The sequence below is a fragment of the Clytia hemisphaerica genome, unplaced genomic scaffold (genome assembly GCF_902728285.1).
Source record: "Clytia hemisphaerica strain Z4C2 unplaced genomic scaffold, Clytia hemisphaerica genome assembly, whole genome shotgun sequence".
Lineage (NCBI taxonomy): Eukaryota > Metazoa > Cnidaria > Hydrozoa > Leptothecata > Clytiidae > Clytia > Clytia hemisphaerica.
In genome coordinates this window covers 163528-232922 of record NW_027104291.1, presented here as the reverse complement: position 1 = coordinate 232922, position 69395 = coordinate 163528, and the positions used below count along the sequence as shown (strand labels likewise).

Below are 69395 nucleotides of genomic sequence, written 5' to 3'. Positions count from 1 at the left end.
TTACGTGATGGGGAGGAAGATGCTATGGTCGTTAGAGATGTCTTCTCAGATACAGTAGATTACAGATTCGGTTTCAAAGGACGAGCTAATGCTGAAGTATTGATCAACGGTGTGCTATCCCTTTTACAAAAACTCGAAAAACCTGGAGAGTTTGTTGACAAGGCAATGTTCGATGAAATCAAAGCACTAAAATTAGAACCGCTAGATGCTGAAAATTTTCAAATAATGCTCAGTGAGGATAGTGAAGCAGAAGTCGTTCAAATCAAACATTTTCTAGACGAAGAGAAGAAAAACGCAATCATCATGAGTCTTGTCAAGTTCGAAAAATCTACACCACAACTAAGATTAACAAACTATCATCTAGGAAATTTTAGAGGTAGTGTCTATATGTATGACTTAGAAGCTATAAATTTATTAAGATATATTGTTGAAAAATTTGATATTGAAAAATATCAAACCCTTTTTGTAAACGATGCAGACTTAGTAGGTGATAATTTTTTTTAATCATAATGATCGAAATATCTGTCATCACATACATAATTTATAAAAACTTTTCTTTAAAAAGTGAAAGAGATCAAGAAGCAGAACAACTAAATTTTTTATTTATTTTTTCTTTTCCTTAAACATGTTTTGTGTTGAAGAATTCATCTGATAGTCTGAAAATTATCAAGTCTAAGTATCAATTAACGAATTTAATGTCGAAAAGTATTAAACATTATTTTCAAATCCTGATGTAGATGTTTGAAATATCTTGTAAAATATTTACAGTAATTAAAAGGAAAGAAAGAAAAGGACAAAATCAAATCAATTTTATATATGTAAATTGTTTATTTTATTGATAAAACAATTTCTTAATGGATGTGAATGGGGTTCTACAAGTTGGGCACTTTTTGTCCAACATCAACAGCATACTTGCACATCCATGACAAATCCCCACACATCCACACCCACTCAGAACAGCGTTTCGTTCCTTCGTCGTGCATATCAAGCATTTTGTGGGATCCGTCAATCCATCCTCGTCTCTGAGCCTGGGAAATAAAAAAATAGTGAGAATGTTTTAAGTTAAATGCACTTCAAAGCTTGAATTCCTAAGAACAATTTAGAAGACACCGCTGATATCAAACATCATCTGAACTCCCAAATAAAGCAAATAAACAAAGTAGATTAAAGTCTTCAAATGTTAAAAGTAAAGAACAAGCCAGTCTGAGGTCTGTGAGGTAAATAAAATTATATAAAACTTAGCATGAAAAAGAAAAAAAAAAAAAGAAAATGAAGAAGAAAAAGGAAAAAGAAAAAAGAAAATAAACTTACCATCGACAGATCCCACACGTACACTTAAATTCCAGCAAAACTCTCTTCGCCCACCGACGCACACCACCTTCTTCACTTTCTCGCATCCTCAGCTCCAAAAACATCATCATCGTTTTTTGTTGAGTTTCCTCCCTTAACGCTGTACAATAAGAATTGACTTCCAAAAATTTTCTCAAATCACGATATTTATTATTTTTGAATGCCCACACCACTAAGTGGGGCAGTTGCTGTAGTTTGATAAAAGCGCAAATGGCAAAGACAATGTCTGCGAAATGAAAAACCATTGCGACTGTAGATCAGATCTGATGAAGTGGAAGTCAAATTTCATGGAAATTTATACACTTCGCAAGACAAAGAAAATCACCTTTTTGTTTTCAGAAGGGACAATCTTGAAAAAACCTCAATCTTAAGTCACCTGCTTGGATGAAAATGAATAGAAAACATAAATTTTTTGTCTCATCTATGGTCGGTTTTTCTTTTAAAAATTATTATCTAATTAAAGATACAACAATTAATTGGAATATACTAAATAAACATTAAATAATAATTAGTAGAAGTAAAAACTAAACACCTTCACCATGAAGCGTCTAATTAAAGTGTCATTATACGCGGTGTCAACTTTAGAAAAGAAACGTGAGATTGTTTTCAAGTTGTAATTACGTGACAAAAAGAAAGCAAAACAAATCACGAATCCACCACACATCACACTTTGATAACTCTGCAGCCGTTGTTTGGAAACTTCTAATGTCTTTTTCTTTCTTCTCGACAGTTTGTTTATCTTTGCCTTGAGTTTGAAATAGGCGGGCGGTCTACCAAAAGAATCAAAGAAAACAACTTTCTTTTCATCAAAATATATTAACACCCAATGCGTTCCAGCTGCCTCTGACGCTTGCTCATTTACGATGCAAACACCACGATTTTCCTTCTCAACTTCTGTATTCTCCACGAATTGATCGAGTGCAAAAACACCATGATAAAAATGTCTTTCAATTTTCTGGTCCAAACTCAAAAGTGCTTCTAGTTCTGTAGTGTTCATTGCATCAAAAATCCTTGAGAATGTTTCTTGCCTTGTTGATTGAAATACTATTATCGAATTCACTATATAAAATCACCGTCACAGATTTTTCAAGAGCTTTCGAGAACTCAAAAGAGATCCTCAAACTCCCAGTCTTTTGAACTTCTTGATGACTCCCGCACTGTGAAGGGGACAAATCGAAAGCGAAAAATGAATAGCCGTTTGGATAGTCACTTCTTTTAATAGCGCATCCTTCGTCACGGTATAACTTTCCAGTGATATCAAAAAGACTTCTGTATCCATCTAAAAAATCACTCTGGTCAAAGTTTAGTTTCATAGGATTTGCTGGGAGAGATTCACCGTTAACATAAACCCCAATGCTTGAAACGTTAAAGTGTTGAAAATTGTACGGGTTCTTCTTGTAGGAGCCGTTGAATGCGTTGTTCTCTACCATTCCAATGATAACTCTGTTGGGCATTTGTCCCATGATACAATTCTCCCAGTTCATACTTCCCAGTCCGATAGGAATAGAACGTGTCTTAATTGTAACCCGATTTATTGGGTATGCAATCGATTCTTTTTCAAGGGTTTGTTGTATCTCTCCAAATTTATGAGGTGTAAGCTCAATCTTTTTGATACGGAGAACTATATCGACAATTTTGAACTTATAAGTCGGTGTCTCATCATTTGTCAAAAGAGAAAATGCATCCTTCTGACGGTGAAGCGTAATTTTAATAGGTAAACCGTTGACAAGCAGTTTACCTTGATGAGCTATATCAATATGAGGGCGTCCACATATTGTAACAATTTTGCTGTTCTCTGTGTACGCGCTTCGCTCATCCAAACCTCTGTTCCCATTTGCTGTTTTTAACTCATCCAGCTTTTTTGCCTCATCCTTCGTGTATAACCCCATGCTAAGAGAAGTTTTTTTAGCCTCCTCTCCATAATTCAACAGAGTTTCCATGTAAGCACGATATGCGTATGTGTTCGTAGAGTCTGAAATGATTGAACCATTTAACATCACATCCAACTGTCGAAAAAGTGTACCAATAGTATAATTTACACTGGTAACATCATCGTCTACCCCTATGTTTGTACCATCTCCATTCAAGATTTGAACCTTAGCTCTCACGTAACTGTTCGAGAGATCCAAGAAATTCTTAGTGTTATTTTCAATGGTAAAATCGATGGGACCATTGTCTTCCAGTTTGGTGGTGGGATAAATTTCCTCAAAGGTGCTCTTTAGTATATCAGTCTGGACAACTGTTGGGCTGAACAAATCAACATCCGAGAGTCCACACTCTATGTGATGAGGATTTTCTTTATTCTTTGATTCCATCATTTCGTTTGTCTAGAATATACCGAATGAAGATTTTTTCTTTCCTTTTCCACGTCTTTGTGTTGTTGTCCTTCTTCCTTTGCTGTTCGATTGGCGAGTGACGCTTTTCCCCTTTGTGCTTGCATTTATACGTTTGGTTGGAGGTGGGGGCGCAATCAATTGTTTAAAGTTTTCGGTAGCTCTTCTCTTTACAGAACTCTTCAAACTCTCCCCACCAATAACATCACCAAACGTTTGTAGTCCTGCCTTCACTGCGGTTTTTCCAATTTGCTTTCCAACACTTTTGAGTTTAGGTGCAGCAGCTCGCAGGAGACTTTTAAAGAGCCCCCCGATACCATACCCTCTTTGCATGATACCTCCTCTAAATGCTGGAAGACCATTACCATGTTGAAGAATAGGACGCTTGGTCATTTTCCTTTTCCGTGATATAACTTTAATAGTAGAATTTAGCTTGCTTTCTTCTGAACAGTAGCGTCGTCACCACTTTCCCAGACTCGAATGAAACTAAATCTCCAGTGTCATCCCTTAAGTCTACTTCAATAGTTTGTATCTCTGACTGACTCAGAGGCATGTAGTGCGGACGATCATAGTTGACACAGCTTAGCTGACCATAATTTGCTTGGACAGGGACCACCCTGAGAAGTGGGACTTTGAAATTCCCAGTGTGCTGGTTCTCAATTATGTTTGTATACACATAAATCGAATGATACATGCTCGTGACGGATGCAATCGATTCTGAGATGAACGACTTCGATTCCTTTTCTGTCTTGTACTCCTGTCCATGAAACCCCAGACAAAGGGCAATGTCGGACGAAGACATTTTCAAAGTACAGTGCTTTTCCAAAGTCATCTTGATACGTCTCCCGATCGAATCATAATGAAATTTGATGGGTCTCAGTCTTTTCGACTCCTTTTCATTTAACAATGTGACAATCTCCTCTGGTTTTGAATAATGTCCCGGTGGAATCGTTACTTTGACAGTACCCGGTGTCGGTTTGAATTTGTGCTCCTTAGCCAGAGGAATCATATCGTTGCGTTCGTAGTAACTGTAAAACTCCTTATCCGTAACATTGTGAACTGTCTTGACAAAAAAGTTTTTCCCCTCTCGCATGTTATACCATGTGACTGGAAATTGTATTTCTGACAATGCCACTTCGTAACGTTCTCTGTCAACCTTCAACGTGTGGGGTAATACCACCTTGTAGCTTGAGGTCTTGTTGTCTGGAAACATTTCCATCGAACTGTTGCTAGGTAGTACGATTGAAAATTGAGATTGTTCCATTTCCTATCGACTTCCACTGATTAGATCGTCCTCTTCTATGTAACTGTTGAACGTATCAGGGTATCCACTCCACTTAACAAATAGCAACGTCTTCCCGCCTTTTTGTCGTTTTTTACGGATGATCCTTTCGATACGAAAGCTCGAAGGTAAAAGAACCTTTTGAAGTTCCTCTGTGTAGAAAGTACCTTTTAACTCCTCGTTATTTTGATCCATTAACTTGTAGACAACAACACTACCCCCTGTCACGGTTACCTTAACAACAAAAATCTCCTCGCTCCAACCTTCGAGATAGCCCTTTCTAAAGGGTCCACGCTCAACACTTATCCTCACCAAGTCCCCTATGTTGAATTTGGGTTTCTTAGGTTTTCTCTTTTCGGTTTTTGTTTCACCATAAAGATTGATCCATACTTGAGGTGAATTCCCCTCGGTAACGTCTGAAGGCTTCATTTTAATTGATCTGTGGACTGTATTGTTGTATTTCCTAACCAATTCTTGCAAGACGTCAACGTAACGACGAGTGTCCTGCTTTGTGAAATATCGAAACATATGATTCTTCAATGTGCGGTTGAATCTTTCCACAACAGATGCCTTTCGCTCACTGTACGTAGTGAAAAGTTTAATGTTTCGATTTTGTAAGAGTTGCTTCACGGATTTGTTTAAAAACTCGCTCCCCTTGTCTGTTTGTAAGGTTTTCGGTTGTCTTTTTGATGTCAGCAGTATACTTTTCAGTTCCCTCTCAATGCCACTCGCAGATTTGGTGGGTAAAGGTCTGACCCATGCAAATTTCGAAAAAAACATCAATCAAAACGAGCAGATGCTTGTGACCATCATTCTGCTTTGCGAGTTTAGACAAGTCGACGAGATCTGCTTGCCAGCTTTCATCCTTGGAATATACCATCACCCTACGAGTCTTGAATTTTCTTCGAACGGGACGGTGAAGCGTGTAGGCGAGTTCTTTGCTCAGCCATTTCTTGACATCTTTGAAACTGACGTCTTTGCTGTGTTTCTTAGCTTCTCGATAAAGCGAATAGGCACTTGAGTAGGCTGAGGGGTGATCAAAGGAATAGTACAATTTCTTCAACAGTTCTCTTTGTTCAGTCTTATCTTCCATGTCTCTCGATACAATAATTACAAATGAATATATGAAAATGGGTTGCAGCTATTTTATAGCTTTACAAAGTCTATGTAAAAATGGAAGCTCTTCATTGGTCGTGCTTTTCGTCTTCTTTTTTCTTCTGTCTCTTCTGACCTTGGTTTTCCATCAATTTGACTGTTCTCCACGATCAGTTTTGAGTTACAACAAACCACCATCAAACGAAATCTCCGTAACACATCACGAATACGTATTCTTAACGCTGTCATCACTCTCTGCAGGAAAAACGATGTTGATTGTATGACGCGTAGAGGGTGAATAAGTAGCTAGAGCAACGGATTTCACCTTTTAACACGTTGTGCACGAGTCGATGAAATCCAAGACTTCTTCACAGGGGGACTTTCCAGCGATGGTATCATCATATTTCGATTATTCGGTTTAAGCGGAGTTCCAGTGGTTTTCATCTTTTTCCTTGGGCTGGGGGTGACCTCATTCATAACGTTTGATTTGTTCTCCTCTTCACCTTTCTCAGCGTATGCTCTCATTAAGGAGAGACTCTTAGGGTTTTTAACCATCGAAAGAGGGGTCTCGATCTCAGAGAGAGCTTTCAGAAAAGTGGAAAGATGCTGTGGCTCTGAAGATTGCCTTTTCCCAGCTGATACAACATCTTTAAGCAACTTGCTAATATTAGAAGTCTGTAAGCGGATGTCATTGTACACAAGCTCTCCACTCTTTTTATCCCACCTAACACTATCGCCACCGTACTCTTCGATATGCTTCATCAACTTCTCAGCATTTCCCCTGTGGACTTTCCCCAAATCTTTCAGTATTTGATCACCTTGGTTGCTATCATTCTGTCTAACGGCTCCCATTGATGCTGATAATGATGACGATGGAACTGAGTTGCGAATCTCGACAATCTTTGGTTTGGAAAGTTGATCATAGTATGTTTTAAAACTTTTTGAATTCCTTCATGAATATCCGAACCTTTTCGTCTTCTCCGACATCCTGACGGTCCCACACACTTTGGATTTTTTCGTTGGACTGGTGTGTAAAGCTACTTTCTCTGGTGGTTCCAACAATTTACCATTGTTAAATGTTGACAGCGTTGAAGAAATTTCCCTTTTACTGTTTTTCACTAATAGTTCATACTCCTCCGGTGTGATGATGATGACAATGAACTTTTTCCCACCAACTTCGCTCATGGTGAGCGCGCAACGGTATCTATCTAAATTTCAGCAATGGCTTTGATAATCGGACCGAGAACCGAGAATAGAAGAAAAGATTCCGGCACCGTGTTGAATCAAAAGTTTCTTTTTACTGGCAGATTTCTTTTTAGAGTCGCAAAGGGACTTCAAGACGTTCACCTTCTTTTTGAGTTGACACTTTTGTTTGCTGTTGATGGGAATATTACCGTGAACAACGTTAGCTATGCAATCACAAATCGTGTTGACAGCTTCAGGTTTTGCCACCTTTAAGAGTTGTTTCCGTTCTGATGGTGAACACTGTTGTAAAAATTTGAGGTATGAGATATTCTTTTTCATTCGTTGAGTCATGACGATGTTAACTGCATCCTTTACGTGTGTGAAATGAAGAGTAGAGCATACCACAACATTCTTTTATAGCAATTCGTTGTTACTGTTCTTAGTACATTCAATAATCCACAGACAAGTATAGTTGATATGACGATGATTGTTAGGGGTGCTTAGGATGGAATGTAAACGTACTGTGGAGCTTCGTTGGGTAGGATGTTCGTTCTCACTCTATGTTTGTCGTTCGTTTGAGGTCGCGCATCCAGAAAGATATAGGAGAAAGGAAAGGCTTTTTGGTAGCATCTTTGAAAGCCCAAAGCAAAAATTTGGAATTTCCAGGAAGAAACTGTTTTGCCAGATGGTGAAATTGCGATTGATCACGGGGCGTCTTGAAAACAACAATGTAGTCAGAATTCAAACTGATGGTCCTTTGCTTGGAGTGAAAGAGATTTTGCGTCAGGTATATATATGATGGAAAGATTATCATGTCTTCCACGCGTGAAGAGCTGTTCGATACGTTGATCAGAGCTCGCCTGGTTCATCAAATCATCCAAAACCAACAGATTGTTTTTCGATTTGTCGAACATTTCATCAAGGTCAGCGGGTAATCCAAATACATATTCTACAGTTGGAAAGTAGGATTTCAATTCCTCCAAAAGATCTTCTTGATGCTTGGCGAACAACCATACTATTCTATCAAACTGTTTATCGAAAACATCATTTCTGTATTTGATAAGATTTCGGGCAAAAACAGATTTCCCTGCACCTCTTGAACCACTGACGAGTAGACTGAAAGGATGCTTCAACTCTACATCCATTGTTTCAATCATAGTTTAATTTCTTAGTGGCTGTTTACAACTTTTTACTGTGAACGTGTTAGCTTCAAAGGTATGTATCACAAAGTGATGACCTAAACGTCAAAGTTGACCTGATTTATAGCACCCTCAAAGATTACCTTCACTGCACTTCTGGCTGGCCCCGGGGCGTAAGCCCCGCCTAGGCGGGGCTTACGGGTGTAACTAACAAAATAAAAAAAAAAAAAACAAAAAAAAAACCCAAGCCAATTAAAAAAACGCACGCGCACACAAGTAAAAGTAAAAACAACAACAACAACATACCACAAGCATGACGAAGATGAGAAGAAGCACGAGATAAGTATTTCAGCTGCACTATTCATCACATTTGCATTTTTTCACACTTTATCATCATGTTTTGGTTTTCGAAAAAACCCCACTACAGAAGGTGAGTGACACTACAGAAGATGAGTGACAATACCGAAAAAAAAAACAAAACATTTTGCAACAAGAAGAGAAAAAAACAGGCTATAAAAGGCGAGGATATAGTGACATTTTCATTTCATCTTTGAAAAATGGGGAAGTCGAAAAAATACTTTTGTGAATTATGTTGCAGCTCTTTCAATCGAGAGTGGAGTTTAAGACGACACATAACGCGTTGTCAACTTCGTAATTCAGTTATTGGTGATGAACAGATTGAGCAAAATAATGAAAGCTCTAATGTGGATTTTGATTTTGATTTTTTATTTGATCAATCTTCGCCTCAAGTAGAAGAAGTTTACGTCACAGCAACAACAACAACAACATCAAGAGAATTCATCTTTGATAAATTCACAAGAACTTAACAATATACTCGAAACTGCTAGGGAAAGCGAGGCTGAATTTTCCAGAGACTTTTGTAAGATTCTTCTTTACTTACTTACTATTTTTTTTAACCCTACTCCCTTTGTTGTTATAATTTTTGCTTTTACATCTTTTTATTTTCTTCTCATTACTGAACAGTATCAAGATTCGAAGCCGCTCAAGAAAGAAATGATGATGACACGTTTTTCAGCAATATAATACCCAACACTGAGAGCATTGGATCAGATCATGATTTCAGTAACATTAATATTGAAGACTTATTCTTTCTGCAAAATGGTGAGTAAATATTTTGTTTTTGTTTTCATACCATATATCTCTTGAGTTATTCTTTAAGAAGAAGTTGAGACTTTATCTCTTTATCTTTCAGATTTAGACGATATCCAAACTGATGCTTTAACAGTGGATGGTCTTCCACCAACATCGACTGGTCTCCCAATGAACACTTCCGTGATCAATACTGAAGGTGAAGAGGAATTGATTTCCCCAGAAGGTAGGCAGGTATTCATATATTGCTTTCGAAAAGTGTTCTATATTTATAGTACTCTTAGCCTACTAAAGTCCATTCGCTTTTAAACTGCACTCTTTTTTATCATAATGTAGAAACCACTCACAAAGGAATCTAATTATGTTAGCATGGTTTCTACATAGTAACAAAAATGACCCTCCAAAAAAAAAAAAAAAAAAAAAAAAAACCTACCGAAATTATCTATTTCCTCCAACAACAGAATCGTCAACAACTGTAACCGATGATAGAATTACCGATCACATTACTAAAACAACAAAAGGTTTCTTTTGTCCTTACTGTAACAAGAAACTAAGCAGCAAAGCTAATCGCACATATCACATGCGGATATGCTCAAACAAAGATCAAACTGGTGCGGGTAATAGTAATATCAATGACGAGGACCAGACTGCAGCTATCAACGAAACTGTGTATGATGGTGATGAAGCCAACAACAACAACATCAGGTTGGTGCAGACATCCATAAACCGCATGGTAAAAATCTACCGAAGAAAGGTGCAAGCAAACAGAGGGAACATCATTCCAACAATTGCAGATCTTAGAGAATTCCTTGATGTTATTCGCTCTAATCATTCCATCAAATTCTATTTTTCCGTCAAACTGCTTTACCATCAGGCTAAGGATCCAAGCCATATCACCAACCCTCCTGTCATCCACACCTCAAATGTCTACACGTTTCTAGACGATGATACGATGATACCAGAACAAATAGAATCAGCACTAAAGAGAATAATAGACAAGATAGAAGCCTACGAGCGAAATGGTAGCGGATGGGTTGTTGATCAATTGCTCTCTATTGATTTAGGTAAACGTAAAGACTTTTTACATGCTCCCTATCTTACATTAACAAGTATTTCTACTTTTCAGTGTGTTGTAAAGTTAAAGTTAAGCTAACATAATTTCTTCTCTTTTTTCAGCTGCAGTTAAATATGATCCACTAAATGCATCATCATACATCCCCTTACCAAAATTCGTGTCATCGAAAAACGCATGTGTAAACGTTGACAACACAGATGAAAGATGTTTTATGTGGGCCATCCTAGCTGCTCTATACTCATGTGAGAGGAATAGTCAGAGGCATACCCATTATCGTAAGCATGTGAGTAAGTTGAACTTCAAGGGAATCCCCTTCCCTGTCTTGATCAAAGATGTACCCAAATTTGAAACCCAGAACAACATTTCGGTGAACGTGATTGGATATGAAGATGAGACCTTCTTCCCTCTGTTCGTGAGCAGTAACATCGAAGATGGAAAGAAACACGTCAACTTGCTGTACTTCTCCAACGGTGAAGGATCAACTCACTACGCATGGATTAAAGACTTATCTAAACTATTAACTAAGCAACTTTCAAACCACAATGGCCAAAAGTATATTTGCATGTATTGCTTGCATGGTTTTCATAAAAGCTCGGTTCAAATAGAACACACAAAGATTTGTAAACAACATGGCGTGCAGGCTGTGTCTTATCCAAAGAACAATGGTATTGACGATGTAATTTCATTCACTAAAATCGAGCATCAACTGAAACTACCTTTCACAATCTATGCTGACTTCGAATGCTTCCTTGAGAAGATGACAGGGGAAGATGATTTTAACAAGAAAACAAAGAAGAGCAACATCCACAAACCGAGCGGATTCGCTTTACACATTGTTAGCTCAGACCCGCGATTCTATAAAGAACCGTTTGTTTACTTCGGAGAAGACGCAGCGGAAAAGTTTTTGGATAAATTGATAGAGGAAGTGGCTAGTCTTAGAAAGATCTTAGCAAGAAAGATCCCAATGGAAGAGTTGAGCAGCAGTCAGAAGAAAAAACACAAAGAAAAGAAACCAAAAATTGTTACATTTGTGGTAAACCATTCCCAGAAGGATGGACCTTCGATCGAAATCAAATCAAAGTCCGCGACCATAACCATGTCACAGGTAGGACTTCTTTTTTTCCCCATGATTATTCTTCTTAGGCTGAGCTTGAAAGTAATCTTATAACCTTTGTTTTACCTTCAGGAAAATACAGGGGCCCGGCACATTCGATATGCAACCTACAGCTAAGAATAAATCCGAAAAAGATTAAAATTCCTGTCGTCTTTCATAATCTTAAAGGTTATGATAGTCACTTAATATTATCTGCAATAAAGCCAGAGCATGGAAAGACATTCTGTATCCCGCAATCAAGTGAGAAATACATTGGTAAGTTGTTTTATTTCCATTTTCTACCCCCCCCCCTCCACCACTCTTTTTCTTTTTATCTTTCTTTTGTATCCTTAAACAATACTGTACTCTTTTTACATTAGGCTTTTCAATCGGAGACATCACATTCATCGATTCGTTCCAATTCATGCCTTCGTCAATGGCTAAGCTCGCTTCGAATCTCGCAAAAGATCAGTTCCTTCAAGTCATTCGGTATCTGAAGTCAACAACCTCAAACAAGGACGATAACAGTATGAATGTGGATGGAAACGATATCAGCGGTGACTACAGAGACCATAGGTGTTATGAAGAACCTAACCTCTCCCCTCGACAAACGAATGAAGTTGAAGAGCGCTTCATCCTTTTGACTAGAAAAGGTATATATCCTTACGAATACTTCGATGACATCACGAGATTTGATGAAACTGAACTTCCACCAAGAGAATCCTTCTACAGCACACTTTCAGAAGAGAATGTGAGCGAAGAAGATTACAATCATGCGAAAAATGTATGGAACAAGTTCGAGGTAAAGGCTTTTGATTTGAAATTTTGATTTTATAAATGAAGTTTCCTGTTTGTTTATGCGTAACAAATGAGAAGGTGAGATGAGATTTCTTATGACGGTGATTATATTTATTGTTAACATTTATCTAGATGGAAAGCCTGAAAGACTATCATAACTTGTACGTGTTGACGGATGTGTTGATTATGGCTGATGTCTTCGAAGCCTTCCGTAAAAACTGTTTACAACATTACCAACTAGATCCAGCTCACTATTTCACAGCTCCAGGGATGTCATGGGAAGCAGCTTTGAAAAAGACAGGTATCAGTTTGCAACTACTTACCGACCCTGACCAATATCTTTTCGTGGAGAAAGGAATCAAAGGTGGCATATCGATGATAACACAACGTTATGCGAAAGCAAATCTTGAAGATCTTCCGAACTACGACCCGACAATAAAAGATACACATTTGGTTTATCTCGACGCCAACAACCTTTATGGTTGGGCAATGTCCCAATCATTACCCATAGGTAAAAATGTAGTTTCACTTTTCATGTGGTTTGTTTATTTCAATTCAACTTCATTTTTCTATCTATCTTTTTGTTTTTATATCTTAGGAAATTTTCAATGGTTACAGGATGACGAGATTGAACAATTCGATGTTAGCATAATTTCAGATGAGGCAGAAGATGGTTTCATCATCGAGTGTGATTTAGGTAAACGATGAATGATTTACTCATAGAATAATAGATGATGTTCTGAAAGATTGAAGTTACTAAACATAAACTATTGATGAATTTTTTTATTTTCATCGTATCATCATACTATTTCAGATTATCCTGCTATCTTACACGATGCACACTCTGAATATCCACTGGCGCCAGAACGAATGGAAGTTGCAGAAGACATGCTTTCACCTAAACAAAAAGAAATTCTAAGAAAAGAGAACACCGAATTCAAAAGTTATCCTAAACTCGTACCAAATCTTTTCGATAAAAGAAAGTATGTTCTCCACTACCGTAACCTCAAGTGCTATCTATCATTGGGTATGAAATTGAAATCGGTAAGAAATATTTTTAAAAAGCTATTTAGTATGAATGTATGCGTGTAGTTGTGGTATTGATGGTGATTGAATAGCGTATATAACCATATTATTATTATTATTATATATTTTTCAGATTTCCAGAATCCTCACATTCAAGCAATCCAAGTGGTTGAAGCCATACATCGAGTACAATACCATTCAAAGAAGTCGATCGACCAATGATTTTGAGAAAGACTTCTTTAAGTTAATGAATAACTCAATGTTTGGGAAGACCATGGAAAATATGAGAAAAAGACGGAAAGTCAATCTGGTTACAGGTACTTTTAATTTTCATGATTTCTGATTATTATTTATTCTTATTATTTTTACTTTAACAAGTACATCATTGTTTTACTCTCTCTTTCTCTCTTTCAGCACCGAACTCGTTGAGAAGATTTGTAGCTCAACCATCATTTAAAAAGCTGCACATTTTCCATGAAAACTTAGTGGGTGTGGAACGGATCCAGCAAAATATTGTATTGAACAAACCAATATACATTGGATTCACAGTGTTAGATCTAAGCAAGATCCTCATGTATGATTTTCATTATAAGTACATAAAGCAACGTTTTCCAGAAGAAAAATCTCGATTATTGTTCACTGATACGGATAGTTTGTGCTACGCGATCCGAGATCAAAATATGTACCAAGTGTTTTCTGACGATCGTGACCTCTTCGATTTCAGTAATTATCCTGACTCACATATGTGTTATGATCTTACGAACAAGAAGGTCATTGGCAAGTTTAAAGATGAGTTAGGAGGTGACAACTTGAGGGAGTTCATCGGTCTCAAGGCAAAAATGTACTCGATGTACTATCATACATATGACAAGAAGCAGAAAAAAGTCATCCCTATCGAATCAAAGAAGGCAAAAGGTGTTAAAAAAGATCACTTTGAAAAATAGAGTGACACACGATGATTACAAATCTACATTGATGGATATGTCAACCGTATCCACAACATTTAATTCGATCCGAAGTTTCAAGCACGTTCTCTATACCATCGAACAAAATAAAAAAAGTCTATCACCGTTCGATGACAAGCGCTACATTTTAGATGATGGTATTCATACTCTAGCCCATGGACACTACTCATTGAGGAATTAATCCGAACATATTTTTATTGATCTTTTGTACTTTTTATATTCATTTTATTCATCATTTTTAAATAGATGTAAATATAATTTAAGAATCTAAAAAGTTTACAATCCTACTCTTTAAACCTTTAACCCAATAATCATCTACTAAAAGTTCAGATTTACTAAATATGACTTCGCCATTCATGTTCATAGCTTTGTTACAATTTCTATTTGCTTCCTCTTCGTCTACATGTTTAAGGAGATTCGAGAATGCGTCTTCAACGAATCGTTCTGCTTCAGTTGTAAGACAGTAATGGTGAATTTGACTTGGATAACCTTCTAAACACCCTTCGCACATCTCCCTTCGCACGTTGAAAACTTTTTCACGAATTAATAGAAAATATACACTTTGCATTTCTTCTTTGTATCTCTTTCGATTGTATTCAGTCAAACGTTTCGAAACATTATCGATTAAAACTTCTGCTTTGCCAGGTGTTAGTATGATAAAGGAGTTTGATTGCTGTCCAATGAATTTTTGTTCGATTATGATGAACTCGTCTCCATCTTGATCGAAGTAGGTTTCAACACCGAAACTGAGACTACGATTATCCTTCCATTTTGAAATTCTAGTCTCAAAGCATTTCTTCTTTTTCGGAGCAGCTGGACAGCGGTTTAGCACTTCATTTCTTTTTTGAATCGGCGTTGATGCTTCCATTGCTTACTTGATTAATGTAATGAGAGTGCGAAGAAAATGAAACCCAAAGCGTAAAGAAAACCACGAGATGTGAACCAAGTATTCCAGAGCTTAGAACAAATTCGAATGAAGCTCATTCTCTCCTTACTCAAATAACAATAATAATAACATGTTAATATAAACATTGCTATATATATCAAACCTTTCACATGGTGTTATTGTAAAAATGTACTCACTTTCTGTAGTGTCACTCACTTTCTGTAGTGTCACTCACTTTCTGTAGTGTCACTCACTTTCTGTAGTGTCACTCACTTTCGGCATTGCTGGAGGTGTTAAAAATGTGCCAGCTGTGCCCTTATTTCCTTATCCCCTTAAATGCTCTTCTGTTTCCAAAGTACCCCTTAGATTTTTTGCTTTAGAGATTGGGATTCTGGAGCAGGGAATTTCTTAAAGACATGGCCCCTGGCGTGCGAATCAGATAGAGGGGGCTGTACTAACGCATTTTGAAATAATGCCACCCTTTGTATTTTTTACAACTTGACGCACTTTGTTATAACAATCAAGACCCTTTATAATATGAAAAGCTGACACACTTTGTAACAAAGGGAAATTTCCATTCAAAACAAAACTTAGAGATTTTCCCGAGATTTTTCTAAGATTTCAAAACTGTTTAAACAGAAGTTTAGTTAGAAAAGTTAGATGTTTAGTTAGAAAAATGTAGGCGAAGTTGTCTGACGTGCCTGGAAAATCAGTTAGGGAAGACGTTTAAATCTTTTTTTGGGGCAATGGGTTTTTAATTTTCCTTTTTATACAACCACACCTCACAAACCCGGCAGGATTTTTTCAGCCAGTGGGGGGGGTAAAAATAATGGATTGAAACTCGATGGGGATTGTTATCACCATATTTCTTATGGGTGGGTGAGTGTAGAACTACTAATGTAAAAACTTAAAGGTTTTAACGTATCATATTAGTTAATCTTTTAGTCCACTTTATGATCAGGTGGAGATGAATAAATCTTTGTCATTCCACCATTCCACCAACCCAAATTTGGAAAGTGGTATTTTGGGTACACGAACTAGGTTTTTTGGAACATTTTGACAATGAGACCACCCTAATAAAACACAATTTTTCCTTTTCAGCGCTATTCTCCTTAAAATGATTTGATTCCAAAATCTATTGTATTTAATTTCTTTTAAAAATTGATGAAATTTACTACTAAGTTGATCAAATATTTCCGTGAATTTGGCGAATGTCTATTTTCACAAAGGTAAGTGCTTTGTGTTTCGAACCTTTATTAAAGATATAAAATATAAATAATAAAATCACAGTTCATTATGGCAAACTTCGTATCGTCGTCCTTCCCAAAAGAAATGTACATTGATAGCAGCACTCCTGAGGGACAAGGAATGTTCCACCGTGTGCTACTCAATGAAGTTTCTAACGAAGAATTGGAGTTATTTTATCAAGATCAAAATAGGTAAGGTCTTCACTGAATTAAACTTTTCGAATCAATTGCGGGTTTTTCCGGTGTTTCTAGGGAACATACTTCCACCAAGAATTTCAAACTAAAAATTCAATTTCACTAGACTAAATGTGCGAGAAATTAAGCTCGAAGTGTGAAGGGCATTGACCCCTGAGGTGGTCGATCGATGTAGACAAAAAAAATAAACAGAAAGGAATCCCTATATCAACGCCGTATTTACCTAACAGTTCAAAAGCCCCTAACAGTTCAAATTCCTAAAAATTTGAAAGCTGCTGCGGTAAAAAGTCACAAATGTTATTTTTCCCTTTTTTCTGGCTCCTTTGTTTGATTTGAAATGACTGACAATGGGGACTCCCTCTCTCAAATTGACATTTCAAGTACCAATATCCTAGCGTGATTAGGCATTTGGCAAATCCCGGGAAACCGAACAATAGAACAGAAGAATTGAACTCTAAGGAATACTGCAATCAAGCGCCCCTGTTGTTCACCCTCCTTCCATCATTGAACCCTACAGAAAGTTTATTGAAAATCAATTATGACTTACAAAGGAATCGTGATGGAATTAAAAGAAATCGTGCTAATGTCATTGTATTCCTTCATCGATTCTCCCCTAGAAAAATATCAAAGTACTGTGCGAGTCGCATCATATTCTGTAGGTGATAAACCTTAATTTCAGGAAAAGAAACGAAGTACAGAACAGCGAACAATATTGTGAAACGATTGATACTACACCACTAGGGTATGTCATCTTCTTTACCGATCTGCTTCGATTCAAGAAAGTTGGAAAAAAGAAGATACCTATATACTATATATGAATGTCGTCAATATGATTTTAAAGGAGGGATAAAAGTTATTTATAGCGTTATTGTGGCTAATTTGACTAATGGGTTCCTTTAATAAGTAAAAAGTTGAAATTTTCCTATTTTCCCAACCCTTGCAGAGACTTTCAGATTCCAAAATGGCACCCCTAAGGGCGGTTCATACCCATACACTCCGTACAATACACTTGCCTAGCTATCTCCCGGGCTTTAAAAAAGGATTCAGGCATCACTGGTGGACCTGGTGTGTTATGTTGTGGCTTTTAAAGATTTAAATTGTTAATATTATTTAATATTTATTCTGAATATTTTACTTGCAATAAAAAATTCCAGAGTCATACAACGCTTTTTTTAATAAGAATAGTGTACTTTGGATGAGGGTCAAGTATTCTTAAGAAATGCTAAAATTGAGGGTGAAATATTCTTAACTTATTCTTACGTTTTTAGACTTGACTTCTTTACAAACATGAGAAATAATCAATCTGAGAGTTTTGGACTTTTGAGTGAACATTTGGGTTAAAATTAAATTGCTTCCTCAAGGTTCAATTTATTTCTAACCAGAGTCCGTATAAAAAACCCTGGTCTGGAAGCTTATTGTTTTAACTTTTTGTTAGCTTTTTCCTTTGTTAATATCAAAAGATAGAAATCGACTAGCTCAGTATTTGATCACGTTACCAAATACTCCTCTTGGGATTGGTTTAAGATTTAATCACGTGATCAAAAAGTGAGCAAAACAAACTAATTTCTCAACACAAGTTCAAGTAAGTAACAATGGAAAGAAACAAAAGGCTTCCAGACCAGGGTTTTTTATACGGACTATGCTCTAACAAAGGAAGCAGTTTTTCTCATCCTAGAGGGTATTCTTACGATTTGGCCAATTTTCACCCTGATACTCTCATAGAAGATATTCTTATAAAAAAAGCGTGTATTTATTTTTCAGCAGAGAAATGGAATGGAAAGAGAATGACTTGCCATTCGCGGATATCCCGTTGTTATTAGGTGATGGGTTTGAAGAAAAAGTTGAGAACACCTTTGCAGATGTACAGTTGGCAAGGACCTTTTCTTTTGCCAGAAAGGATGGTAAGTAACGCTCTGCTGTGGGCCACGGGCTGTACATTATTAACGTTTCTTAAACGATACAATTATGGATATTCCGAGCTTTAAGTTCAAGGCAAAAAGTATTAAGATTACGTAAGGCATAATCGAGAAAAAGAGAAAGACGAGTATAACTTATAATTAACAAAGGAGCTCTACACAATTCCGAAGAATCAACCTTTGAAAGTACTTACGCTAAAAGTACTCTCACTAATCTGAACTCGAAGATGGAGTCAAACTTGTTTGAGTTAAATGAAATTGGGTAATTAAATTTCTATTATAGATAATAGACGAAACACCGGTACAAAGAAAACACGGGGCCCTGGTGTATCAAGAGCTTCCATAAAGTTTTATCATCTCCCTGAAGCGTCGGAGAGGCCAAAATTCAAAAATCTCGATTGTGCAGTAGTAAAAAGGCACATGTCAAAAGGCTACGGTATTCAATCTTATTACTTTTAGATACAATAGTGTCAAAAAAAAACAAGAATCTTGGTCAAACGTTAAAAAATCTTTCTATTGATTTACCCAAACCAATTTGACAATCTTTTTACTTTTGCCAGAAAGCAAAATATAGATTTAGCTCCCAAAGCTATACAGGTCTGCATTTTTGACGATTTCTAAAAAATTATTTTCAACAACACTCTTAATCCTTCAAGCATCTCGTCAAGCACTTAAAACGAAAAACTTTTTTAATAACTTTTGAAATATTTATCCAATTGACAAGTTTGTCAGTATGCACCAAATATGGATTGACATAATTGGTAAAAATCTCTGTATTACCTTATCGGCCAAAATTAGTCGGCCTCAATTTTAGTCGCCCCAAAATTTTAGTCGGCCCTAATTTTAGTTACCGAGCCAAAATTTAGTCACTTAGAGCCGAGTAAGTTTTGGCCGATAAGGTATAAAAAACTTCATCGTCACTTGATGACGTCATCTATTTTACTAAATTTTGTGATATACCTTATCGGGGGGAAGAAACTCGGGGATAAGTGACTAATTATCTAATTAACTAATTAAGTAACTAATTGAAATTAAAATTTTCCCCGACTCAAAAAAATACCGGCTTTTTTTTCCTCGATAAGGTAGTGTTCTCGTCTCCTGATTCACCCTTGCGTTTCTGTAGCTTATACATAGATGATGTTCTTTACCTGTTATAAATTGCTTTAATCTCAGGTTATCCGAAGATCTGTATTGACGACAAAGGAAAGATAAAGGCGGCGTCAATACAGATCAATCAAACTGAAGAGGAGCTTAATGAATTTTTCGTACAAAACTTTCCAAATTTGAGGCGGTCACCGATATATTTTTTTAAAATCGGCAACCATGGAAAATATGTGCCCCTCCAGATCAAAACCCCTCAAGACTTGAGAAATTTGGCAAAAGACGGGAAACGCTACCAAGGCATCGTTATTGTTACGAATCACGACCTTAGTCAAGGTTAGTTTAATGACAATCTTATTTTTTCCCTTTACTTGTAGCAACTAATGATTCTTACATCTCGTTGAAAAGATAATTCAGAGCACTATAATTTCCGAGAAAAATTATTTAAAAAAAATGAAAATGAAGATGAAAAATGAAGAAGAAAAAAAGAAATTTTTATCCTTTGGTGCTAGAAACTTAATTTTTGGTGCATAAGTACTTATGAAGCCTCCTGATAATCCTGGTTTTAAAATTTTCGCGAGCATTAAATAATTCGTTAATCTTCGAAATACTGGCAGGGGTAATATAATTCTCGCGTAAATTAAGTAGCCAACAAAACTATGACATGTTATACATTATTCTCAACTTCAGCAACTATTCTTGAATCTGAAAATTTCAAAAGTGAACTAAGAAAAAATCACGAAGAAGAATATGAGGACTTTTGCGAAGAAGAGTATTTCAACTTTAAGGACCTTAGTTTTGGCGAAGAAAAAATCTTTTGGAAAAATATTTGGCCTAGGTGGTGTAGATTTGCGGAAATTTTTTTAAAAGCATCTTTGTACCAAAATCTTAAAAATAGTGGTTTTGGATTTTTCTTCCCAATATTTCATACAAATACACTCATATCTTACGTCAATAAACCCTATTAACCCCGGGGGGTAGAATCTACCACGCTGGAGTTCTTTTGTGTATATCTCGGAAAAAAATTTTTTAAACGACTTGAAACTTTTTGACTTTTAAGAAAATCTTATTAAGCGTACTTGTGCAAAATTTTAAGTTCATAGATGGTCCAGATCAGGTTTTATGACTTTATTGTGAAACATGACTTAAAACCCAGCTAAAATCGCTTTTAAAACTCAAAATCTTAAAGTGCTGATAACTTCTGAACTATTTATTTAATCATTGTCAAACATTGACAATATAAGTTTAAAAAATTAAAAATCAAAAAAATCAAAATGATGACGTCATCATATATGACGTCATCAAATTTTGAAAGTTTTACTCATCTTCATCACATATTTTAAGAAAGAATCTTCATGAAAAATGCAAAACCGACAATTATGTTAAAGGGCAACCTTTTATCTTCAGAATCTTTAATCAGAATCTAAATATCTTTATTGGTTCGACTATAATAGACATCTTCCTGGAAATTTATGTCATAACTTTCCTAGATCAATAATAACCGAGGGTGGTAGATTCTACCCCTCCCTGGGGATACAAAAATCAAAAAAACTTGGGGCTAATAGGTTTAAGAACATTTTTCCGCAAACTTTCAAACAGTTCAATCCCTGGTTCAATTCTTTGCGGAAAATCTGAAAAAATCGAAACAAAAAGGCTAATTACTCATTAAAACTTAGAATCTTTTGTAAAAGAGGGTATTATGACGTTTTATTAACGTCTTTTTAAAGTTCATAACGTCATTTTTGTAATTAAATTCGTAATTACTCTTCACATAAAGTCTGTCTCGAAATAATTTGCAGCTGGAGACAAAAATAGCTGTAACTTTTGATAGAATTCGAATCAAGATGCGATTTTGTGCTCGTTAAAAAGATATTCGTGAGTGGAATATTATCAAGTAAAAAATTTGAGAAAAAAAAGGAAAATGAAAATGAAAAATGAAGAAGAAAAAAATCAACTTCTTGTAGAAATGTGGTATAATTACCATTTTCACAGGAGTGACTCTTCAATCTTAGATCATCATCACTGTCAAAAAATTTTTCAAAAATATTCGTTCAATCAAAAGATATCAAACAAAGTTTATTGCTGGTTGACTCTATAAACACTATAAAGTAGTAAAAAACGACAAAAAAACAGCCTTTTGTCGATCAACCAGCAATAAACTTTGCTCGATATCTTTTGATTGAATGAATATTTTTGAAAAATTTTTTGACACTGATGATGATCTAAGATTGAAGAGTCACTCCTGTGAAAATGGTAATTATACCACATTTCTACAAGAAGTTGATTTTTTTCTTCTTCATTTTTCATTTTCATTTTCCTTTTTTTTCTCAAATTTTTCACTTGATAATATTCCACTCACGAATATCTTTTTAACGAGCACAAAATCGCATCTTGATTCGAATTCTATCAAAAGTTACAGCCATTTTTGTCTCCAGCTGCAAATTATTTCGAGACAGACTTTAGTAAATTAGCAAACAATTTGCGAAGGTAGTTTTATGTTAAAAATGTCAAGGAACCTGAAACAAAAGTTTTATCTTCAAATCAGACATAACCGATTTTCTGACTATGGTCAGAGCCCTTAATCCTCTTACAGTAAGGTACAATTATTTTTCGCGAAAAGTTCATGAAGTTTCTAGCACCAAAGGATTTTTTGAATTACTTTTCTCAGAAATTAAAGTATATTTCAAATTAGCTGTCAGTAAAATTTGAAATGCTCATAACTTTTGATATACTTTCAGCTAGATAGCAAATTTATGCGCATTGAAAAGATACTTGTGAGCACGGAATTCCGTGTTATAAAGGTGTTTCTCGTTATAAAGAAAAACAGCGTGTAAGGAATTTAAAAAAGTCAAACATTGCAGTGATATTTCAAATAACGCCCAAGATGGGATACTCGTGGTACCTGATAAAATTTTCTACTTAATGGTGTAAAAAAATAAATTTCAGTGTGTGTCTATTACACCCTCTCAAACAAATATACCTATTTTCAATTTAGGCGTTCTTTCAGATAGTCAAATGAAAGAACAGAAAGAAAGAAAACAAGTAAAGATAGAGACACAAGATACAAGTAATGAAACAAGCTTATTTCTCGAGTGTTTTCTTTAACTTGCACGTCGACAAGGACTTGCCGGGAGAAAACGAATCTTGTCAAATCTTTGTTTTAAAAAGAATAGCACCCAACTTGCAAAGTTTTTAATAATTTTATCAAAAAGAAGAAAAAGTCGAACGTGTGTGCATTTTTCCAACTATTTGGGGGGGAGGTCTCCAATCGAGTTCATAGTCTTACCAGTCGTCAAAAATCAAAATTTTGCTTTTCATTTCAAATAATTTCAAATTTACTTTTTTTAGATTCATCTGAATTGATAAAAGATTCATTCATACCGATACCAAGACCCCGTGTCGTGCATAGCACTACTTCGTCACATATCCTTACTTTGTCTCCTATTGTTATTTTCTTTTCTACGTCATAATTTATGCTTAAAAATTAAACAGCTGAATATACATGGTTTCTACTAGATTATTGTTAATCATTTAAACATGACGTAACATATGCTATTATGCAAGCTAAGAAGTTGATTGACAGATATATTTTTCTAGAATACATAGAATAATTACCGTTAGGTGTGGAAATGATAGGCGCAGAGGTAAATAAAAAACATATTTTGACATTATACATTTCTTTAACCATGAACATATAAAAAACTGCACATATCTTTTATTATCTCTTTGAAGCGAACTTCGTTGCCGCCTGTATTTCAAAATTGGTATGAAAAATCCGACAATATTCCGTCATAATTTTATTTCTTTGAATTATATTTATCCTTACTTGGTCACATGACTTGAAAGTTAGATTTTGCAGATCAGTCCTGATCAGTCAAAAAAATTTATCCTTATTTTATCACATGACTTGAAAGTTAGATTTTACAGATCAGTCAAAAAAATTCATCCTTACTTGGTCACATAACTTGAAAGTTAGAATTTACAGATCAGTCAAAAAAAATTATCCTTACTTGGTCACATGACTTAAAAGTTAAATTTTGCATATCAGTCAAAAAATCTATCCTTACTTGGTCACCATTCATTGCTTAAGAGTTCTTTAAAACTTTCACAAAAATTTATATTCGCACTACACGGTCACGTGGTTTAAAAGTTAGATTTTAAATATTAGTCAAAAAAATTTATCCTTACTTGGTCACATGACTTGAAAGTTAGAGTTTGCAGATAAGTCAAAAAAGTTTATCCTTACTTGGTCACATGACTTGATAATTAGATTTTGCAGACCAGGCAAAAAAATTTATCCTTACTTGGTCACATGACTTGAAAGTTAGATTTTGCAGACCAGGCAAAAAAATTTATCCTTACTTGGTCACATGACTTGAAAGTTACATTTTGCGGATCAGTCCTGATCAGTGAAAAAAATTTATCCTTACTTGGTCACATAGTAAAATTAATCCTAACATGACTTGAAAGTTAGATTTTGCAGATCAGTCAAAGAAATTTATCCTTACTTGGTAACCATTCATTGCGTAAGAGTTCTTTAAAACTTTCACAAAAATTTATATTCCCACTACACCGTCACGTGATTTAAAAGTTAGATTTTAAAGATTAGTCAAAAAAGTTTATCCTTACTTGGTCACATGACTTGAAAGTTAGATTTTGCAGACCAGGCAAAAAAATTTATCCTTACTTGGTCACATGACTTGAAAGTTACATTTTGCGGATCAGTCCTGATCAGTCAAAAAAATTTATCCTTATTTTATCACATGACTTGAAAGTTAGATTTTACAGATCAGTCAAAAAAGTTTATCCTTACTTGGTCACATGACTTGAAAGTTAGATTTTGCAGATCAGTCCTGATCAGTCAAAAAAATTTATCCTTACTTGGTCACATAACTTGAAAGTTAGAATTTACAGATCAGTCAAAAAAAATTATCCTTACTTGGTCACATGACTTGAAAGTTAAATTTTGCATATCAGTCAAAGAAATTTATCCTTACTTGGTCACCATTCATTGCTTAAGAGTTCTTTAAAACTTTCACAAAAATTTATATTCCCACTACACGGTCACGTGGTTTAAAAGTTAGATTTTAAATATTAGTCAAAAAAATTTATCCTTACTTGGTCACATGACTTGAAATTTAGAGTTTGCAGATAAGTCAAAAAAATTTATCCTTACTTGGTCACATGACTTGATAGTTAGATTTTGCAGACCAGGCAAAAAAATTTATCCTTACTTGATCACATGATTTGAAAGTTACATTTTGCGGATCAGTCCTGATCAGTCAAAAAAATTTATCCTTACTTGGTCACATGACTTGAAAGTTAGAATTTACAGATCAGTCAAAAAAAATTATCCTTACTTGGTCACATGACTTGAAAGTTAGATTTTGCAGATCAGTCAAAAAAATTTATCCTTACTTGGTCACATGACTTGAAAGTTAGATTTTGCAGATCAGTCCTGATCAGTCAAAAAAATTTATCCTTACTTGGTCACATGACTTGAAAGTTAGATTTAGCAGACCAGGCAAAAGAATTTATCCTTACTTGGTCACATGATTTAAAAGTTTTATTTTACAGATTAGTCAAAAAATTTATCCTTACTTGGTCACCATTCATTGTGTAAGAGTTCTTTAAAATTTTCACAAAAATTTATATTCCCACTACACGGTCACGTGATTTAAAAGTTAGATTTTAAAGATTAGTCAACAAAATTTATCCTTACTTGGTCACATGACTTGAAAGTTACATTTTGCGGATCAGTCCTGACCAGTCAAAAAATTTTATCCTTACTTGGTCACATAGCTTGTAAGTTAGAATTTACAGATCAGTCAAAAAAATTTATCCTTACTTGGTCACGATGAATTGCGTAAGAGTTCTTTAAAAAGTTCGCAAAAATTTATATTCCCACTACACGGTCCCGTGATTTAAAAGTTAGATTTTAAAGATTAGTCAAAAAAGTTAATCCTTACTTGGTCACATGACTTGAAAGTTAGATTTTGCAGATCAGTCCTGATCAGTCAAAAAAATTTATCCTTATTTTATCACATGACTTGAAAGTTAGATTTTACAGATCAGTCAAAAAAATTCATCCTTACTTGGTCACATGACTTGAAAGTTAGATTTTGCAGATCAGTCCTGATCAGTCAAAAAAATTTATCCTTACTTGGTCACATAACTTGAAAGTTAGAATTTACAGATCAGTCAAAAAAAATTATCCTTACTTGGTCACATGACTTAAAAGTTAAATTTTGCATATCAGTCAAAAAATCTATCCTTACTTGGTCACCATTCATTGCTTAAGAGTTCTTTAAAACTTTCACAAAAATTTATATTCGCACTACACGGTCACGTGGTTTAAAAGTTAGACTCCGTCTACACCTATTTCGAAAACAACAATCTTTTCACAAATTCCCAGTCTGGTTTCCGCAAGGGTGACTCTTGCGTGTCTCAGCTGTTATCCATAACACACAACATCCTGAATGGTTTTGATGTTGATCCACCCCTAGATACTCGTGGAGTGTTCCTTGATATTTCCAAAGCTTTTGACAGAGTTTGGCACGATGGTTTAATTTTCAAACTTAAGTCATATGGTGTTTCTGGCTCCCTTCTTTTATTAATCCAGAATTTTCTACACGGGAGACGGCAGCGGGTTGTTCTTGATGGTCAAGCTTCTGATTGGACGGAAGTCTTGGCAGGTGTACCTCAGGGATCTATTCTCGGACCCCTCTTTTTTTTGATTTACATTAATGACCTCCCTGAAGGAATCATTTCCATGATCAAAATTTTTGCTGATGACTCATCCTTGTTTTCGCTTATCCTAGACCATATTCGCTGTTCTCAAGAACTGAACAGTGACATGCAGAAGATAAGTGAGTGGGCTCATCAATGGAAAATGTCCTTCAACCCTGATCCTTCTAAACAGGCAGTTGAAGTGTACTTTACCCGGAGGTTAAATCCAGCTGACCCCCAGAAATTATTTTCAATAATGCAGCCATTGCAGTTCAGGATCATCAAAAACATCTTGGTCTCATACTTGATCAAAAGCTGGCCTTTGACCGTCACCTTGATGAAAAAATAAAAAAAGCTAATCAAGGTATTGGTCTTATTCGCAGACTTCGTAAGTTTCTACCCAGGGAATCTCTTGTCACTATATACAAAACCTATGTTAGACCACACCTAGATTATGGAGATATCGTATATGATCGTCCTGGTAATTCTACATTTTCTGAAAAACTCGAGTCTGTTCAGTATGATGCCTGTCTTGCAATTACTGGATGCTTCAGAGGAACATCCAGAGAAAAAATATACCTTGAGCTAGGCTTTGAAAGCCTGGCAGACAGACGGTTAATTAGAAGACTCGTATTTTTTTATAAAATAATCAATGGCTTTGCTCCTGCTTATCTTACGAATATTCTTCCTCCCCAGAGAGGAGAGGAAAAACGCAATGCAGGGCGAAGGATAAAACCACCACTCGAGGCACCTTTTTGTAGAACCGAGCGTTATCGTGCCTCTTTCTTTCCTTTTTGCATAAATGAATGGAATAACCTCGGAGATCATATACGAAATCTTCCCACTATTAAGTCTTTCAAGCAAGCAATTCTCCGATTTCTCAGACCCAGTGCTAACTCAATTTTCAGAGCTAGTGACAACGATGGTGTTGTTCTCCTTAACCGATTAAGGGTTGGTTTCAGTCATCTTCGTGAGCATAAGTTCAGGCATAATTTTGCAGACACAGTTGACCCCTTCTGCAACTGTCGACAAAATTCAGTAGAAACAACACAGCATTTTTTGATGCATTGCTCTGATTACTCTAATGACAGACTTGTAATGTTTGACAGCCTTCTTCAACTTGACATAACCTTGTTTCCATTTAATCCCAAAACATTGTGTAGAATACTTCTTTATGGCGACCCCGATTTTAGCATTGTCCAAAATCACGATATATTGAGTATAACAATAAAATTTATCTGTAATACAGGCCGTTTTGGGGGACCGTTATTTTAGTCTTTTACTTCAACTGCTCTCCAAGCTCTTTTTGTTTTTGTTTTTTATTTTTTGTTAGTATTTATCCTCTGTAGTAATTTTTTTATTCCATGCATTTATCAATTGATTTATTAATCTATTGTTAGCTTAGTTTGGGTTCCTTCCTCCTGGTGGTATGATCTGGTGGTCCTTTTGCGGGAGGTTAGGAACCCTTAGTTTTGTACTATTTGTTCGTGTTACATATACTATAGATAAAAAAAAAAAAAAAAAAAAAAAAAAAAAGTTAGATTTTAAATATTAGTCAAAAAAATTTATCCTTACTTGGTCACATGACTTGAAAGTTAGAGTTTGCAGATAAGTCAAAAAAGTTTATCCTTTCTTGGTCACATGACTTGATAATTAGATTTTGCAGACCAGGCAAAAAAATTTATCCTTACTTGGTCACATGACTTGAAAGTTAGATTTTGCAGACAAGGCAAAAAAATTTATCCTTACTTGGTCACATGACTTGAAAGTTAGAATTTACAGATCAGTCAAAAAAAATTATCCTTACTTGGTCACATGACTTGAAAGTTAGATTTTGCAGATCAGTCAAAAAAATTTATCCTTACTTGGTCACATGACTTGAAAGTTAGATTTTGCAGATCAGTCCTGATCAGTCAAAAAAATTTATCCTTATTTGGTCACATGACTTGAAAGTTAGAGTTTGCAGATCAGTCAAAGAAATTTATCCTTACTTGGTCACATGACTTGAAAGTTAGATTTAGCAGACCAGGCAAAAGAATTTATCCTTACTTGGTCACATGATTTAAAAGTTTTATTTTACAGATTAGTCAAAAAATTTATCCTTACTTGGTCACCATTCATTGTGTAAGAGTTCTTTAAAATTTTCACAAAAATTTATATTCCCACTACACGGTCACGTGATTTAAAAGTTAGATTTTAAAGATTAGTCAACAAAATTTATCCTTACTTGGTCACATGACTTGAAGGTTACATTTTGCGGATCAGTCCTGACCAGTCAAAAAATTTTATCCTTACTTGGTCACATAGCTTGAAAGTTAGAATTTACAGATCAGTCAAAAAAATTTATCCTTACTTGGTCACGATGAATTGCGTAAGAGTTCTTTAAAAAGTTCGCAAAAATTTATATTCCCACTACACGGTCCCGTGATTTAAAAGTTAGATTTTAAAGATTGGTCAAAAAAATTTTCATTACATGGTCACATGACTTGAAAGCTAGATTTTGCAGATCAGTCAAAAAAATTTATCCTTACCTGGTCACATGACTTGAAGGTTAGATTTCGAAGATCAGGTTAAAAAATTATCGTTACTTGGTCACATAACTTGAAAGTTAGATGTTGCGGATCAGTCCTGATCAGTCAAAAAAATTTATCCTTACTTGGTCACATGACTTGAAAGTTAGATTTTGCAGATCAGTCAAAAAAATTCATCCTTACTTGGTCACGATGCATTGCGTAAGAGTTCTTTAAAAAGTTCGCAAAAATTTATATTCCCACTACACGGTCCCGTGATTTAAAAGTTAGATTTTAAAGATTGGTCAAAAAATTTTCATTACATGGTCACGTGATTTAAAAATTAGATGTTACAGATTAGTCAAAAAAATTATCCTTACTTGGTCACATGACTTGAAAGTTAGATTTCGCAGATCAGTCAAAAAAATTTATCTTACTTGGTCACATGACTTGAAAGTTAGATTTTGTAGATCAGTCAAAAAAATTTGTCCTTACTTGGTCACCATGCATGAATTGCGTAAAAGTTCTTTAAAAATTTCGCAAAAATTTATATTCCCACTACACGGTCCCGTGATTTAAAAGTTAGATTTTAAAGATTGGTCAAAAAAATTTTCATTACATGGTCACATGACTTGAAAGCTAGATTTTGCAGATCAGTCAAAAAAATTTATCCTTACCTGGTCACATGACTTGAAGGTTAGATTTCGAAGATCAGGTTAAAAAATTATCGTTACTTGGTCACATAACTTGAAAGTTAGATGTTGCGGATCAGTCCTGATCAGTCAAAAAAAATTTATCCTTACTTGGTCACATGACTTGAAAGTTAGATTTTGCAGATCAGTCAAAAAAATTCATCCTTACTTGGTCACGATGCATTGCGTAAGAGTTCTTTAAAAAGTTCGCAAAAATTTATATTCCCACTACACGGTCCCGTGATTTAAAAGTTAGATTTTAAAGATTGGTCAAAAAAATTTTCATTACATGGTCACGTGATTTAAAAATTAGATGTTACAGATTAGTCAAAAAAATTATCCTTACTTGGTCACATGACTTGAAAGTTAGATTTCGCAGATCAGTCAAAAAAATTTATCTTACTTGGTCACATGACTTGAAAGTTAGATTTTGTAGATCAGTCAAAAAAATTTGTCCTTACTTGGTCACCATGCATGAATTGCGTAAAAGTTCTTTAAAAATTTCGCAAAATTTTATATTCCCACTACACGGTCACGTGATTTAAAAGTTAGGTTTTGCATATTAATTCAAAAAAATTTATTACATGGTTACATGACTTGAAAGTTAGATTTTGCAGATCAGTCAAAAAATTTATCCTTACTTGGTCACATGACTTGAAAGTTAGATTTTGTAGATCAGTCAAAAAAATTTGTCCTTACTTGGTCACCATGCATGAATTGCGTAAAAGTTCTTTAAAAATTTCGCAAAAATTTATATTTCCACTACATGGTCACGTGATTTAAAAGTTAGATTTTGCAGATTAATTCAAAAATTTATCATTACTTGGTTACATGACTTGAATGTTAGATTTTGAAGATTAGTCAAAAAAATTTATCCTTACTTGGTCATGTTTACATCAAACACTACTTGGTCACGTTTTTTCATTCACTAGAAATGCTCATAACTTCGACCAACAACTCCAAACACTACTTGGTCAAGCCTTTTCACTCATAAGAAATTTTCCTAATTTGGACCAAAAACTCCAAACACTAATTGGTCAAATTTTTTTATCCTTAAAAATGCTCATATTTTGCACCAAAACACCAAACACTACTCGGTCACGCCTTTTCACTCATAAGAAATGTTCATTATTTAGACCATAAACCACGCCTTTTCACTCATAAAAAATGTTCATAGTTTGGTCTAAAGACATCAAACACTACTTGGTTACGTCTTTTTTCTCATTTGAAATGTTCATAGTTTGGACCAAAAAGACCAAACACTGCTTTGTCTCGCCAATTCACTCATAAGAAATGTTCATAATTTTGATCAAACAAACCAAACACTACTCCGTCGCGCGTTTTTCCTCATCTGAAATGTTCATAGTTTGGATCAAAAACACCAAACACTACTTGGTCGCGACTCTTCACTCCTTAAACATTGAGATATTTTTCACATAAAAACCCCACCAAACGTTACTTAATCATATCTTTCATTAAAAGCTCTCCTCACTTCCATTATTCGTCCAAAAATTTCTTCGATATTTAAAGAATTTTACGACATATTGAAAGTTCAGGTGAAGAGGAGTTGCTAACTTGCATTTTTAGTACATTTGCGGCCGAAACACCCGACGAGACAGAAAGAGATATGCCTTTTTCTATTGAGATTTGTTAAGAATATTCAATTTTTTTTAAGCTTTAGGGTGTTCTTTCTTTTTAATCTTAACCCTAAAAATATAATTGAAATTTTTACGGCGATCTTTAACCAGTATGACCGATTTTAAGGGATCCCAACCGTGATCAGGATAGGATCGAGTGATCTGTCGAAAACGAAAGTGTCCCAGAAATTGTGACCTGGTTGATGTATGTATCAAAAAACTTCTTTCTTCTACATTTTGACTTGTCATAAGGAGACTTTATCATTACTTTTAGAGATACTAAAGAAACGCTGCACAGATAGTGATCTGTGAAAACTAATTTATTTAAAATTATTTAAAAAATAATGTCAAATTCGATTCCATTATTTTATAAATTTTCTTGTGCCGCTTCTTAGAAGCCGTATACAGTACGTTCTTTATAAAGTTTTTGACATTGAGATTTCAACCATTACTTTTTGCTAGACGGAACAAGAAAGCGATCTTCCATTCACTTTAACAGTTTGTTTGTTAACACCTTTAAACAAAGAGAGAGATCAACCATAGACTATTTATTCTTTCATTTGTTTATTAACACCTTCACATGAAAGAACAATTTTCTTGTTTAATTTCAACAGCTATAAAGGTGTTACAGAACAATACAATTTAAAAAAAAAGCAAGTAGAAACCACCTCTAATCTCAAGATCAATCAGAAATAATTTATGCGATTATTTATGCATATATTATGACGTAAAAGAGAAAATAACAATAGGAGACGAAGTAAGGATATGTGACGAAGTAGTGCTATGCACACCCCACAGAAACGTCCCGAAATGAACAGCGGTCTCCTTCTCCCACGTTATGGTGGAGTAATACACAATTTCACGCTGATAAACACGTGCCCTCTTGATACATGGTTCAGTATTTTGATATATATTAACTCGACACACCCAGGATTCATCGACGATATGCCAAAGTCAAAAGAATTCCAACGACTTTGGTCGTATATTACTGTTGGTGAATTTACTGGCGCAAAGCTCAACGTTTCCAAAGACATGAATTTACAAGCAAACCCAGGAAAGACAATATCCTTCTTTTTCAGTGAGGTGGAAATCGTTTACCGACCCTATCTGTGCGATTACATGTCGTGTAACATGGTATCCACCTGTACTAACACATCATGCAGAATGATTACCAATAACGTTATGTCTTTTGCTACTGTAAATAACGCAAAGACATCAGCAGATTTTGCAGACCAAGTGCAAAAGTACTATAAAGAAACATCGTCTTCCAAATGTTTACAACCACTTGCTGCTAGCGGAGGGTAATAAATTATATCTGAAAAAAAGTTATGTATTTTTTTAGTATCCCGTTTATGAGGTGGATATAAAAAGTCTGCCTCAGGAAAATCTGCAGTGGACACAAAGAAGTGCTCTAACTTTTGATAGCAGTCATTTTGTGCTTGGTGCAAAGATTTATAAGTGGAATAATAACTAGCAGGAAAAAATCCAAGAAAAGTGGGAAGTGAAGATAAAAAGCAACTACCTGTAAAGTCTGTTCCAAAATAATAGACAGTTCGCACTTTTTCTTTTTCTATACATCTCGATGTAAAAATATATCATTTAGAGTAATACCTCTTTGGAAAGATAATTTTGAGTGGATGATCTTACAGCTTGGAAATTCTTTCAAAAATTTCGAAAGTGAGGAAGAAAAAATTAACAATGCTTCTATCTACTGAACCAAAAAAACCTTGACAGTTAACATTTTCTTAAACCTTTGAACCTCGCTAGTTTCACCTCTGTATGGTTAGAATTTCCATATTTTTGAGCAGGGAATAGACTTAAGAACATAGTGCAATAAAAATCATTTTAACAGTTTAAGAGAAAAATTAACTTGTAGAATAGTCTTATGATAAAGATTTTAACACCAGTGAATCTCTCTAACAGTTATAACCGTGAAAAATGAATATGTTCTAAGCTAATAGTATCATTTCATTGAGTTTCTAAAAACCCGAAGAAAAATCTGGAGGAGAATCTTTTAAATTGCATGTAACAACCTTTTCTTTTATTTATATGCTGACAGATCGTTATGTCAGGGAATAAGGAAGTCACAAGAAAGACAGCTGCAGAACCGACCGTATTTATTCCCGGTGTTTTTCATGACGACATCAAAGTCGCCATTTGGAGTTATTCCTCCTCGATTAAAAGTGGCAATATCTGACGAAATATTTGAGTAAGTAATTTAAAATGCATTTTATCCACTTTTGAACAAAAATCGTTGACCCCCTGGATATCCGATATCCTCACGGGGGGCACGGACTATTTCTGGAAAAGCCCATTTATGCTATCTATGTTAACGCTTTAACGCCTGCGTCTTTTTGTTTGTCCGTGCCTAAAATACCGTGGCTCCTTCTACTGACTGTTCTTAAAATACAACGGCTTTTTTATGTGCCGTTCCAAAAATACTGATGACGATAATTGATTGATAATTTTCTCGTTATAGTTTTACCAGTTATTTTTTTATTGCGAGACAACTCAGTTAGTTTGAAGAAAGTGCGTGTTTTTAATGATAAATGACAAAAAACGTCGAAAGCCGTGAACCATTTTCTGGCTAAATAACACAGCTAATTTATGTTTTTGACTCGGTGGATGCTTCTGAAACGCCTATGACATGAACAAAAAATTTCTTCGACCTTATAGATTTTCACTACAAGCTATCACGATGCACAGAAATAATCATTATGTAGCAAATATAAATACCAAAAATGGTTGGTTTTTATATAATGGGCTAACAGCAAACTTATTGTCGCCAGCACTCGAGAAGAACATCAAAGACAATAAAATTCAAACTTGTGTATACAGTAAGTTTCGGATTCGTATTTTGAGGGTTATCGTCTTCTCCTCCCGGTAAAATGGCAGAAACAAAGTCAACGTTGAACCTTAGATGGCAAATATAAAAGGCAATTTTTGACCATATCTTGGCTCCCTACATTTGTATATATATGAAGAAATTCAAAGAATTTCTATTCAACTATCTTCTTTCAGGAGATTAGGGTGGCAGAGCAGCATTGCATACTGCACCCTGGCTAGGCAGATCGAATTGCCTAGCATCTCACGCCATAAAACTAATTAAAAGGTCGGCCAAGCTTTCAAACGGTGGTAAAACTTAAGATTATTTTAATTGCTTCAAGAAGCAATGTAAGGTTTTTACATCAAATATTATATTCTTTAGTTTTAGAGAACATGCTATCTTCGCCGTTCACTTCCACTTCCTCTTCTACGTTCTCGTCTACGTCCTCGTCTACGTCTACGTCTACGTCTACGTCTACATCTACATCTAGAGTGCAGAATCCGTTAAGCAAGGGTAAGGTTGTTTTACTTTTTCATCTTTAACGTTCTATTCTACTACTCCATTTTATACACTTTCGTGCGTTCAGCCTCAAATTCACACCAGCAAGAAGGAAGTCATTTCGCTTGTCTTCAGGCATTCGTGAGATAGATGGATCAGCAACTTTTTGCAATTTTGATTTATAGGTATACAACGTAAATCAAGAGACTTACCAACCACACACGAAAAACGTAAGTATTTCATCTAAGCCTCTAGCTAATAATCGATTTTTATCAAAATTCAAAACACTACTAGTCAAACGAAGTAAAATTCTGTTCTCTCTTTATGGTCCTTTTACTAATAAAATATAGCAACATTTTTAAATTCCAGGTACGAAAAATGGTGAACACTCAATACGTAAGTTATAAAACTTAAGATTATTTTAATTGCTTCAAGAAGCAATGTAATGTTTTTACATCAAATATTATATTCTTTAATTTTAGAGAACATGCTATCTTCGCCGTTCACTTCCACTTCCTCGTCTACGTCCTCGTCTACGTCTACGTCTACATCTACGTCTACGTCTACGTCTACGTCTACATCTAGAGTGCAGAATCCGTTAAGCAAGGGTAAGGTTGTTTTACTTTTTCATCTTTGTTTTTAACGTTCTATTCTACTACTCCATTTTATACACTTTCGTGCGTTCAGCCTCAAATTCACACCAGCAAGAAGGAAGTCATTTCGCTTGTCTTCAGGCATTCGCGAGATAGATGGATCAGCAACTTTTTGCAATTTTGATTTATAGGTATACAACGTAAATCAAGAGACTTACCAACCACACACGAAAAACGTAAGTATTTCATCTAAGCCTCTAGCTAATAATCGATTTTTATCAAAATTCAAAACACTACTAGTCAAACGAAGTAAAATTCTGTTCTCTCTTTATGGTCCTTTTACTAATAAAATATAGCAACATTTTTAAATTCCAGGTACGAAAAATGGTGAACACTCAATACGTAAGTTATAAAACTTAAGATTATTTTAATTGCTTCAAGAAGCAATGTAATGTTTTTACATCAAATATTATATTCTTTAATTTTAGAGAACATGCTATCTTCGCCGTTCACTTCCACTTCCTCGTCTACGTCCTCGTCTACGTCTACGTCTACATCTACGTCTACGTCTACGTCTACGTCTACATCTAGAGTGCAGAATCCGTTAAGCAAGGGTAAGGTTGTTTTACTTTTTCATCTTTAACGTTCTATTCTACTACTCCATTTTATACACTTTCGTGCGTTCAGCCTCAAATTCACACCAGCAAGAAGGAAGTCATTTCGCTTGTCTTCAGGCATTCGCGAGATAGATGGATCAGCAACTTTTTGCAATTTTGATTTATAGGTATACAACGTAAATCAAGAGACTTACCAACCACACACGAAAAACGTAAGTATTTCATCTAAGCCTCTACCATGCTAAGCCTCTAGCTAATGATTGATTTTTGTCAAAATTCACCACTACTAGTCAAACGAAGTAAAATTCTGTTCTCTCTTTATGGTCCTTTTACTACTGAGTATAGCAAATCTTGAACCTTAGACGGTAAATATAAAAGCTTTTATTGGTGTTAAAACATACAATTATTTCAATTGCTTCATTTTAAAATACTGATGATCAAATCTTCTATGTATTTTTTCTAGTTTTAGAAAACGTGCTTCAAGATAAAACAAGCAAGGGTAGCAAATGTAAGGTTGTTTTTCACATTCCATTATATTACAAATTACAATCATATATACTTAAGGTGCAGCTTATAACTCCTATATCATTTGACATCGATGGATAAGCAACTTTTTACAATTTTGATTTAGGTTTTATTCCACAAAACGATTCAACAAAACGTAAAGCAACAGACTCACCAACAAGAAAAAACGAAAAACGTAAGTATTTCAATAACTTAAATCTATTCCTACTGAGAGATTCGTCAAAATTTAGCACTGGTTATCAAATTACTTTTACATGTAACCTTGCCCAATGGGCACAAACGTCTTTTGGACGTCTAATGTACGTTTCTAGGACGTCCAAAGGTCTTAAAGCCGTCCATGGGATGTTCATAAGACGTTGCGTGCCCATAGGGTGAGTGGCTTTTTGTCGCTGTATGACAACATTTTTAAATTGTAGGTACGAAAAATGACAAACATTCGGATGTTGTAAAGTTGCTTGATGTTACAAGTAGGTGGATAACTTGAACATACTAGATTAGAGACGGAGTTCACGTAGATCGTTTAATAAAAACAAATTAGACTTCGGACATCTGACTATACTAATGACACTTCACAGTTGAAAGGAACCATGGGTAATCAGGATCACCACGCCTTGACTTTCTGTTGGTCTGAAATTTGGATGTTTTTGTGTCCAACCATACTAAGAAAATATCGATAAAAGATTGATTGCTTTATTCAGAGAACTCTTTCTTCATAGGAAAATCTTCTCCGAAGGTGGCAGATAAACCGTCAAGTAAAAAGAGTGAGTAAAATGTAATTTTTTCTTTCTTTCGCCATCTGAAACCATAATTGCTGGAGCAGGTCAATTATCTTGACTAATATTGGACGAGGTCAATTTTACAAAATCAACAACTTTAACCAGATCATGAGGAAGTAGTAGGACTGATTTCCCATCTTTATGCTAAATTTTCTAACCATTGTAAGCAGGGGGTCGTGTGAAATTAATACTTTAATTTCAGTGAATTAATACTTTAATTTCAGTAGTAAATATGTTTTATACTCAGATTTCCAATCAATGATGCGTGACAATGGGATAACTCAGCAGGAGAAAGACAAAGGTTTGTACAAAGGGACTTGAAAATGGAGGAAAGGGGGCAATCTTCGACCTCTTAGTAAAATAGTGCGCAAAAGTTAAGCTAGGCAAGAATCTCTTCTTTTTTAGCTAAGAGACGGATCAAAATCTAAATACATGATCGGTCAGTAATCGTTAAAATCTGATACAAAAAAAGTACACAATCAAAGCAAATGGAGTCTTAATTTAATACACTATAATTATAACAAATATTGTCCGAATTTTTGGGGTTTTAGTTTTGACCTTTAGGTTAAATTGTAAGTTGAATTTGAAAAGCCTGTGTATAAACTGTTCGGCCTGATTCCAGTTCATTTTTTAACTTACAGCTCGACAAAAACTAATAGACAGTATGAAACAGATGCACGCTAATGGGAGATTGAAGGAACTCGTTGAAAGATCCGGGTCGCCGACCTTCAACCCATTAATCGGGAAATCATCACTTGGGTCATTTGGTGCTCTTGGGGAAAATGAACCTTTTTTCTACGAGGCCCTAAAGTACTTGGATGATCTTGGAGTAATAGGTTTCTCAAAGACCCTTATCCCTAAGTTCTCCGACACCAATGACTTGAATGGGATCGTCAATAGGAGAGACTATGTGGAGATTCACATCGTATTGAGTGTGTTTGGTAAGAACAATTAGATTATATAAGGGATATACAATATTTACTATTTACTAAGGTCCGTTTAAACGGCTAACCAACGATTTACCTCACTTTTAGACAAGCTGATCAATGAGAAAGTGGCTGAGACCAAGAAAAAAGAAGAAGAATACGAAGCTTGGTTGTACGTATTTACGACAAATATATCATTATTGTATACCAGTATTGGTCTGCAAAACTTGCAGGTTTTTTGATCTGAAATATTGCATAGTTCTTAAAAATATATTTTCAAGCACGTATTTTCCAAAAATGAAAATAAAAAAAACATAACTCGAAGATTCTTGTACCTATGTACAATCATTGTGTGTAATCCCCTAAAAATATGTTACGTTATTCACAACTCATTTTATCCGTATTTGACAATTGATGTTTTTTAACTTTCAGAAAGGAATTATCACCCGAAACGACTCAAGAATCCAACGAGTCAAATTTAAGAGATGAAAGTTTACCCGGTAAATATTTAACACTCTTGTAGTTCAGACCCAAAGAGGGACTATCTAGAGTTTTAGATTGCTAAAATTGAGAAAAGCCTTTTCTTAAAACTATGCCATTACAGTATACTGTAAAATTTCAAACGAGTCAATTAAAACTTATAGATTTACAATACTCTATAGTTCAAAAGATCATTTACCTCACTTTTAGACAAGCTGATCAATGAGAAAGTGGCTGAGACCAAAAGACAAGAAGAAGACCACCAAGAATCCAACGAGCTTGAAAATGTACAGACTACCGGAAAAAACCGTTTGCGCTTAATTCTTTCACATTCCTAGAATCCAACTCTCCGGTGAGATATTCTGGCCCAGGCACTGGTCAAAACCTCTTCGAAGTTTCAGATAAAAGCCATTTTTTTGGACAGACTGCTTAATCCTTTTCATTACAAAATACAAAGTTTTGCGGAGATTTAAATTGTGTTTCACATTTCCTTACAGACAATCAAGGAAGTGGAGTCAAATTTAAGAGATGAAAGTTTACCCGGTAAGAAATATTTAACAATTTGGAGTTCAGACCCAAAGAGGGAATATCTAGAGTTTTAGATTGCTAAAACCGTAAAAAGCATTTTCTTAAAACTATGCCATTATACTGTAAAATTTCAAATGAGTCAATTAAAACTTATAGATTTACAATACTCTGAACTTTTTCTATTTGCTTTCAAAAACAATGAAAATAAATACTTAACCATCATCACCCATCATGAAACTTGACGAACTACAACCAAGGTGAACGTTCAGAGATCAGATGCAAGACTTTGATTCTCTTTTAATCTTCCTCTTTTTCAGAATTTGAAAACAACAGCTGTTTTACTCTTTTGCCGATGAGTGAAGGTAATTATAGAAATTACGCCATATACAGGTTAAATTTCAAAGCAAGCTGAAATGTGATGCTCACAGTACAAAAACATTAGCCGAACGGAAAAATAAATAATCATCTATAATTTTATTTTTTTAAACTCTTCTGATCGTGATTTTTAACGTGTTTTTTTTTAGTTTTGAGGAGAATAAAGACCTCTGAGCATGAAATAGTGCGGATACACATCCAGGGTCATACCCTTTTCAACAGACATATACGAGATATTGTCAATGATGGGCAGCTAACTGATGGAGTCATGGACTCGTACATCAAATTTGTTACAAAAGTAAGTCGATCAATATTTTTTTTATTGTCAGGAAACTGTATTTATAACCCTCCACCCCCTGCCACCCGAGTGGAAATTTACACTCCATTATCCTAGAATAATTCGAAAAATATCTATATAAATTATCACACCCAAATAATATAAACGTACATCCCAGTACGATTTTCTTTTGTAACATTTGTAAAAGGTTTTGTGCCCACCTCTTATTTTCAAGGATAGAGATATCAACGTATTAGAGTGCACCCTACTCAAAAAGATCTTTGAAAGCAATGTTGGTAAACTAGCCAAAATAATCAAGGTAAAAAAATATTTAAAAACGCGCAGCGAACGGTTTTATAAGGGAGTCTCAAAAAGGAAAGAATGTTAAACAACTAATTCTAATTAACAACGAAGCTTGAATATGGTATTCACACTTTTACGTGATTGATTCCCAGAGGAGTTCATAAGAAGTTAACTCTATTTATAAAAGTAACACTTTGAAGACTCAAGGGATTTAATCACCTTGGTAATGGTTTCCAGACGAGGCAGGAGTCGAGTCGCACTCTAAATAATTTATGAAAGGGCCTATTTATTGTTTAAGGACGAGGAATGATAACACATATTCAATAAATTCATGGATTGTATTATTTTTGTATTTCTAGACCAATTTTATTGAAAGTGATTTGTCAGTTGGATTCTACAATAGAAACCAGAATCATTGGATTTTGATTGTAAGCAACTTAGAAGTTGGTGCACTTCCTGCACTTCTTCATAGACTTCTTATCCATCTAGATCTAGTTTGAATGTACAGGTATCATGTGAAGGATTTTTTATTTTCATTGTGCTTTGAATTCAATAATATTTTTTCCCGTTGAGCCTTAAGTTCGAGATGTTTTTAATAATTACATTCAAGACACTTGATTTGTAAAATTTGATAAATATCTTAGGTGAGGCCAACTTAATTTGTTGTTTTACGGGCTAGGCTACTCAAAAAAGAGGGTCGGTCGGTCGGCGAAAAAATAAAAATAAAAGTAGAATTTCACCTATAAAATCTCCTAAAAACGCAGCAAAAACTACTACATCTTGACAAAAATGCGAAATAGAAAATAAAAAGACACAAAAAGCTCGACTTCATGGATAAAATGAAAAATTGAATATAAAATTTTCAGGAACTACCAAAATTTGAAAATTTGTCAGTCTGTAAAGCAATGAAAATAAAAATGTAACTAACAAAATCAATTTTATTTTTATTTCGATTTTTTGGAATTTCAGGGTCAGTCGGGCCCGTAAAACAACCGATCAAATTGGTGTTATCTGTTTTTACCGGTTGGAGATTTCCCGTTATTCCTAGCCTGATTTAGTCTAGTTAAGATTTTAAAAGCATTTATAGTCTAATACCTTTCTTTTTCTCAGTTGTTTCACCCTAAAGTGAGGAAATTGACAGTTATAGACCCACTATCAGTCTCAAACAGCACGTTGGAATCTTCGTCTATTCTTAATATTTGGAAGTAAGTTTATTATAGTGCATGTTTTTTATAAGAAAGTGTACGCCCTTTGTCAGGCTCGTGTATGCTTAAGTTATCAAAGCATCCAGACATAGCTTATGCTTATTATATGTTTTTAGTTAATTTTCAGAAAATTTGTGAAAATTTGTTCAGATTTTGGGAGCGATGGAATGTAGCTATCTGTGGAATGTCTTTTTTTACTTGAACTCTACCAAACCTTATAAACAAATACAAAATGACAACTTAAAAAATATTTCAGGCTGACATATATGCTTATGTTATGCTTATAGGAATTCTGCAAATCCGAGCCTTCATATGCTTATAAGTGTTATGCTTATAAAAAAACATGTGTGTACTTGAAAGCAGAAATGATTATAAGGAACAAGAAAATTGAGCTAGGTTATAAAACAGCTTCATCAACTTGTAAAATGAATAAGCTTTAGTAGTAAGCATTTCCAAAATAGTACAGAGGTGTCTGTAGTCTTTGTACCTTACAGTATTATGCCAAGCTTTGATCTCCCTTTCATAAGAGATTCGACATTTCTTAGGATGTTACATTCCACAAAATTGATTAGCTAGATAAATTTAGATAGATATTTTTTTCGTGTAACCTTTTTCTCTCATGTGCAAAATAGGGAGAATCGTCCTAAAATATTCTTACATTATTCTTTGGTTAGGATCAAAATTCATCCTAAATTTAACATGTAATACCTTATAGTAGTTGTTTTTATATCCTTTTCTAACACTCATTTCAATTTTTTGAAACAGTTATGGGTCATTCCAGCAAAAGAAAAATTGATTGAAATTGGTATTCCCTTATGAAACATTCATAATAACTGTTGTCTCTAGAGACTTTTCAATGATTAACGGTATTTAAAAGAATGGAAGTCTTTTGTAATCGCGATGTACATCGAAGGAACAGTAATTTTGTCTCCGTTATGTTCTTTATTGTACACTTTGAGAAATATTCCACAGAGGCTCTCAAGTTATTCACTTTGGTTCCTTTTTAGAGAACAGTTTTGTCTGTTGATGGAAAAGAATGTGTCCCTTGACAAATGTCCAATTTGTTCGCTTTTCATTTTCAAAACCATTCCCTCGAGAAATGAATAATTTCTTCTAACCCACCAGTGAACAATTTCGCAAGTTAAAGTAGAACATAATATCCCTTGATAAAATGTCCAACTTGATATTTTTAAGAAAGGAATACTTTGTTCCATTCTGTGGGAGAACGATTTTGTACGGCAAAATAAAAGAGAATGTCTCATGACAATTGTCTAATATGGTGGTGTGTTCAATATCAAAACCGTTCTCTCAATACATGAATAATTTCTTCCAATACTTAGAGAACAATTTCGTATGTTAATATGAAACAAAATGTCTTTTGATAAATGTCCAATTAGCTTGCTTTTTCTGTACAGAATCGACTCAAAGGGAAGCAACTCTTCTAATCTGTAAAAAACCATGCGTTGTAAGCACTAGAACATTTCCAAATCCCAAAGTCAAAGTAAACTTGGTTCCTATAATTTGAGTATCTTTTGCATGGACTAAATATATTTCTAAAAACTGAAGTTTTATGTCCTCCTTACCTTTATTGATATGGTTCCAGTTAGTTCCGTTGCCACTTAATGAATAAAAGTTCAGTCTGGAACCCTCATTTATGGGGACAAAATGTGTTGTTTTTTCGGCGCCAAATAATTTTTACCCCCGTTTAACAAGTAAACCAATCAGAAGGCTGCAAATATAAAGATGATAATAAATTTCCTTATTTTAAAAGAATAAGACACCCCGTGTAAATGAATATTTTCTGAATCAAAATAGTATATAAGGACCTAATTTATATACTAAATTATCAAAAGCCGGTATGGCACGCCGACGAGTGCTCTTCGTAGACTGGAATTCACTCAATGGATCAGCAAATGGAAAGCGGAAGTTGATCTTTGAAGAAAACGATAAAGGTAAATTCACTTGTCCGGCTAAACTTTGCTTACATGCCGACTTTGGTAGTAAACGAGGCTTGCGGAAACACATCGACAATAAACACCCCTGGCTTTATTATTTTGATGATCAGCCTGAGATCAATAGACAGGAAATTGAACTGAATCAACCAATGGCTCATAGAAAGGCTGCTACCCACTCAAAACCTCACTATTCTATAGAAGACGGTATCGGCAAGGCGTTTCTCAATTGGCTACGAACTACCTGTGGCGGAGGTAAAAATGAAAAGGAAGCTAACCAGACCGCCAAACGTGCACTCAAGTTTTTGATGTGTAGTACTGGGGACAATGAATCTCAGGCATCATTGTCTTATGAGCTGATCGATTGTTGTTTGGGCTCGACAAGCATCATCTTAAAATTCATGACTGTATTAGAGGAGGAATGGAAATTATCTTCCTCTGGAGCATTGAACTATGTAAAATCAATCTCTGATTTGATGGATTATAGAAAAGCGATGGGGATCAATGATAGCAAATTGCGTTGTTTTACTATTACAGAGGTTTACTTGAGAAGGGCAAGGGATAATCTAAGGAAGAAAAAACGTCTTGATAGCACAAGAAATTTTGATTTAGAAACCCTCATTGGTCGCGACAGCTGGGCAAGCTTGGAAGAAATGGAGCGGGTTATCCCTCACCATATCAATGGCTTCAAGCAGGTTGTTGAAAAGTGCAAATCGCAAACACCATTACCTAGTAAGCAGGAATTAACATTTTGCACTCGTTTCGTGACAACCTATCTTTTTTTACGTGTTAAATGCAGTAGACCCATGACATTTCAATATCTAACTCTTCCGATGATCGAAAAGGCAAAGCAGACTGATGGCTTCATTGATCAAAGAGAATTCAAGACAAGTGGTAAATATCTATTCGACACTTTAATTCTAACAGAGGAAGTCTTTACAATTTTGGATAATTACATTGATATTGTCAGACCTCACATGAAGCCAGCTTGCCACTATCTTCTGGTATCAACAGCCGGAACTCAATACCAATCCTTAACAAGTGCAATGACGATCCTTGTACACCAAGCAATAGGAAAGTACATCCATCCAACTCGCTACAGACAGATTATCGAGACCGCCAGTGCTGACAGGTTATCCCATTCAGAACAAGAAATAGTTTCCGAAGATCAAAAACATAGCTCAGAGGTAGCAAAGGTCCATTATAAGAAAAAACAGTCAAGAATTGTGGCAACGGAGGGGAAAAGATGCATGGAAAAAATGCTTGGAGACGCACGAAAGGACCAACAACAAGCCATTTCAGGTATGTATACCGAGTTTGTCGTTCTACATCTGTAATTATACGTCAATCGATACTTCGGTTAGCAGCCGTATCGAGAGAGAAAGAGAGTAATATATGTGGTAGTGTGAAGGGTTCGAGCACAGACTTGCACCGCAAAGGACTGTGTTCGAATCCCATGCACTTCCAGGCAGGATTTATTTGATGGTGAAAGATTCACTAACTTCACTTATAATTTCAGGTATATTCAAAGATTTGGCTGAAATATCCAAATTTCCATCGATGAGCGTGGCAAGTGAAAAAGCAGGACCATCGACAAGCAATGTAGCTTCGCCTTATGTGGTAAACTCTGACGAAGATATTCTTGATTCTGAGACCATCGAAAGACAAAGTATAGAAGTTAATACTATTTTGCAACGAGTTCAAAACATGTGTTCGCCGGATGAAAACGCAAATCTTGACGACAGTGAGGGTATCCAAATGGAAGTAGTGAGATCAGTGGATGAAGAAGCACCCGTCACATTGGAAGAATCGATTGTTTACGATAGAACCACGACAACTCGAAATTCATCAAGAGAAACGGAGGTTGAAGTAAAAGCTCAATCGAAAAACAAGCCAAAGAATATAAAATTTTCCATCGAAGAAGACGAACAGTTATTAAAGGGTATTTTAAGACATGGCGAAAAAAGTTGGACAGCAATCTTAAAGGACACACGATACCAATTCCATCCAACGCGGAACCGAGATTCTCTTAGAGTGCGTGCAGACACGGCAGCTTTCAAAAAACTAAAGAAGAAACAACCCAAATAAACAGAAAACTGTATTCTTAACTTAACATTTTATGATAAAATTGTATATATTACATTAAAAATATCAAAGAATTTATAGAAAAACTTTTAGAGCGATAAACAAAACTAAAATATTTTCAAAAACACTGCTTTCCAAATTCAACATGCTTGTTCCCAATAATATCAACTAGTGAAACCATAGATGCGATCAATTTCGGCAGCTCACGAATATAAAACTTAAATTTCTTTTCTTATTTCGAGATTGTTTCCTAAAAATAGCCTGCTTGTACCACTTAGTGTCACGTTGTTCCTGGTTGTTACTTATATTCTAGAGAAAAGGTGGGTTAAAATTGTAGATTTTTCTTGTTCCCAGATTGTTCCTTAAAAATAGCCTGCTTGTTCCCGTTAGTGTCACGTTGTTCCTGGTTGTTACTTATATTCTAGAGAAAAGGTGGGTCGAAATTGTAGATTTTTCTTGTTCCCAGATTGTTCCCTAAAATAGCCTGCTTGTTCCCGTTAGTGTCACGTTGTTCCTGGTTGTTACTTATATTCTAGAGAAAAGGTGGGTCGAAATTGTACATTTTTCTTGTTCCCAGATTGTTCCCTAATAATAGCCTGCTTGTTCCCGTTAGTGTCACGTTGTTCCTGGTTGTTACTTATATTCTAGAGAAAAGGTGGGAGGAAATTGTAGATTTTTCCTTGTTCCCAGATTGTTCCTTAAAAATAGCCTGCTTGTTCCCGTTAGTGTCACGTTGTTCCTGGTTGTTACTTATATTCTAGAGAAAAGGTGGGTCGAAATTGTAGATTTTTCTTGTTCCCAGATTGTTCCCTAATAATAGCCTGCTTGTTCCCGTTAGTGTCACGTTGTTCCCGGTTGTTACTTATATTCTAGAGAAAAGGTGGGTCGAAATTGTAGATTTTTCTTGTTCCCAGATTGTTCCCTAAAAATAGCCTGCTTGTTCCCGTTAGTGTCACGTTGTTCCTGGTTGTTACTTATATTCTAGAGAAAAGGTGGGTCGAAATTGTAGATTTTTCTTGTTCCCAGATTGTTCCCTAATAATAGCCTGCTTGTTCCCGTTAGTGTCACGTTGTTCCCGGTTGTTACTTATATTCTAGAGAAAAGGTGGGTCGAAATTGTAGATTTTTCTTGTTCCCAGATTGTTCCCTAAAAATAGCCTGCTTGTTCCCGTTAGTGTCACGTTGTTCCTGGTTGTTACTTATATTCTAGAGAAAAGGTGGGTCGAAATTGTAGATTTTTCTTGTTCCCAGATTGTTCCCTAAAAATAGCCTGCTTGTTCCCGTTAGTGTCACGTTGTTCCTGGTTGTTACTTATATTCTAGAGAAAAGGTGGGTCGAAATTGTAGATTTTTCTTGTTCCCAGATTGTTCCCTAAAAATAGCCTGCTTGTTCCCGTTAGTGTCACGTTGTTCCCGGTTGTTACTTATATTCTAGAGAAAAGGTGGGTCGAAATTGTAGATTTTTCCTTGTTCCCAGATTGTTCCCTAAAAATAGCCTGCTTGTTCCCGTTAGTGTCACGTTGTTCCTGGTTGTTACTTATATTCTAGAGAAAAGGTGGGTCGAAATTGTAGATTTTTCTTGTTCCCAGATTGTTCCCAAATTAGCCTGCTTGTTCCCGTTAGTGACACGTTGTTCCTTATTGTTAACCAAATTCCAGAGAAAAGGTGGATTTTCACTTGAGGGCTCCTCAGAAACTTATATTTTATGAAATATAATGACAATAACACGACATTACAAAAGAATTTATAAATCTAGTTATAGGGTTTCAAAGATATACAAAATATGGAACAATCATTCAATGACAAAATCTTCTCCGACATCAGAATCCGGTATTTCGATTGGGTTTGTTATCTCTGAGGAAGTTTTGCGTACAGGTTTTAAACGGATCTTTGGCTTGACCTCGCCCCCTTCTTCTTCGTCTGTTGTGATCAAGGAGACTGGGTCCGTGATTACAGAGGGCGTTTTTCTACCTTTAATTCGTGGCGGTTTCTTATCTTCGTCCGAAGCGCTTTCCGTTGACGTGCCACTATCGATTTCATTTGACTTTTCCAATTTCTGTGATTTCTTCGTCCGCTTCAGGGATGGAAGAACTTCATCGTCGTCATCACTTGTATAGTCGCTGTAAAGAATCTTCAAGAGATGTAGAGGAGATCTTTTTGAAGACTTCGGCGGTGAAGGTGCAGAGGTTTTGCTCGAACTTGATGGGGTGGAAGAACTTCCCTGGGAACACTTTTTCCTTTGATAGGACTGAAGTTTAACACTCGGTTGGGAAGTGTCGTTTTTGTTGAACTAGAAGAGTTAGAGTTTTGCTCTGCTACATTAGTAGGGGTGGAGGTTGAAACATTTGGGGCGGGCATATCCTTTAACGGAGTTTCAGGCACCGTTTCCTGCCGTGCCAGCCAAGCCTCGTAAAACGTGTCTCCGCCACGCCATTTGCGTTTTCTTCTTATCTCGTACCTAAAAAAATAATGAAATCAGCCGTCAATATAACATCGGTTTCGTGGTGCTGGAAGTTTCCTTATGTTTCAATCGGAGCATGGAGCATAAGAATTTCGAATCCATAATATATTCAATGGTAAAACTTGGCAAATTAACAATTTGCAGGCTCAGTTAATCACACTTTGAGAGAAATAATAACAAATACCTCTTTATGTCCTCCTGGTTGATAGGCACCTTCTTCCAATCCTCGTTAGACATGTAGTTCAAAGTATTGATACACAACTGGTAATGAGTAGTTCCTTTCTCCGTGTAGAAAAGTTGGTGTGTTTTAGCCCACCTAGCTGGAGTTGCCTCGTCCGACTCAAGAAAATAGAAATCCATATCCTCGTCATCCACAATCGGGTCTCTGACAATTTCCTGTTGTATTAGTTCATGGGCAGACTGAGAACATGATAATTCGTCTTCCTGAAAGTCTGACTCCATAATTAGCTTGTCGGAACCGCCGTCATAATCATTGTATATGCTTCCAACTTTGTCATCTTTAGTAGAAAATACGTAAGCGTCATCGCAGCTCTCGAATAGGGGCGTCTCTTTAAGCACCTCTGAACAATAATGAATGACCTCCATGCAGTGACGCCTCAGCCATCCTGTTAGAATGATATGGAAACCGTTCATTTAAATCAGCTGGATAATCAAGACGTGAGACATAGGAAATACATAATCTACTATACGCTCTAAGAAATTGCAAAACAAATTGCTTCAATTTAACAAACGTAGTTTTTTGAAATGCACCAATCGTAATTACTGTAATGCCTTACTTGTTACACTGGAATCATTCTTTGGTAACGGTTTTGTTGAGAACACCTTCAGCCGGTTGTATACAGCGTCATGATCTTTCGATATTCCAAAGTTTGGTAGCACATTCGTAGTGATAAAAAAACCCGAGTTGTACATCACCTTTGTTGCACTGGCGTGTTTCTGTGAGAGCATGATTAAACCACCTAAAATAGAAATGATTGAACCCAAATTGTCAATGTTTTTACTCGAGACACGCCCAAATTCACTTTTGCGCAGGAATCGATATGCCAATAGTCTACCTCTCGAAGATAAGATTGAAATAAACTTTATCATTTTACCTTGAAGTATACGCTTTGCATCTTCACAACTAAGACTGTTAACAGTCCACTCGTCCATGAACACCAACTCGGTTTGATTGTTTATCAAATGTCCTGCAAATCTTCCCTCTTGGGTGACTCCAGCGATGTTTTCTGTTGGTATTAAACCTTCGAATACGGCAGCCCAGCTGGTTTTGCCCGAATTTGAGTCGCCCTCTAGCAAAAGTTTTGGCTCCTTCATTGGGAACTTTTTGTGCAACAATAGTTGAAAATATTTCTGCAAGAAATGAACTCGTGTCTTCCGTTCGGGAAAACTGTTCATTATTCCTGAAGAGAAAAACAAAAAGAAGGTTTTCATAGTTTCAAACAAATTTACAAAGTTCAAAAGTTTTATGTCACTTTTCAAGTATATCGAAATGTGTCGAAATGACAAAGGCCAATTTAAAAATCTGGAAGTGGTTACCTTGGATGAAAGGTCCAGGATATGGTACGTATGATTTATCATATGTGTAGCGGATGAACGCACGGGGTGTGCACCCTTCAGGAAAATTCCTGATTTTGTAAAACCGCTTCTCTGAAATTACGAAGATAGTACGTGCCGGCAACACTTCAATGATATTGTAAAGTATCTTCAGTGGCTTTATCAATCCGCAGTCTGGATCTGAAAGCAAATTCGATACCGAATTGATGTGCGATGCCAGCACATTGGCGACCGAGCCAACACGGAGTGATCTCATCAGGAACCTCTTCACTGTAAGACAGTACACGTAAGAGAAAGCACTATCTGGAGCCTTTTTGTAGATTTTCCCGTTACAGATGGCATAGCTTTTCTCCTTCATGAACCTTGATAGCTCTGCTACAGCAATACAAATTGGATCGGTTGGAATGAACGATGGTGTAAGGTTAGAAGCTGAAAAGGTAAAAAATTATATAAATAATAAGTGAAAAAGCCACCATCCATCTTTTCTCTAGAAATTAAGTAACAACAAAGAACAACGTGACACTAACGGGAACAAGCAGGCTAAATTTGGGAACAAGCTCGGAACAAGAAAAACAGCCATTATCCACTTTTTCTCTAGAGATTAAGTAACAACAAAGAACAACGTGACACTATCGGGAACAAGCAGGCTAGATTTGGGAACAAGTTCGGAACAAGAAAAACAGCCATTATCCACTTTTTCTCCAGAAATTAAGTAACAACAAAGAACAACGTGACACTATCGGGAACAAGCAGGCTAAATTTGGGAACAAGCTCGGAACAAGAAAAACAGCCACTATCCACTTTTTCTCTAGAAATTAAGTAACAACAAAGAACAACGTGACACTAACGGGAACAAGCAGGCTAAATTTGGGAACAAGCTCGGAACAAGAAAAACAGCCATTATCCACTTTTTCTCTAGAAATTAAGTAACAACAAAGAACAACGTGACACTATCGGGAACAAGCAGGCTAAATTTGGGAACAAGCTCGGAACAAGAAAAACAGCCATTATCCACTTTTTCTCTAGAAATTAAGTAACAACAAAGAACAACGGGACACTATCGGGAACAAGCAGGCTAGATTTGGGAACAAGCTCGGAACAAGAAAAACAGCCATTATCCACTTTTTCTCTAGAAATTAAGTAACAACAAAGAACAACGTGACACTAACAGGAACAAGCAGGCTAAATTTGGGAACAAGCTCGGAACAAGAAAACGAATTCAAATTTCAAAGCTTAACCATCCAAGATTCACCTTTTTTCTAGAAATTAAGTAACAACAAAGAACAACGTGACACTAACGGGAACAAGCAGGCTAAATTTGGGAACAAGCTCGGAACAAGAAAAAAGTTAAAAATTTTAAAACCCTAAACAGCCACTATCCACTTTTTCTCTAGAAATTAAGTAACAACAAAGAACAACGTGACACTAACGGGAACAAGCAGGCTAAATTTGGGAACAAGCTCGGAACAAGAAAAAGAATTCAAATTTCAAAGCTTAACCATCAAAGATTCACTTTTTCTCTAGAAATTAAGTAACAACAAAGAACAACGTGACACTAACGGAAACAAGCAGGCTAAATTTGGGAACAAGCTCGGAACAAGAAAAAGAATTCAAATTTCAAAGCTTAACCATCAAAGATTCACTTTTTCTCTAGAAATTAAGTAACAAGAAAGAACAACGTGACACTAAAAGGGAACAAGCAGGCTAAATTTGGGAACAAGCTCGGAACAAGCAAAAAAGATTTAATTTCAAAGCCCTTTAACAGTGTTAGGCGATAATTTTATTTAAAACTTACCATTGGAAGATTCTGCATCGTCAATGGTAAAGGCTATAGTCAAAAATTGGATATTTTTCATTGCTTTGTGAAGATCTTGTCTCGAATTTTGCGGCATTGATGGTCTAATCGTCAGTTGGCAAATGGTTCACCCTCCTCAAAATCTTCAAAAATCGGATTCTCGGTTAGTGTGAGCCCATCTCTTTTGCGCAGTTTTCTTCGGACAGCCTCGAAAAAGAATTTCATTGCCTTGTTGATGATGGCCGTGGAAGCGTGGTCTTTCAAAACCTGACACAGCAACCTGGAATAAACTTCGGCTGTATCGATCTTGCCTCTTCCTGATTAAAAGAACATTTCATTATTGAAATTTATTAGTAAGTAAAAATCAAGAAAATTTAGAAAAGGGGAGTAGATTTTTTGACATGACAAGAAAAAATGATGGAGATATGAAAAGTATTTTATGACATACACCATCTCATAATCATTTGTATTCATTCCAAAAATATAAACAAGCCAATAAGTAAAACTTACCTCTCACTGTAATCGGCTTACACGAAGAAACGTCCAACCCGGCAAGCATCATTTTTGAGGAAATGTCAGTTTCAAATTTTGCCACCCCACGTTTGGTTGATGTTATAGCGATCCAAAAAGACACGCCTAAAAATATAAAAAATTCCAATGAGCACATGTTCGGAGAAAATAAAGAGTTATATTTTAAAAGTAAAAGCAAAGCAAGAGTACCATTTATTCACAAGCTGTCGGAGAAAATATCAGATATGGTTTAAAGATTGAACACGCCACACAGAGGACTAAAGTATAATATATGTACCTGGTATCATTGCTTTGTCATCATCCTCATATTGTTGGTATTCTTGGTCACTTTCAGTATTTCCATTTGTTTTTTTCAGTTCTTTTCTCAAAATAGAGGACTGCATGGCACACGTGCAAGAAAAATAGGCTACCACATCGTCATATAAGTTCACGATCGATTCAAGTTCGTCTCGTTTGCTATCTATATTATAGCTTGCTAAATTTATATCTTGTTCTTGTACATCCCAAAGACAACGTAGAGTAACAACAAAAAATTTATCTTTAAAAATCGGCACCAAAAAGTTCTTAAATGCATTTCGTACTGTAGAACTCCTGATAGTTCTTTTTACAGACATTGCAGTCCAAACAGTGCACACGCGAAGTGAACACTATTTGATGATATGCCTTATAGTAGTTGTTTTTATATCCTTTTCTAACACTCATTTCAATTTTTTGAAACAGTTATGGGTCATTCCAGCAAAAGAAAAATTGATTGAAATTGGTATTCCCTTATGAAACATTCATAATAACTGTTGTCTCTAGAGACTTTTCAATGATTAACGGTATTTAAAAGAATGGAAGTCTTTTGTAATCGCGATGTACATCGAAGGAACAGTAATTTTGTCTCCGTTATGTTCTTTATTGTACACTTTGAGAAATATTCCACAGAGGCTCTCAACTTATTCACTTTGGTTCCTTTTTAGAGAACAGTTTTGTCTGTTGATGGAAAAGAATGTGTCCCTTGACAAATGTCCAATTTGTTCGCTTTTCATTTTCAAAACCATTCCCTCGAGAAATGAATAATTTCTTCTAACCCACCAGTGAACAATTTCGCAAGTTAAAGTAGAACATAATATCCCTTGATAAAATGTCCAACTTGATATTTTTAATAAAGGAATACTTTGTTCCATTCTGTGGGAGAACGATTTTGTACGGCAAAATAAAAGAGAATGTCTCATGACAATTGTCTAATATGGTGGTGTGTTCAATATCAAAACCGTTCTCTCAATACATGAATAATTTCTTCCAATACTTAGAGAACAATTTCGTATGTTAATATGAAACAAAATGTCTTTTGATAAATGTCCAATTAGCTTGCTTTTTCTGTACAGAATCGACTCAAAGGGAAGCAACTCTTCTAATCTGTAAAAAACCATGCGTTGTAAGCACTAGAACATTTCCAAATCCCAAGTTCTTATAATTTGAGTATCTTTTGCACGGACTAAATATTTCTAAAAACTGAAGTTAAATGTCCTCCTTACCTTTATTGATATGGTTCCAGTTAGTTCCGTTGTCACTTAATGAATAAAAGTTCAGTCTGGAACCCTCATTTATGGGGACAAAATGTGTTGTTTTTTCGGCGCCAAAATTTTTACCCCCGTTTAACAAGTAAACCAATCAGAAGGCTGCAAATATAAAGATGATAATAAATTTCCTTGTTTTAAAAGAATAGGACACCCCGTGTAAATGAATATTTCCTGAATCAAAATAGTATATAAGGACCTAATTTATATACTAAATTATCAAAAGCCGGTATGGCACGCCGACGAGTGCTCTTCGTAGACTGGAATTCACTCAATGGATCAGCAAATGGAAAGCGGAAGTTGATTTTCGAAGAAAACGATAAAGGTAAATTCACTTGTCCAGCTAAACTTTGCTTACATGCCGACTTTGGTAGTAAACGGGGCTTGCGGAAACACATCGACAATAAACACCCCTGGCTTTATTATTTTGATGATCAGCCTGAGATCAATAGACAGGAAATTGAACTGAATCAACCAATGGCTCATAGAAAGGCTGCTACCCACTCAAAACCTCACTATTCTATAGAAGACGGTATCGGCAAGGCGTTTCTCAATTGGCTACGAACTACCTGTGGCGGAGGTAAAAATGAAAAGGAAGCTAACCAGACCGCCAAACGTGCACTCAAGTTTTTGATGTGTAGTACTGGGGACAATGAATCTCAGGCATCATTGTCTTATGAGCTGATCGATTGTTGTTTGGGCTCGACAAGCATCATCTTAAAATTCATGACTGTATTAGAGGAGGAATGGAAACTGTCTTCCTCTGGAGCATTGAACTATGTAAAATCAATCTCTGATTTGATGGATTATAGAAAAGCGATGGGGATCAATGATAGCAAATTGCGTTGTTTTACTATTACAGAGGTTTACTTGAGAAGGGCAAGGGATAATCTAAGGAAGAAAAAACGTCTTGATAGCACAAGAAATTTTGATTTAGAAACCCTCATTGGTCGCGACAGCTGGGCAAGCTTGGAAGAAATGGAGCGGGTTATCCCTCACCATATCAATGGCTTCAAGCAGGTTGTTGAAAAGTGCAAATCGCAAACACCATTACCTACCAAGCAGGAATTAACATTTTGCACTCGTTTCGTGACAACCTATCTTTTTTTACGTGTTAAATGCAGCAGACCCATGACATTTCAATATCTAACTCTTCCGATGATCGAAAAGGCAAAGCAGACTGATGGCTTCATTGATCAAAGAGAATTCAAGACAAGTGGTAAATATCTATTCGACACTTTAATTCTAACAGAGGAAGTCTTTACAATTTTGGATAATTACATTGATATTGTCAGACCTCACATGAAGCCAGCATGCCACTATCTTCTGGTATCAACAGCCGGAACTCAATACCAATCCTTAACAAGTGCAATGACGATCCTTGTACACCAAGCAATAGGAAAGTACATCCATCCAACTCGCTACAGACAGATTATCGAGACCGCCAGTGCCGACAGGTTATCCCATTCAGAACAAGAAATAGTCTCCGAAGATCAAAAACATAGCTCAGAGGTAGCAAAGGTCCATTATAAGAAAAAACAGTCAAGAATTGTGGCAACGGAGGGGAAAAGATGCATGGAAAAAATGCTTGGAGACGCACGAAAGGACCAACAACAAGCCATTTCAGGTATGTATACCGAGTTTGTCGTTCTACATCTGTAATTATACGTCAATCGATACTTCGGTTAGCAGCCGTATCGAGAGAGAAAGAGAGTAGTATATGTGGTAGTGTGAAGGGTTCGAGCACAGACTTGCACCGCAAAGGACTGTGTTCGAATCCCATGCACTTCCAGGCAGGATTTATTTTATGGTGAAAGATTCACTAACTTCACTTATAATTTCAGGTATATTCAAAGATTTGGCTGAAATATCCAAATTTCCATCGATGAGCGTGGCAAGTGAAAAAGCAGGACCATCGACAAGCAATGTAGCTTCGCCTTATGTGGTAAACTCTGACGAAGATATGCTTGATTCTGAGAGCATCGAAAGACAAAGTATAGAAGTTAATACTATTTTGCAACGAGTTCAAAACATGTGTTCGCCGGATGATAACGCAAATCTTGACGACAGTGAGGGTATCCAAATGGAAGTAGTGAGATCAGTGGATGAAGAAGCACCCGTCACATTGGAAGAATCGATTGTTTACGATAGAACCACGACAACTCGAAATTCATCAAGAAAAACGGAGGTTGAAGTAAAAGCTCAATCGAAAAACAAGGCAAAGAATGTAAAATTTTCCATCGAAGAAGACGAACAGTTATTAAAGGGTATTTTAAGACATGGCGAAAAAAGTTGGACAGCAATCTTAAAGGACACACAATACCAATTCCATCCAACGCGGAACCGAGATTCTCTTAGAGTGCGTGCAGACACGGCAGCTTTCAAAAAACTAAAGAAGAAACAACCCAAATAAACAGAAAACTGTATTCTTAACTTAACATTTATGATAAAATTGTATATATTACATTAAAAATATCAAAGAATTTATAGAAAAATTTTTAGAGCGATAAACAAAACTAAAAAATTTTCAAAAACACTGCTTCCAAATTTAACATGCTTGTTCCCAATAATATCAACTAGTGAAACCATAGATGCGATCAATTTCGGCAGCTCATGAATATAAAACAAAAATTTTCTTTTCTTATTTCGAGATTGTTTCCTAAAAATAGCCTGCTTGTACCACTTAGTGTCACGTTGTTCCTGGTTGTTACTTATATTCTAGAGAAAAGGTGGGTTAAAATTGTAGATTTTTCTTGTTCCCAGATTGTTCCCTAAAAATAGCCTGCTTGTTCCCATCAGTGTCACGTTGTTCCTGGTTGTTACTTATATTCTAGAGAAAAGGTGGGTCGAAATTGTAGATTTTTCTTGTTCCCAGATTGTTCCCTAAAAATAGCCTGCTTGTTCCCGTTAGTGTCACGTTGTTCCTGGTTGTTACTTATATTCTAGAGAAAAGGTGGGTCGAAATTGTAGATTTTTCTTGTTCCCAGATTGTTCCCTAAAATAGCCTGCTTGTTCCCGTTAGTGTCACGTTGTTCCCGGTTGTTACTTATATTCTAGAGAAAAGGTGGGTCGAAATTGTAGATTTTTCTTGTTCCCAGATTGTTCCCTAAAAATAGCCTGCTTGTTCCCGTTAGTGTCACGTTGTTCCCGGTTGTTACTTATATTCTAGAGAAAAGGTGGGTCGAAATTGTAGATTTTTCTTGTTCCCAGATTGTTCCCTAATAATAGCCTGCTTGTTCCCGTTAGTGTCACGTTGTTCCCGGTTGTTACTTATATTCTAGAGAAAAGGTGGGTCGAAATTGTAGATTTTTCTTGTTCCCAGATTGTTCCCTAAAAATAGCCTGCTTGTTCCCGTTAGTGTCACGTTGTTCCTGGTTGTTACTTATATTCTAGAGAAAAGGTGGGTCGAAATTGTAGATTTTTCTTGTTCCCAGATTGTTCCCTAAAAATAGCCTGCTTGTTCCCGTTAGTGTCACGTTGTTCCCGGTTGTTACTTATATTCTAGAGAAAAGGTGGGTCGAAATTGTAGATTTTTCTTGTTCCCAGATTGTTCCCTAAAAATAGCCTGCTTGTTCCCGTTAGTGTCACGTTGTTCCCGGTTGTTACTTATATTCTAGAGAAAAGGTGGGTCGAAATTGTAGATTTTTCTTGTTCCCAGATTGTTCCCTAAAAATAGCCTGCTTGTTCCCGTTAGTGTCACGTTGTTCCCGGTTGTTACTTATATTCTAGAGAAAAGGTGGGTCGAAATTGTAGATTTTTCTTGTTCCCAGATTGTTCCTTAAAAATAGCCTGCTTGTTCCCGTTAGTGTCACGTTGTTTCTGGTTGTTACTTATATTCTAGAGAAAAGGTGGGTCGAAATTGTAGATTTTTCCTTGTTCCCAGATTGTTCCCTAAAAATAGCCTGCTTGTTCCCGTTAGTGTCACGTTGTTTCTGGTTGTTACTTATATTCTAGAGAAAAGGTGGGTCGAAATTGTAGATTTTTCTTGTTCCCAGATTGTTCCCTAAAAATAGCCTGCTTGTTCCCGTTAGTGACACGTTGTTCCTTATTGTTAACCAAATTCCAGAGAAAAGGTGGATTTTCACTTGAGGGCTCCTCAGAAACTTATATTTTATGAAATATAATGACAATAACACGACATTACAAAAGAATTTATAAATCTAGTTATAGGGTTTCAAAGATATAAAAAATATGGAACAATCATACAATGACAAAATCTTCTCCGATCAGAATCCGGTATTTCGATTGGGTTTGTTATCTCTGAGGAAGTTTTGCGTACAGGTTTTATACGGATCTTTGGCTTGACCTCACCCCCTTCTTCTTCGTCTGTTGTGATCAAGGAGACTGGGTCCGTGATTACAGAGGGCGTTTTTCTACCTTTAATTCGTGGCGGTTTCTTATCTTCGTCCGAAGCGCTTTCCGTTGACGTGCCACTATCGATTTCATTTGACTTTTCCAATTTCTGTGATTTCTTCGTCCGCTTCAGGGATGGAAGAACTTCATCGTCGTCATCACTTGTATAGTCGCTGTAAAGAATCTTCAAGAGATGTAGAGGAGATCTTTTTGAAGACTTCGGCGGTGAAGGTGCAGAGGTTTTGCTCGAACTTGATGGGGTGGAAGAACTTCCCTGGGAACACTTTTTTCTTTTGATAGGACTGAAGTTTAACACTCGGTTGGGAAGTGTCGTTTTTTTTGGACTAGAAGAGTTAGAGTTTTGCTCAGCTACATTAGTAGGGGTGGAGGTTGAAACATTTGGGGCGGGCATATCCTTTAACGGAGTTTCAGGCACCGTTTCCTGCCGTGCCAGCCAAGCCTCGTAAAACGTGTCTCCGCCACGCCATTTGCGTTTTCTTCTTATCTCGTACCTAAAAAAATAATGAAATCAGCCGTCAATATAACATCAGTTTCGTGGTGCTGGAAGTTTCCTTATGTTTCAATCGGAGCATGGAGCATAAGAATTTCGAATCCATAATATATTCAATGGTAAAACTTGGCAAATTAACAATTTGCAGGCTCAGTTAATCACACTTTGAGAGAAATAATAACAAATACCTCTTTATGTCCTCCTGGTTGATAGGCACCTTCTTCCAATCCTCGTTAGACATGTAGTTCAAAGTATTGATACACAACTGGTAATGAGTAGTTCCTTTCTCCGTGTAGAAAAGTTGGTGTGTTTTAGCCCACCTAGCTGGAGTTGCCTCGTCCGACTCAAGAAAATAGAAATCCATATCCTCGTCATCCACAATCGGGTCTCTGACAATTTCCTGTTGTATTAGTTCATGGGCAGACTGAGAACATGATAATTCGTCTTCCTGAAAGTCTGACTCCATAATTAGCTTGTCGGAACCGCCGTCATAATCATTGTATATGCTTCCAACTTTGTCATCTTTAGTAGAAAATACGTAAGCGTCATCGCAGCTCTCGAATAGGGGCGTCTCTTTAAGCACCTCTGAACAATAATGAATGACCTCCATGCAGTGACGCCTCAGCCATCCTGTTAGAATGATATGGAAACCGTTCATTTAAATCAGCTGGATAATCAAGACGTGAGACATAGGAAATACATAATCTACTATACGCTCTAAGAAATTGCAAAACAAATTGCTTCAATTTAACAAACGTAGTTTTTTGAAATGCACCAATCGTAATTACTGTAATGCCTTACTTGTTACACTGGAATCATTCTTTGGTAACGGTTTTGTTGAGAACACCTTCAGCCGGTTGTATACAGCGTCATGATCTTTCGATATTCCAAAGTTTGGTAGCACATTCGTAGTGATAAAAAAACCCGAGTTGTACATCACCTTTGTTGCACTGGCGTGTTTCTGTGAGAGCATGATTAAACCACCTAAAATAGAAATGATTGAACCCAAATTGTCAATGTTTTTACTCGAGACACGCCCAAATTCACTTTTGCGCAGGAATCGATATGCCAATAGTCTACCTCTCGAAGATAAGATTGAAATAAACTTTATCATTTTACCTTGAAGTATACGCTTTGCATCTTCACAACTAAGACTGTTAACAGTCCACTCGTCCATGAACACCAACTCGGTTTGATTGTTTATCAAATGTCCTGCAAATCTTCCCTCTTGGGTGACTCCAGCGATGTTTTCTGTTGGTATTAAACCTTCGAATACGGCAGCCCAGCTGGTTTTGCCCGAATTTGAGTCGCCCTCTAGCAAAAGTTTTGGCTCCTTCATTGGGAACTTTTTGTGCAACAATAGTTGAAAATATTTCTGCAAGAAATGAACTCGTGTCTTCCGTTCGGGAAAACTGTTCATTATTCCTGAAGAGAAAAACAAAAAGAAGGTTTTCATAGTTTCAAACAAATTTACAAAGTTCAAAAGTTTTATGTCACTTTTCAAGTATATCGAAATGTGTCGAAATGACAAAGGCCAATTTAAAAATCTGGAAGTGGTTACCTTGGATGAAAGGTCCAGGATATGGTACGTATGATTTATCATATGTGTAGCGGATGAACGCACGGGGTGTGCACCCTTCAGGAAAATTCCTGATTTTGTAAAACCGCTTCTCTGAAATTACGAAGATAGTACGTGCCGGCAACACTTCAATGATATTGTAAAGTATCTTCAGTGGCTTTATCAATCCGCAGTCTGGATCTGAAAGCAAATTCGATACCGAATTGATGTGCGATGCCAGCACATTGGCGACCGAGCCAACACGGAGTGATCTCATCAGGAACCTCTTCACTGTAAGACAGTACACATAAGAGAAAGCACTATCTGGAGCCTTTTTGTAGATTTTCCCGTTACAGATGGCATAGCTTTTCTCCTTCATGAACCTTGATAGCTCTGCTACAGCAATACAAATTGGATCGGTTGGAATGAACGATGGTGTAAGGTTAGAAGCTGAAAAGGTAAAAAATTATATAAATAATAAGTGAAAAAGCCACCATCCATCTTTTCTCTAGAAATTAAGTAACAACAAAGAACAACGTGACACTAACGGGAACAAGCAGGCTAAATTTGGGAACAAGCTCGGAACAAGAAAAACAGCCATTATCCACTTTTTCTCTAGAAATTAAGTAACAACAAAGAACAACGTGACACTATCGGGAACAAGCAGGCTAAATTTGGGAACAAGTTCGGAACAAGAAAAACAGCCATTATCCACTTTTTCTCTAGAAATTAAGTAACAACAAAGAACAACGTGACACTAACGGGAACAAGCAGGCTAAATTTGGGAACAAGCTCGGAACAAGAAAAACAGCCACTATCCACTTTTTCTCTAGAAATTAAGTAACAACAAAGAACAACGTGACACTAACGGGAACAAGCAGGCTAAATTTGGGAACAAGCTCGGAACAAGAAAAACAGCCATTATCCACTTTTTCTCTAGAAATTAAGTAACAACAAAGAACAACGTGACACTATCGGGAACAAGCAGGCTAGATTTGGGAACAAGTTCGGAACAAGAAAAACAGCCATTATCCACTTTTTCTCTAGAAATTAAGTAACAACAAAGAACAACGGGACACTAACGGGAACAAGCAGGCTAAATTTGGGAACAAGCTCGGAACAAGAAAAACAGCCATTATCCACTTTTTCTCTAGAAATTAAGTAACAACAAAGAACAACGTGACACTAACAGGAACAAGCAGGCTAAATTTGGGAACAAGCTCGGAACAAGAAAAAGAATTCAAATTTCAAAGCTTAACCATCCAAGATTCACCTTTTTTCTAGAAATTAAGTAACAACAAAGAACAACGTGACACTGACGGGAACAAGCAGGCTAAATTTGGGAACAAGCTCGGAACAAGAAAAAAGTTAAAAATTTTAAAACCCTAAACAGCCACTATCCACTTTTTCTCTAGAAATTAAGTAACAACAAAGAACAACGTGACACTAACGGGAACAAGCAGGCTAAATTTGGGAACAAGCTCGGAACAAGAAAAAGAATTCAAATTTCAAAGCTTAACCATCAAAGATTCACTTTTTCTCTAGAAATTAAGTAACAACAAAGAACAACGTGACACTAACGGGAACAAGCAGGCTAAATTTGGGAACAAGCTCGGAACAAGAAAAGAATTCAAATTTCAAAGCTTAACCATCAAAGATTCACTTTTTCTCTAGAAATTAAGTAACAAGAAAGAACAACGTGACACTAAAATGGGAACAAGCAGGCTAAATTTGGGAACAAGCTTGGAACAAGCAAAAAAGATTTAATTTCAAAGCCCTTTAACAGTGTTAGGCGATAATTTTATTTAAAACTTACCATTGGAAGATTCTGCATCGTCAATGGTAAAGGCTATAGTCAAAAATTGGATATTTTTCATTGCTTTGTGAAGATCTTGTCTCGAATTTTGCGGCATTGATGGTCTAATCGTCAGTTTGGCAAATGGTTCACCCTCCTCAAAATCTTCAAAAATCGGATTCTCGGTTAGTGTGAGCCCATCTCTTTTGCGCAGTTTTCTTCGGACAGCCTCGAAAAAGAATTTCATTGCCTTGTTGATGATGGCCGTGGAAGCGTGGTCTTTCAAAACCTGACACAGCAACCTGGAATAAACTTCGGCTGTATCGATCTTGCCTCTTCCTGATTAAAAGAACATTTCATTATTGAAATTTATTAGTAAGTAAAAATCAAGAAATTTAGAAAAGGGGAGTAGATTTTTTGACATGACAAGAAAAAATGATGGAGATATGAAAAGTATTTTATGACATACACCATCTCATAATCATTTGTATTCATTCCAAAATATAAACAAGCCAATAAGTAAAACTTACCTCTCACTGTAATCGGCTTACACGAAGAAACGTCCAACCCGGCAAGCATCATTTTTGAGGAAATGTCAGTTTCAAATTTTGCCACCCCACGTTTGGTTGATGTTATAGCGATCCAAAAAGACACGCCTAAAAATATAAAAAATTCCAATGAGCACATGTTCGGAGAAAATAAAGAGTTATATTTTAAAAGTAAAAGCAAAGCAAGAGTACCATTTATTCACAAGCTGTCGGAGAAAATATCAGATATGGTTTAAAGATTGAACACGCCACACAGAGGACTAAAGTATAATATATGTACCTGGTATCATTACTTTGTCATCATCCTCATATTGTTGGTATTCTTGGTCACTTTCAGTATTTCCATTTGTTTTTTTCAGTTCTTTTCTCAAAATAGAGGACTGCATGGCACACGTGCAAGAAAAATAGGCTACCACATCGTCATATAAGTTCACGATCGATTCAAGTTCGTCTCGTTTGCTATCTATATTATAGCTTGCTAAATTTATATCTTGTTCTTGTACATCCCAAAGACAACGTAGAGTAACAACAAAAAATTTATCTTTAAAAATCGGCACCAAAAAGTTCTTAAATGCATTTCGTACTGTAGAACTCCTGATAGTTCTTTTTACAGACATTGCAGTCCAAACAGTGCACACGCGAAGTGAACACTATTTGATGATATGCCTTATTGGTATTATATTTCGCGTGTATTAAAATCGCGAATTTTTTTCGAGGAAACGTTTTTCGCGTGTACTAAATTTCGCGATTGGCAGTTTCTGGAAGTTTTCGCGTGTATTAAATTTCGCGATTCATTAAATTATGCATCTTCAAAAAGTGGAAACAAAGCAAGAAAATGACTGATTTTGTATGAAAAACAACATATTGGGTGCAGACATACCAAATATAGTGACAAAAATTGTAATTAAGGGTAAACAAATAAGTATTTTCGATTTTCGACCTACTTTGAAAATTTTTCGCGTGTATTTAATTTCGCGATTTTGTATTTTTGAAAAATTTAAACAGTATTAAATTTCGCGAAATTTGGCTTAAAAAATCGCGAAATTAAGTACCCGCCAAATTTAATACACGCGAAATATAATACCAATAAGGTACACACAAAAAAACATAAAATGGCATTCGTGAAATTGTTACTGGGGGACAATCTACAGTTAAGAATGCTCTAAAAATGGCATTCTTAGGTTCTGTTGCCGAATTCCATGATGGTGATATCCTTAACCCTTTGAGTGCCAGGGTCCTTTTTTCTAAGTTTTTTTTAAAAAATCGCTAGTTCAAACTTTAAGGGCTTATATCTCCTGATTTAGAAGGAATTAGAAGCTCGTATATAGCTCGTTGGATAGCTTAGAGTCTCTTCTTTCTTTTGGGCGCCTTTGGCGCCGCCCGATTTAGGAAGGGCGTGGTGGGCGGCGGCCAAGGGGGGGGGTAGGTTAGGGAATTAAAGCAGTCAGGCCCGCTGCGCGGACCTGACTGAACTGATGAAAAGGTGCCCAGTGGTAAAATTTTAAATCAATTCACTAGAAGACAGAATAAAGTAAAACAGGGCCAAATTTGGAGGTTCTTGGATCACTCGTTGACCAAAAATAGTCAAAAAACGGTCAGAATCTCAAAAAAGTGAATTTTTGTCAATTTTTTGCATTTTTTTTTTTTGACTTTTTTGCTTAAAATTTCGCTGGAAAGACTCACTTTTGAATTTTTTTTTGCTTGACCATAAAGGACAATCTAATTCCTACGAGTTCGACCAAAAATAACGATTTCTAACTCAAACTGGGCATTACAGGAGGGCTTCGCCCTCCTATATAGCCCATGTCGTATATATACGACATCGGCACTTAAAGGGTTAAACAAAGTGAAAAAAAAATTTTGAAAATGTGATTTTTTGGTGTTTTTCAGCATTTTTGAGTGAGTTTAAGGCCAAAATTGAGAAATCTAAAAAAAAAAAAAAAAATTTTGTGGCAATTTTTCTTTAACCCTTTGAGTGCCAGGGTCCTTTTTTCTAAGTTTTTTTTAAAAAATCGCTAGTTCAAACTTTAAGGGCTTATATCTCCTGATCTAGAAGGAATTAGAAGCTCGTATATAGCTCGTTGATAGCTTAGAGTCTCTTCTTTCTTTTGGCGCCTTGGCGCCGCCCGATTTAGGAAGGGCGTGGTGGGGCCGGCGGCCAAGGGGGGGGGTAGGTAGGGAATTAAAGCATCAGCCCGCTGGCGCGGACCTGACTGAGCTGATGAAAAGGTGCCCAGTGGGGTAAAATTTCAAATCAATTCACTAGAAGCAGAATAAAGTAAAACAGGCCAAATTTGGAGGTTTCTTGGACACTCGTTGACCAAAAAGGTCAAAAAACGGTCCAGAATCTCAAAAAGTGAATTTTTGTCAATTTTTTTTGCATTTTTTTTTGACTTTTTTGCTTAAATTTCGCTGGAAAGAAGACTCACTTTTTGAATTTTTTTTTGCTTGACCATAAAGGACAATCTAATTCCTACGAGTTCGACCAAAAATAACGATTTCTAACTCAAACTGGGCATTACAGGAGGGCTTCGCCCTCCTATATAGCCCATGTCGTATATATACGACATCGGCACTTAAAGGGTTAAGCATTTTTTTGCGGACAATTTCAACATAGATATTCGTATAAAAAAGCAATAACACAACGCACGTGATGTTATTCTTTTATCAAACACCTACTTAGGCGGTTTAAGGTATTTGGAAACTCATTGCTAGAATGCTCTTTTTTCAGTCAACGAGGCTCCAAGATGTTTGGGTTTGATGAAAAATGGAGCGTTGATGTTTGTAATCATACGATGCAGCCAGATTTAGTATCGTGTGGAGTGTTTTGTTTGTGGGTTAGTATAAGCCGTAATTTATTCGCCTTGAGACAATCAACAATAGCGCAGTAACACCAAAATAGCGCGCGCAGGTTACCTTTTTTACAAATTTTTACAAAGCTCTATTTCATACACCATGTGCTTTGACCACATGGTAACATGTATCTTTGATCTGAATATCTTTTGCATCATGCAATAGTAATTGAAATATTTTTTAGATTCACACCATAACTCCTGGTTTAGCAGATGACTTTCCTCCACAAATTTCGGTTATTTAATTCTGGTCTGTAGATTAAGTTGTAACCCCATTAAGTAACCCAATTGGGGTACCCCACCTTTTAGAAACACCCTATTTTTCCTCTTTGAACCTCAGTGGAACATCATGGCTGGGTCAATGGTGTAGCATTCTTTGGCTCGCGCAATTCGTCTGCTTTTGAAAATACCGAAATAACCTTTCAAAATTATTTCTTCTATTTCGTAGTATGCAGAATTGATCATTACTGCTGGTGAAGTTCCTGAAATCCTTAGACCCCCTGAGATAAGATTGTTTAGACAGAGAATAGCAGAAACACTTCTATGGATTGGAGGTTAAATTTTTTACAATTTTTGATTAATTAATTCTGTCCGATTAACGAAGTTTACCTCATATTAGAGTTCGTTGAAATTTATATCCTTTGACCGAAAAAAAAAACATATCCACATCTATGGAGAATAAAAAATAACAATATTACATCCAGCTTCTTAATACTTTTAGGCAATGGAGATTGGTGCCAAAAGTTTTGCCGTGTTTGCGGTGAATCCACCCCTCCAAAGAAAATTAGACCTAGAACAAAACCGAAATGGGTAAATATGATTTTATCTTAATTCAGGAAAAAATTGAAATAGTTTTAAAAATCACTTCTTTTTATAAGTTTCCAGGGGATACCGCAATCCGGGACAAAAGGTTGTAGACTTTTCAAAAATACATGAAAAGTTTCAAAAAAAGCTCTGAAACCCCATTTTTACCAGGGGGCCAATGTTGTTTTTATTGGATTTGTAGAGTTGGGTGACAAGTCTAGAAGCCAAATCCACTCGACATTGAAGGAAATGCATTTTTTAAAAGTCTTCAGGCCTTTTTTGTTGTCTGAGATTGAAGATTGAAAGTTCAATGAGTCTCGCACTTCAACTTTTTCGAGAAGACATCTATAATTAGACCATATTCAAGATGGTTTAATCAATTATAAAGAACTTTTTAGAGCTCTCTGGTGCACCCACCAACCCACCTGGGTGTGGCTGAAGTTCACCTATTTTCAGTCATTTTCAGTTTTTAAAAGTCTAAAATTCACATTACTAAAGCCACGAGGATTGCTAGCAAGCCCGTAGGTGTCCTCTGCCAAATAATCACTTGTGGTTCATTTGGGGAATTTCAGGGTTTTTTTTTGCACTATTAACTAATTTTTGAAAGTCTACAGACCTTTTGTCCATGATTGCAGGTTTGTCGAAAACAGGTCGAAAAACACACCCTCGCGAAAACAATATAACCTTATCAAATCCTTTTTTCTTTTAATACGAGTTTTCGCATTTTTTTAGGATAACATTGTATACGTGACTTTATGACTGAGACAATTGACAAATATTAACGACATGACTGAAGGTTGACGGTATTACCAATTTTGCATCACGGTGGTCTGCAGAAATTCGATTGCACGTGCCTCAATGTTATTGTTATTAACATTCAAAAATTCAAAAGAGGAGAGCACTTTATCCTAAAATTATAAAATATCAAAAGCAAAAATGTCCCTAGATCACTCTCTTATTTTTGAAATGACATATCGTTGACTCTTTTTAACGTTTGACGAGTTTGGTCGAATGTCAAATTAACCTTTATTAAAATAGAACAGATTTAGCCTATCTGCCAAGTTTACAAATTCTATTTATTCACCAAAGCAGCTCGTTCTTACCGAAACTAAAATTTTCATGAATTCATCCTATATATCTTGCAAAACTCAACATGTACGGGCAAAGCTATTAACAATATTAAATTAAATGTATTAAAAAAGGAACAGACCCAACGAACATCAAACACAAACAAACTGAAATTTGCATTAGAAAAATATAAAAGCTTGAAACATTATGTATTTTTTTATTCAAGGTACAATGCGACCTTTGTATTCCACCAGCTTGGTACCACAATGTTTGTGTTGGAATTCCAAACGATGTTACTCTATGCGACGCTGAATTTCGATGCGACAGCGTTAACGAAATGGTTCGGTAGTGTTTGTTTTTTCATAACATCGATGTATCATTTTTGAAAAGAAATCTTTTGAAAAGAAATCTTTTTTCTTTTCAAAAACATAATTTGTTTTATATTATATTTTTACTATTATTCTACTATTCTACTATTATTTTTACTACTATTTTATTACTATTATATTTTTACTATTTTAAAAAATAATTTTACTGAACCGATGTTTTTAGTCGAGAGAGTTAAAATTACATTTTAGTACGGACGTCACAAGAAACCCGGGGGGGGGGGGGGGCGACTGGGGCAAGATGGGTTACGGGGATGCTCCGCTGGTCAGGGTACCTTTTTTAAACCTCCACGAGTCCCAGGTAGGGTCGCAAAACACCAAAATAGAAAAATCAGTCCCTCGTAGGGTGCCTATTTTTGGAAAATTTGAGAACATTTGGAATTTCAGTCCCCATTCAGGGTCACTTTTTTCGCAAATTTCGAGTCCCACGTAGGGTCCATTTTTCGAACCTCAGTGGAGCACCCCCGTCGGTCGACAAGGGTAGTACCCCTACAAACACAAACACAAAGAGGAGATTCTGAATAAATGAGAAATATTTTTTATTTAAATATGGAAATATCTACATCATTACTACAAGTCTTTCCAAAAGTAGATTTCGAGATTTGGGAGAATTTAATTGGATACTCTATGAACCAGGGGGGGGGGGGTCGTTAGAAAAATCTCAGATATAATGACGTTTACTATGGTGGTGGTGTGACGAATAATGGTAGTTAAAACTGGTAAAATTTAGCAATTTTTAGCTATTTTGTAATTCTTTTAATTTTTTGATGACTTTTCTGAAAAAATCTGAAAATTTTAATAATTTGAAAATTTTTCTGTTGGAAATTGTTTGCTGCAAACAAAAAATTCTCGAAATTTTTTTTCAATATAAAAAATACTTTAATTTTAAGGCAAAACACTGAGTTTTGCACTAAGTGAAAAATGTGTCACAGAAATAATAATTTTTTAGCAATTTTTTGTAAAATCTCCATGATAAATTGTCCCAAATACTTTTACTACCAGGGTAGTAAAATACCTCTTCCAAGAGTCTGGGTGGTGGTATGTAAAATTCGTAGAAATCCTTTTACTACTCATATATGTCTGAGATTTTACTACCGACCCCCCCTGTCCGTACCATTCCTTTGAAGTGTGGACGTTATATATATTTTAAGCTCTATGAGCATTTTCTACAAAAAAACTGAAAAACTCTGATAACTGAAATACTGAATACCCTTAGCTGATAATAAGCAGAGATTCAATGGGTAAAAATTGGTTATTGAGATTTATCATGGACATATATAAAAAAGTCCATGTATTATGTCCATGGATTTATTAACCCGAGGTGATGTAAAAAAAAAGAAAAGATTTATTAGACCCGAGGTGATGTAAAAAAAAACAAAAAAAATTTGAAGCAAATTTGAAAAAAAAAATTCTACCGTGGTATATCAGAATTCAATGGCTGTTTTGCCTACAGGTATATAATAATGAATCTTATATATTTTTCTGGAAAAAAAAATAATTGTAAATGAAAGTTGGAAAAATAGAATAAGGTAAATGAATTAAAGCAAAAAAAATTGTATGATCCTTTTTTATATAAAAAACATCACAGGGCTTTGTGTATCCATTTCAACATTATTTTTTTAACAGTTTATAATATTTTCAGTCTGTAAATTTTGTAATTTTTGTAGGAAAGTTTTTCTATAATTTTGAACAACAAGTAGAGGTAAACAGTTTCTTAGCCTAACAATAACCTAACAAAATATTTCTTGTGTTTCTTCCCATTTCAACCCCTTCCCTTTTCAGCATCTTTAAATATTGATCACACGCGGGCGATTAGATTGCTTCGTAAAAAACAGCAGTTCAAAATCTATTCACATAACATAAATTGAATGAAAGAGTTTGTAAAGAAGGGGTCGTAAAGAAGTACCAGTAAAAATTATAGCACGAACTTGGTTGTAAAAAAATAAGAAAAATACCTTGTTTAGTCTTTTTTCAATTCAGCATCTGCAGAAAAAGTTGTTGTCAGCAGCCAGCTCAATATGAATATGATTACAGTTTGATTTCGACAGTGATGTTACTGTTAGACATTTACTCACTGGCGCCAGAAAACGTTTTTTTTTTGCAACAATTTGCAACATTTCGAATTTGATGTTTTTTATAAGAACTCTCGTGAGTATCTAAGTTTGAAGAATAGAAAAATAATTTGACATTATTACAAACTTATTATCAATCAAATTCATTCTTCAGAATAAATTCAAAAGAATCATAATCTCAATTTCTCCCCTCAA

At 35.7% G+C, this 69395-nt stretch overlaps 8 protein-coding genes and 1 long non-coding RNA gene across 11 annotated transcripts; 4 read left to right on the top strand and 5 right to left on the bottom strand.

Annotated features, from left to right (window-relative positions):
- Positions 1 to 804: 804 nt before the first annotated feature.
- Positions 805 to 1665, bottom strand: LOC136817123 (uncharacterized). The gene is made up of 2 exons (XR_010848029.1): positions 1312 to 1665; positions 805 to 1028 (listed from the first exon to the last, which is right to left on the bottom strand). It is a non-coding gene; the product is annotated as an uncharacterized lncRNA (long non-coding RNA).
- Positions 1666 to 1822: 157 nt separating this feature from the next.
- Positions 1823 to 5726, bottom strand: LOC136817122 (uncharacterized protein F54H12.2-like). The gene has a single exon (XM_067073457.1). It carries the CDS (start codon positions 3666 to 3668, stop codon positions 2352 to 2354), a length of 1317 nt encoding a protein of 438 aa, XP_066929558.1. The 5' UTR covers positions 3669 to 5726; the 3' UTR covers positions 1823 to 2351.
- A 3215-nt stretch (positions 5727 to 8941) lies between these two features.
- On the top strand, positions 8942 to 14430 carry LOC136817108 (uncharacterized). The gene is made up of 13 exons (XM_067073446.1): positions 8942 to 9035; positions 9369 to 9506; positions 9598 to 9720; positions 9956 to 10558; positions 10671 to 11436; positions 11541 to 11674; positions 11756 to 11938; positions 12043 to 12464; positions 12593 to 12971; positions 13059 to 13157; positions 13275 to 13504; positions 13620 to 13803; positions 13901 to 14430. Exons 1-13 carry the CDS (start codon positions 8942 to 8944, stop codon positions 14428 to 14430), a joined length of 3885 nt encoding a protein of 1294 aa, XP_066929547.1.
- A 2172-nt stretch (positions 14431 to 16602) lies between these two features.
- LOC136817128 (uncharacterized) lies at positions 16603 to 23292 on the top strand. Of its 3 annotated transcripts, none has more exons than XM_067073464.1 (7): positions 16603 to 16776; positions 17459 to 17521; positions 18544 to 18680; positions 18979 to 19131; positions 19869 to 20132; positions 22792 to 22863; positions 23145 to 23292. In XM_067073464.1, exons 1-7 carry the CDS (start codon positions 16634 to 16636, stop codon positions 23264 to 23266), a joined length of 954 nt encoding a protein of 317 aa, XP_066929565.1. In that variant the 5' UTR covers positions 16603 to 16633; the 3' UTR covers positions 23267 to 23292. The 3 variants fall into 3 exon arrangements, with proteins under 3 accessions (XP_066929565.1, XP_066929564.1, XP_066929566.1); XM_067073463.1 differs by having other exon boundaries at positions 18541 to 18680; XM_067073465.1 differs by lacking the exon at positions 22792 to 22863 and having other exon boundaries at positions 18541 to 18680.
- Positions 23293 to 32160: 8868 nt separating this feature from the next.
- LOC136817121 (uncharacterized) lies at positions 32161 to 41410 on the top strand. Its single transcript, XM_067073456.1, has 26 exons — positions 32161 to 32665; positions 33424 to 33573; positions 34041 to 34201; positions 34573 to 34704; positions 34875 to 34919; positions 35059 to 35085; positions 35172 to 35297; positions 35474 to 35518; positions 35658 to 35684; positions 35771 to 35896; positions 36067 to 36111; positions 36363 to 36407; positions 36531 to 36599; positions 36841 to 36891; positions 37141 to 37185; positions 37448 to 37501; positions 37842 to 38141; positions 38235 to 38298; positions 38559 to 38626; positions 38817 to 38893; positions 39104 to 39149; positions 39452 to 39496; positions 39659 to 39807; positions 40022 to 40105; positions 40449 to 40517; positions 41200 to 41410. The coding sequence occupies exons 1-26, from the start codon at positions 32175 to 32177 to the stop codon at positions 41296 to 41298; spliced, it is 2640 nt and encodes an 879-aa protein (XP_066929557.1). The 5' UTR covers positions 32161 to 32174; the 3' UTR covers positions 41299 to 41410.
- A 5567-nt stretch (positions 41411 to 46977) lies between these two features.
- On the bottom strand, positions 46978 to 51271 carry LOC136817119 (uncharacterized). Its single transcript, XM_067073454.1, has 6 exons — positions 51161 to 51271; positions 49348 to 49794; positions 48906 to 49211; positions 48588 to 48770; positions 47975 to 48416; positions 46978 to 47787 (listed from the first exon to the last, which is right to left on the bottom strand). Exons 1-6 carry the CDS (start codon positions 51255 to 51257, stop codon positions 47463 to 47465), a joined length of 1800 nt encoding a protein of 599 aa, XP_066929555.1. The 5' UTR covers positions 51258 to 51271; the 3' UTR covers positions 46978 to 47462.
- Positions 51272 to 52349, bottom strand: LOC136817102 (uncharacterized). Its single transcript, XM_067073439.1, has 3 exons — positions 51969 to 52349; positions 51671 to 51796; positions 51272 to 51477 (listed from the first exon to the last, which is right to left on the bottom strand). Exons 1-3 carry the CDS (start codon positions 52303 to 52305, stop codon positions 51272 to 51274), a joined length of 669 nt encoding a protein of 222 aa, XP_066929540.1. The 5' UTR covers positions 52306 to 52349.
- A 1135-nt stretch (positions 52350 to 53484) lies between these two features.
- Positions 53485 to 55666, top strand: LOC136817100 (uncharacterized). The gene is made up of 2 exons (XM_067073438.1): positions 53485 to 54880; positions 55098 to 55666. Exons 1-2 carry the CDS (start codon positions 53485 to 53487, stop codon positions 55664 to 55666), a joined length of 1965 nt encoding a protein of 654 aa, XP_066929539.1.
- A 1761-nt stretch (positions 55667 to 57427) lies between these two features.
- Positions 57428 to 62216, bottom strand: LOC136817127 (uncharacterized). The gene is made up of 7 exons (XM_067073462.1): positions 62001 to 62216; positions 61492 to 61809; positions 59679 to 60125; positions 59237 to 59542; positions 58919 to 59101; positions 58306 to 58747; positions 57428 to 58118 (listed from the first exon to the last, which is right to left on the bottom strand). The coding sequence occupies exons 1-7, from the start codon at positions 62155 to 62157 to the stop codon at positions 57428 to 57430; spliced, it is 2544 nt and encodes an 847-aa protein (XP_066929563.1). The 5' UTR covers positions 62158 to 62216.
- Between the last annotated feature and the right edge of the window lie 7179 nt (positions 62217 to 69395).

Excerpts from the sequence above, each read along its gene's own strand:
- LOC136817128 (XM_067073463.1), top strand. The coding sequence starts at position 16,634 with ATGGCAAACTTCGTATCGTCGTCCTTCCCAAAAGAAATGTACATTGAT. Across the intron at positions 18,681-18,978 it reads TTCTTTTGCCAGAAAGGATG|ATAATAGACGAAACACCGGT; the intron begins GTAAGTAACGCT and ends TTTCTATTATAG. Across the intron at positions 19,132-19,868 it reads GCACATGTCAAAAGGCTACG|GTTATCCGAAGATCTGTATT; the intron begins GTATTCAATCTT and ends CTTTAATCTCAG.
- LOC136817121 (XM_067073456.1), top strand. The coding sequence starts at position 32,175 with ATGAACAGCGGTCTCCTTCTCCCACGTTATGGTGGAGTAATACACAAT. Across the intron at positions 37,186-37,447 it reads TAAACCGTCAAGTAAAAAGA|ATTTCCAATCAATGATGCGT; the intron begins GTGAGTAAAATG and ends TTTTATACTCAG. Across the intron at positions 38,627-38,816 it reads AAGAGATGAAAGTTTACCCG|ACAAGCTGATCAATGAGAAA; the intron begins GTAAATATTTAA and ends CCTCACTTTTAG.
- LOC136817108 (XM_067073446.1), top strand. The coding sequence starts at position 8,942 with ATGGGGAAGTCGAAAAAATACTTTTGTGAATTATGTTGCAGCTCTTTC. Across the intron at positions 9,507-9,597 it reads CTTATTCTTTCTGCAAAATG|ATTTAGACGATATCCAAACT; the intron begins GTGAGTAAATAT and ends TTTATCTTTCAG. Across the intron at positions 12,465-12,592 it reads ATGTATGGAACAAGTTCGAG|ATGGAAAGCCTGAAAGACTA; the intron begins GTAAAGGCTTTT and ends ACATTTATCTAG.
- LOC136817102 (XM_067073439.1), bottom strand. The coding sequence starts at position 52,305 with ATGTCTGTAAAAAGAACTATCAGGAGTTCTACAGTACGAAATGCATTT. Across the intron at positions 51,797-51,968 it reads TGACAAAGCAATGATACCAG|GCGTGTCTTTTTGGATCGCT; the intron begins GTACATATATTA and ends TTATATTTTTAG. Across the intron at positions 51,478-51,670 it reads TAAGCCGATTACAGTGAGAG|GAAGAGGCAAGATCGATACA; the intron begins GTAAGTTTTACT and ends TCTTTTAATCAG.
- LOC136817127 (XM_067073462.1), bottom strand. The coding sequence starts at position 62,157 with ATGTGCTCATTGGAATTTTTTATATTTTTAGGCGTGTCTTTTTGGATC. Across the intron at positions 59,543-59,678 it reads TCCTGGACCTTTCATCCAAG|GAATAATGAACAGTTTTCCC; the intron begins GTAACCACTTCC and ends TTTTCTCTTCAG. Across the intron at positions 59,102-59,236 it reads TGCAAAGCGTATACTTCAAG|GTGGTTTAATCATGCTCTCA; the intron begins GTAAAATGATAA and ends TTTCTATTTTAG.
- LOC136817100 (XM_067073438.1), top strand. The coding sequence starts at position 53,485 with ATGGCACGCCGACGAGTGCTCTTCGTAGACTGGAATTCACTCAATGGA. Across the intron at positions 54,881-55,097 it reads CCAACAACAAGCCATTTCAG|GTATATTCAAAGATTTGGCT; the intron begins GTATGTATACCG and ends TTATAATTTCAG.
- LOC136817119 (XM_067073454.1), bottom strand. The coding sequence starts at position 51,257 with ATGCCGCAAAATTCGAGACAAGATCTTCACAAAGCAATGAAAAATATC. Across the intron at positions 49,212-49,347 it reads TCCTGGACCTTTCATCCAAG|GAATAATGAACAGTTTTCCC; the intron begins GTAACCACTTCC and ends TTTTCTCTTCAG. Across the intron at positions 48,771-48,905 it reads TGCAAAGCGTATACTTCAAG|GTGGTTTAATCATGCTCTCA; the intron begins GTAAAATGATAA and ends TTTCTATTTTAG.
- LOC136817122 (XM_067073457.1), bottom strand. The coding sequence starts at position 3,668 with ATGATGGAATCAAAGAATAAAGAAAATCCTCATCACATAGAGTGTGGA.